The sequence below is a fragment of the Mustela erminea genome, chromosome 16, assembly GCF_009829155.1.
Source record: "Mustela erminea isolate mMusErm1 chromosome 16, mMusErm1.Pri, whole genome shotgun sequence".
Taxonomy (NCBI): domain Eukaryota; kingdom Metazoa; phylum Chordata; class Mammalia; order Carnivora; family Mustelidae; genus Mustela; species Mustela erminea.
In genome coordinates this window covers 25252293-25324381 of record NC_045629.1, presented here as the reverse complement: position 1 = coordinate 25324381, position 72089 = coordinate 25252293, and the positions used below count along the sequence as shown (strand labels likewise).

At 44.1% G+C, this 72089-nt stretch overlaps 1 protein-coding gene across 1 annotated transcript; it reads left to right on the top strand.

Annotated features, from left to right (window-relative positions):
• Positions 1-46541: 46541 nt before the first annotated feature.
• SBSPON (somatomedin B and thrombospondin type 1 domain containing) lies at positions 46542-71509 on the top strand. Its single transcript, XM_032316600.1, has 5 exons — positions 46542-46917; positions 56569-56763; positions 65749-65839; positions 67453-67629; positions 69829-71509. Exons 1-5 carry the CDS (start codon positions 46704-46706, stop codon positions 69944-69946), a joined length of 795 nt encoding a protein of 264 aa, XP_032172491.1. The 5' UTR covers positions 46542-46703; the 3' UTR covers positions 69947-71509.
• Positions 71510-72089: the final 580 nt, after the last annotated feature.

The following is a 72089-nucleotide window of genomic DNA, read 5'->3' as shown; positions in this document are numbered from 1 at the left end:
TCTGCAGATGCTCCCCTCTTCTGGCATTTCCGTGGGTTCACCAACTCCGAAGCTCTCCGAATCCCTTCCCGTAGGATTTTTTTTTTTTTTTTTTTTTAAACGGAAGCTTCATTACACAGACACAATTAATGAAGCCATTGGCCATTCATGGTCAACGTCAACTCCGGGCCCTCCCCGCTCCCTGGAGGTGGAACAGGGAGGGGGGCACTAAAAGTTGCAGCTCTCTAATTCTCAGGTTGGTTCCTTTGGGAACCAGCTCCCAACCTTAGGGACTTTCTAGAAGTCACCTCATTCATATAAACTCAGGTGGGTGGAAAGGGCTTGTAATGAATAAGAAAAGATGGTTTGTTTGTTTTTAATCTTTATCGAGCCCGAATAATTTCAGGAACTGGGGACAGAAATCAAATCTTAAACCAAAACGTGCTCCTTTCATCTTTATTGCTTTGGGACTGTTTTAGGAGCCAGGAATGAAGACCAATATACATATAAATATTTCTTATTATACTACAGTGTCACAATGGCAGAATACTCAGCGCTCTACAGAAGGAAGGAAGGGAGGAAAGGGAGGAGGGGGGAGGGAAGATGATTTGGGCATTTGATGGTGTTGCTAAGGCTGAAGCTACATCCAATCATCAATTTCCTCAATTCTTTCGTAGGATTGTCACAGCGGACATGCCTTCATTATGGTTTATTTATAAATACACATCCAAATCAGCTTGATGCATGTCAAAGCACTTTACAAAACAAATTGATACGTACATGAAGTACTTTTGCTATTATTATGGTCAAGCCAATCCCTTGTTTTCAATTTTTCCTTATTCTACCCTCCATTTGACTTTGGGGTGAAAAAAAAAAAAAAGAAGAAGACTCAAGAAACGAAAATGTTCATGTTCTCCAGAAGTCATTAGAGCTAGCTACTAATCTTTTTCCCTTTGGCTGAACATTCCACATATTACACCACTTCCCCAAATGCAAAACATTCATTATTATAATGACACCTTCATGAAGGAAACATTTTCTGAATGGCATTCATCCAAAATCTTGAAGTACACTCATCTTCAAATGCTGGGGGATGTTTTATTGGCTTGCAAACATTCAGACCTTCTGTTTGTCACGAAAATAGAGATGATACACCTTATGATTATCTGTTATCTGCAGCAGCAGAACTTTCTTACATGGAGTTTCATTTTTTTTAGGCCCCTTTCATATTAGTCAGTTCTCAATCACAGAGCAAGGGCTCACCCCCTTTGAGGTATCTGTTGTCTCCTTTTCTCCTCTTTCTGGGAGAGTTGTTGTTGTTGTTTTAAGATTTTATTTATTTATTTGAGATAGAGAGAAAGAGAGCACTGGTCGGGGGAGGCTGGGGCGCAGAGGGAGAGGGAGAAGCAGACTCGCGGCCAAGCAGGGAGCCTGATGTGGGGCTCGACCCCAGGACCTTGAGATGCTGACCTGAGTTGAAGGCAGGCGCCTAACCCTGACTGAGCAACACAGGTGCCCCCCTGGGTGAGTTTCAACTGCAGGCCTTCGGGCCATATGAAAGGAGGGCTAGGACTTAGGGAGGGCTGTGAAAGAACACAAGTTGTCGGCGCCTGGGTGGTTCAGTTGGTTAAGCAACCGCCTTCAGGGTGGGGGAGGATGATTTGGGCATTTGACCGTGTTGCTAAGGCTGAAGCTACATCCAATCATGTCTCAGGTCATGATCCTGGAGTCCCGGGGTCGAGTCCCTCTTTGGGCTCCCATCTCCACAGGGAGTCTGCTTCTCCTTCTGACCTTCTCCCCTCTCATACTCTCTCTCTCACTCTCTCTCAAATAAATCAAGTCTTAAAAGAAAAAAAAAAAAAGAACACGAGTTTTCTATGGACTCTATGTTCAGAGTCAAATAGAACTTTTGGGCTTATCTCTTTCTGTTTGTTTCTCCCACATTTCTGTTCTGTTCTCTTAGCTTGGATAATTGAGATTTAACATTTTAAATCCCTCCTCATCCATTCATTCCTCAATCTGTTCCAACCAGAATTCCACCCCCTTCAATTTGAAGCTATTTTTGTTGCCTCAGGCAATGGACAGGCCCTGACCTTGACGATCATGTCCACTCACAGGGAAGAGACAAGCAGTATATGACACAGTAAAGGCTTTGACAGGTGTTTTGGGGAGGACGGAGGAGGTCTACTGACCCAGCTGCATGTCTGAGATTGGTGGGCAAGTTGTCTTTACACTTCTTCCTTTGGTGTCTAGAATAATACATCTTGGGTTTCCTTTCTCTGGTCATTCCCTCTCCATCATTTTTCATGGCTCCATTTCCCCTATTCATCCCTTACCTATTGGTATTCCTCACGGGTCTAGACCAAGGCTTCTGGTCTTACTCCATAGACTTTCCTATGACACTATCAGCCATATTTCTGACTTAATGTGTCACGATAAGTTAGTGACTTCCACATTCCCATTTTCCTATTGTACCTCTCTCCTTAGCTCCAGATTTTTTTGTCTAACGCTCACCTGGATATCCTACAACCATCTCAAACCCTACACCTCCAAATCTGAGCCATCATCAGGAGCCTTCTTTGCTTCCTGTTTCTTATCTCAGTGGTACCACCAGCCACCCATCCCCATCAGAACGGAAACCTGGGTGTCATCCTTGGTTCTTCCCTCTTCCTCACACCCTCAGTCTCCAAATCCCACCAGTTCTGCCTCCTCACGGCCACCATAGTGGCCCACCTTCAACTGACCTTTCATACTGTGGCTAGAAGGATCTACCAAAACACAAATCTGCTTGTATTACTCGGCTGTTTAAATGACTTCAAAGATTGCTCATTGGCTCAAATAAGTCCTAACTGCTAGCGTTGCAGAAAAGGCTCTTAATTACTTGTTGCCTGTCCACTGCCCTGAGAAGCCGAGGCTCCCTTAGCCACACTAGCTTCACTCAGCTACAAATTACTTTGCGCCTTTCACTCCTCACTCCTGCACACTCAGCTCAGACAGCAAGCATTTGAGAGTGCCTTCTTGTGCTAGGGTACTGGTGACTCTTCATTTCCGAGGCTGGCCCGCAGACACATGTCCTCCCTCAGCAGATGTGCCTGTCTTCCAGTTGGCTTGAAATCGGGCAACTGCCACAGGTCATGCTCGGCGCTCGGACTTTGGAGTCAGACAGACGGGGTGGGGGGCGCTCAGATCCTGGATTTGCCACTTATTAGCTGTATAACTTCACCTCCTGGGAAAATGGGAATAGTAACACTCATTATTAGGGGATTCACTGAGACAGTAAGTGCAACGTATGGAGCACAGATCAAGTGTCCCTTAAGTTGCAGCTAATAGTGTTATTAGTCCTACTCGCGAACCTTGGAAATCTATCAAACATCTTAAAAATCTACTACTTCCAGGAGAGAATGGTAGGCCTGAGCCCCTCCCTTCTACCGAAGAGCTGAGATGTGAGAAATGCAGCTGGGCTTTGTTTATTTTTCCTAAGGCCACTTCCAGCGGAATAGCCTATCATTCACATAGCTGTGCTGTTCTTCTCGGATATAAACACGCTGCAGGAAGCCTGCCCCCCAGCCTGGGCCTGCTGGTGTCTCAGGTGGTCCCTGCAACCCAGATGAGCCACGCCACACAGAATCAGAGCCTTGTTGCATACAGATTTCTGAGACGAGCACTTAGATGCCTCCTTTTACCTGTGCCTTCAATAACTGGGCTCTCACCCGCCATGCTTCTTGGAGAGAAGTGATTTCATTTTGGATACAAAGATGGAATCAGACAGTGAATGTGGACCCCTCCACCCCCAACCTCCGCCCTGTAACGTTTCTCTGACATGTCCTGTTATTAGCAGCCAAGTCACAAATGGAAAATAACCTTCATCTCTTCCGTAAGAGGAAAGGGGGAAATATGATGAAATAGAAAAATGATCAAAGAGCAGGGTCAAATTGTTCCCAATGTTTGGGAACAAGTAGGGGATATTTGTGTTATTTTTTTACACTTAAAAAGTTAAAAAGTAAATGTGGACTGTGAGAATATGAAAGAAATTGCTACCCAGTGTTAAATTAATTTTGGCGGAGGAGATTCTGATGCCATGTTGGCTGGTCTACTTGAGCAAACCCAAATCTAAGCCTGTTAATGTCCCAACATTAGAAAAACTAAACACTAAGGACAACCAATCCCCCAATCACAGAAAGTCAATTAGGATTTTGCTGCGGCCAAATACTTTCCTTGCTTCCGAAGGTTCTGTGTCTGTCTTTGCTGTGATCCTACCTACCTAGGGTTCCTAACCACTTCTGGTTCGGTACTGTCTGATTTGAGTCAATAAATGATCAAATAAACTTAAAAAAAATTTTCGATGTGCCTCAGTGTATGTTTTAACACCAGAAGCTATGTAAGACTGGACCTCCAGCAGTGCTGCTTAGAAAGGTGGACCCATGATAATAGTGTGTGGTCGAATAAGTGATACTGTATTTTCACAGAGGCTGGACTTATTCTATGTGGGGTTGAATTGGCCACAGAACATTCTTATTTTTATTATGTATTACAAAATTGGTATAGAGAAAAACTGGACCCAGGGGCCCTGAATGATTTTCTTTAGTGAATTTCAGCCAACTTATATAATGATGAATCAGATTAATGGTTCATTTACAAACAAGACAAACCAACCAACAAAACAAAAGCCAAAGCATAAATACAGAGAACAATTAGTGGTTACCAGAGGGGATGGGTAGGTGAAGTGGGTGAAGGGGTTCAACTCTATGGTGACGGGTGGTAACTAGACGTACGGTGATGATCATTTTGTGGTGTACACAAACATCGAATTATAATCTTAAATACCTGGAACTTATTGAAGTTAGACATCAATTTCACCTCAACCAAAAAAAAGAGAGAGAAACTAGTTAATCTGCATTTTAAGTGAGTAAGTTCCAGTCCTTAAAACAAATGTATTCTACAGATTAAATAAACAATTCATGCAGCACTGGGTGTGGTGCAAAAACAATGAATACTGTTACGCTGAAAAGAAATTTTTTAAAAATCATAAAAAAATTATAAATTTTTAATAAATAAATAAATAAATAAACAATTCACTGCTCTATCTGTTCTGTGATTAAAGTGTACATTCTAGAAAATTTGTATTTTACTCTGAAGACCATTCGGGAAAGAAAAGACCATAATGGACTTGTGAATTCTCAGGAAACTTCATATTTTTTTAAGGAAACCTAGTAACAGTCATGGTCCATATATTTCAAATATAAATAAGACATTTTTCTGTCCTGATTTCTTTGTTTCTTATACTATGGAGATTACCAGAATGGAAATGTTTTTCAACCCATCTCCCTATCAATGAGGGTAATAGAATTTTGCCCCAAAGGTATTAAATTGATTTTCACCTGTAATTTCTTTTCATTGAAACTACGACAAAATCAAAGTGGTTATGTCTCTTTCTTATCACCTTACTTAATCAGAATATTGTATTTGAAAGTTCTATTTTTTCACTACCAAAGTGATTCTTCTTCCCTTCATTTCTTCCTTTATTTTTCCATCCATTCAGCCCCACCCACCCCCTTCCTTCTTTCCTTCAAGTATAATTTGAGTACCTACTCTGTCATATAACAAATTAGAGGTTGGAGATTAAAAGATAATTCAAACACAGTCTGTCCAGAAGAGGCAAGTGTAATGGAGAACACAGATAAGCGAACAGAAAAGCATAGAATAGGGTAAGTGCAGTGACTGAGACACAGACAGGAAGCATAGGTGAAAGGCACATCTCCAGAAACCACCGCGGTTGAAAATCAAGCAGGGACTGCCTGCCTCCAGGCAAAGTGAAGCCCTTCCTGTGCAGGTGGAGGTGAAGGTGGTCAAGGCTTTCCAGTAAGTGAACATAGGTTGAATGAAGGAAGAGAAGTCTGAAATAGTAGATCAAGGTCAGGGAGTAAAAGCAGGTCAACAGTGTCTAGAGTATATATAGACTGAGGTCGGGAAGAGTGACAAATGATGTTAAGGGGGCGCCTGGGTGGCTCAGTGGGTTAAGCCACTGCCTTCGGCTCAGGTCATGATCTCAGGGTCCTGGGATCGAGTCCCGCATCGGGCTTTCTGCTCAGCAGGGAACCTGCTTCCTCCTCTCTCTCTCTCTGCCTGCCTCTCTGCCTACTTGTGATCTCTCTCTCTGTCAAAATAAATAAATAAAAAATCTTAAAAAAAAAATGATGTTAGGGAATTGGTCTGGTAGCAGATCATGGGGAAATCTCTGTGCCATATTGAAGATTTTTAATAAACATTTGTTGAATAAAGAAAATAATCTTTATGCCTCGGGAGCAGTTTTATTTACATATTAGATAATTAATTCAATTCATTTTAATACATATTTAATGAATATCTAGTCCTATATGGGCCTAAACTCCCAAGAAATTAAAGAAATTCTCGGGGCACCTGGGTGGCAGAGTTTGTCAAGCATCTGACTCTTGATTTGGCTCAGGTTGTGATCTCAGGGTCATGAGATCAAACCCCAAGTCGTGCTCTATGCTCAGTCGTAAGCAGTCTTAAGTAAGACTCTCTCTCCCTCTGCACATCTCCCCATGTACACTTTCTCTCAAATAAATTAATAAATCTTTAAAAAAAATAAAAAATTCTCATATGGCTACAACAAATTCATTTATGCATTTTCTACAGCTGTTCACAAATAGGTCAAAATTAAGATGCACATGTAAATGAGGCCCCCACAGATTTTTGAGTGCTTTGTATTTGGCTTATGTCCTCTGCCTGAGGATGCTATGTTCGAGTAGACTAATGACTACTTAGAGTATAATGTAGGGCTTACCCTTAATGTGATGCCTTCACCTCAGTCCCCACATGAATGGATTCAATGCGAATACATTTCCCTTATGTGTATCTACAGTTTACAAACCATGTTTGCATTTGTTAAATTATCTAGACTTCTATGAAATAACTATGAGTATCCCCGTTTTACAGATCTCACATTCATTCAACAAATATTTACTGAACTAAGGCAAATACTATTCTAGCTATTAGATTAAAAACTGAGTGCAAATCAAGTTCTCTACTCTCATGGGACTTCTATTCTTTCAGGAGGCAGACAGCGAGAAACCAGAGAACTAAACAGAAGAGGATGGTAATGGCCATGAAGACAATGAGGTGGCAATGTGGTCCAGAGGGACTAGTGTTGGGGACACCAATGACTTTTCTGAGGTGGTGACCTCAGCTCAAGTGATTGAGCTCCAAGATGAGGATCAGGAGTCAGTCCTGGGAAGGTCCTAGGGAATAGTATTCCAGACAGAGGGAACAGCAAGTTGAAGGACTCTGACATACAAATAAATTGTGTCTAAGGGATGCATGTAAGGCCAGTGTGGTTAGAGCCCAGTGGAAATGAATGAGGTGAGACTGGAAAGGTAGGCAGGGACCAGATCAAGTAGGACCTCCTGGCCCACAGCAAGGTAGAGCTGGATATTATTCTAATGACAGAGGGGAACCACCGAGGGCTTCAAGCAAGCAAGCGACTGCTGGATGACATTATCTATGGGATCCTCATGTTCCTACACAGCCCAGTTTCTTTGAGCAAAGGAATTGATAGCCAATGTTTATATAAAGAGACATTCCAGGATAGTAAAGCTTAGTAAAGTCTCCCTCTCTCTGGAGACAACCCAGTAATAAAGATAAAGCTTAGTTCTTCCCCTCTCTAGAGATTTGCTTACATTCCAAGTTATTGAGTAAGCTCTCCCCTTAGAGGAGAGGCTGGGAGGGTTACCAGCCACCCTATATAAGATCAGGTTTTCCTAATTTCCGAGCTCATCAGCTCTAACCCACCCCACTGCATGCACAGGAGCCATTTGGCCCTCATCACACTGGGGACCAAAGCAAGACTTAGCTCCAGCTGCTGCTTTTGCTGTGAGGAATAGAGGGTCTTTGTCTCTGACCCAGAGCTCTCATGTCTCCTGACTGTACAAGTATATACACCTGTGGCAGGCTAACTTGTTAGCTTGCAAGTAGGGTAAAATCTCAGACCCTCCAGTTTCTGACTTAGCAATGACCTAATCTAATTTGCTTCTGAAAAAAATATAATTAGGAGACGCAGGGTAGAGCATGCTGAGACCGCTTGCCCAAAGTGAAGGAGACGAGGCTCTCATTGGGACTTCCAACACCAGAAGGCTTCTTAGGCACTTTTTTGGTGCTTCTCAGAAGAAACCATCCTGGCTTCTCCTTCTCAACTCCCCAGGTTGGTTACAATATAGTTCCTGTTCATGGATTACTCACGCCATTCTTCTGAAGGTCTTCTATATACTCAAAAGGTGATACAAGAAACAGCCCAATGGAAGAGGGACATAGAAAGTCAGGACATTTTGCTTATTTAGTTTTAAAGATTTTATTTATTTCAGAGGAAGAATGAAAGAGAGAGAGCGAGAGAGCACGGGAATGGGGAGGGTCAGAGGGAGAAGCAGACATCCCGTGCTGAGCTGGGAGCGCCATGCAGGACTCAATCCCGGGACTCCAAGATCATGACCTGAGCTGAAGGCAGTTGTTCAAACAACTGAACCACCCAGGCACCCAAATCAGGACATTTTAAAACAAGTTATGAAAAACAAGGTAAATAGACATGTTACAGATTCCTTTGAAAAAGAGGATTGAGGCTTGATGGATTCCCCTGTGAATTGAGTTTATCGAAGAGACTTTCTATAAAGAGGCCCTCACATCATGTGAAAGCAGCTTCTGAGGATACCATGCACTCATCCCCATCCTTCTGTCTGGGATGGTCCCAGTCTGTCGGAGACACTGGCTGCTTCCAGCCCACGCACAACAGAGCACTCTGCAGCCGCCTCCCCAGAGGCCCAGGGCTCAGCTGGAGTGGGAGGCTGTGTTTGTTTCATGTCACCTGGAGAAAGCAGTCACAAAGGGAAAATTCTCTGGAGGACTTTTTCTGCTTATTTGTTTTGACTCTGTGTGTTGAACACGAAGCGAGTGACGCCCTTGATTGAACTTACTACTTCCAGTTTCTGTTGAACATCTGTTCTCCAGTAAATAATATTGTTTGGACCCCAAAGCAAAACAAAACAAAATAAAAATCACTATTAAGGTGAAGAATCTTGTACTTTCTTTTGCAAAGTCCTTTCCCTACTAAAGTCTCCTATAATCTCAGGGCTCACGGTCAGTATTTCCATTTTGGACTCACATATTCAAAGGAATTTGTCCCTTCAGAATTTGTTCTGCATTAAGCTGCCATTTACTGCCATATTATGTCCTATTTCAGGAAGCTCTTAAGAACTGAACATTTGATGTGGTATATCTGCACTGGAATATTACTCAGCCATGAAAAAGAATTTAATCTTGCCATTGGTGACAACATACATTGAGCTAGAGTGACCATTATGCTAGATGTGTATGGTCACTACAGTGACCATAATACATCAGAGAAGGACAAATACCCGATGATTTCACTCAGATGTGACATTTAAGAAACAAAACAGAAGAATATAGGGGAGAAGGGAAAAAGAGAGAGAGAGAGAGAGAAGAAAACCACAAGAGCCTCTTACCTGGAGAACAAACTGAGGTTTCCTGGAGAGGTGGTGGGTAGGGGGTGGGCTACACTGGTGATGGGCATTAAGGAGGGCACTTGTGGTGTTGAGCACTGGTGTTGTATTTAAGTGAAGAATCATAAAATTCTACTCCTGAAACTAATAGTACACTGTTTGTTAACTAAGTATAACTTTAGTAAAAACTTGAAGCATTAAAAAAAAAAAGAGTTGATCATTTGGATCCATTATAATTTTATCTGGGTGGCCGATAGGGCTGTGGTTTTCAGCCTTCTGTACTGAATATCTTACCAATTGCTAGATGAAAAACCTTTGTTTCTTTCTTTATAGAAGCAAAAATAGTAGTTTATCTAAAAAGTCATTTCCACATCGGCATGCAGTCTGTCAGCGGCTTAGAACTTCTGTGGAAACACTGTTTCCCACCCGACTACTTCGAAGAATCCGTTTACAGTATCACCAGCTCCCATGGCGTTTCCCTTACCCCGCAGTCTTGATCACATCATGGTTTTCATGACAAATCTTGATGCTCAATTACACAGCTACATGGGATGTTATTTATTTATTTATTTATTTATTTGGCACAGGAGAGAGAGATCACAAGCAAGCAGAGAAGCAGGCAGAGAGAGAGGGGGAAGCAGGCCTGATGCGGGCTCCATCCCAGTACCCTGAGATCATGACCTGAGCCGAAGGCAGAGGCTTTAACCCACTGAGCCACCCAGGTGCCCCACCATTTTATTTTTAAAATATCTATTTAAAATACATTTATTTTCATTTTAGAAAACATTTTTATTTCTGTGATTCAAAAAATATGTGGCCACAGCAAAAATTCAAAAGTTATAATGTGGCACTGGATGAAAATTGCTATTCTATGTTCATTGTTCAATATATTTTTTTCAGTTAACTTTACATCGTGGAGATTGTTTACTATCAGAACACAGAAAGCTCCCTTGTTCTTTTAAGCATACATCATCTACCATTGTATGGAAGGAACATAAATTTATTTCTTTCATTTATTTCTGAATATAATCTGACTAGATATAATATTCTTGAATTACACATTGCCTCAGAATTTCACACACTGTTCAATTACCTTTCACCATTGGATATTGGTTTAGAGAAATTTGGCAATTGCCTAATTTCCTTGTAGGAAGTTTGATTTTTCTTCATGGTTGCCTAGAGGTTTTTTGTTTTTTGTTTTTGTTTTTTTTATTCTTCAGTTTTATTACCCCTAGCATATTTCATTTTGAGTGTTTGGTATGAATTTTTCCAGGCATATGGTATGCACTTTTGATTTGCCAACTCACTTTTCCTCCAATTCAGGAAAACTTTCCCCATATAATAGCTTACAATACTTTTTTCTGATACTGATCCTTTTTATCAGGCTATTTAGTTCAAGGATACCAATTATTCTTATGTTGGAACATCTGTGTCTTCTGTAGTTATCATACTCAAAATTGCTTCATCTCTTTGTATTTTTCTTTGAGATCATAGTATTTATATCCTACTTCCTTCTTTGCCAGCAATAGAAGTCGTAGTCATAGCTGCCGACAATGCATATTTATTATTATTTTCTTAAAGATTTTATTTATTTATCTGACACAGAGAGAGAGAGATCACAAGTAGGCAGAGAGCCAGGCAGAAAGAGGGAGAAACAGGCTCCCCGTTGAGCAGAGAGCTGATGCGGGGCTTGAGCCCAGGACCCTGAGACCATGACCCAAGCCAAAGGCAGAGGATTAACCCTCTGAGCCACCCAGGTGCTCCGAGTACACTGCATATTTATTAAACTCTTATTAAAAACCTAAGCACTGTGCCAGAGTTTCCACCATTGCGACAGCTATGTGGTCTCAGACACATTTTTAACCTCTCCACCTCAAACTCTAAGTCCAAAGAATGCTGTCCAGTCACCTGGACACCTTGTCACCTCAGCCCAGAGATACTTGTTGAAATTGTACCTACAGAACTGTAAGATAAGAAATTTGTATTATTTTAAGCCACTAAATTTGTGGTGATTTGTTACAGCAGTAATAGAAAGCGAATACAAGCTTTAGTTCCATCACTGGGGTGCTGCTCTAGCAAATACCCCAAAATGCAGAAGTGGCTTTGGAAATAGGCAATGGGTAGAGGCTGGGAGAATTTTGAGGCCCATGACAGAAAAGCACAAATGACCTTGAGCAGATTGTTGTAGAAATTCAGATGTTAACAGTTCTGCTAGTAAGGACATAGGGGAAGTGAGGAACATGGTAGAGAAAGCATAAAGAAGGAATAAAGGACAGTAGTTATGGAAAACTAGAGGAAAAGGAATCCATGTTGCACAGAGTCAGAAAGCTTAGTGGAATTGTATCTTGCACTTATGTGGAAAGCACAGCCAAAGAGTGATGATCTTGGGCAACGGGTGAGATTTCCAAGAAAGGTATTGAAGGTGTGGCTTGGTTTCTCTGCTTAGAGTAAAATTGTAAAAAGGACAAGATAAATGAGGGAAGAACAGTTAAACCAAGAGAAACCACGACCTGAGGATTTGGAAAATTATCAGCTTATCCAGATTAGTAAAGATGTTTAAATTCAGAGAATCCCTGGCAGGAAAGTATGCCATAGCAGAAAACTGAAGGTGTGGCTGAACCACATTTAAACAGCACCTTAGAAAGACCAAACATTCAAAATATTGGATCACCAAAAAATCTCATTTTAGATGAAGGCTCATAGATCCCATAGGCAACTCAAGAGAGACCAAAAATGAACATGGGGTTATCTGAGAAAGATCTTGGAACGATTCTCTTGTCTAATGGAGTGAATCACCAAGACTTACATGGGAAACCCACCAGGTTCTGGAAATCTTAAACCAGCAGAACCCCTTCCAGCTTGGTCTGAAAGGTTCAGAGAGATCATGAAATGAAAGAAGCCCATTGGTGCTCCAAAATTCAGTGAACAGGCTGATATAGCTACTCCGTGTGAACACATGCACACTGACCCAGAGAGCAAAGGGACAAGCACAGAAGATTACTCCCAGGTCTTGAAACCATGTGGAGTTTTCCCACTTGGATTTGGAAATTGCTTGAAATCAGTGATTCCTTTCCCCATCCTTTTGTCCTTTTTTGAGTAAGACTATTTCTCATCATTATCCTATGCCTCTCCTACCATTGTATCTTTAGTTTCACAGGTCTGCAAAAATACAGAATTGTGCCGCAGGGTGGATTACACTCAGAGGCTCACCCATACCCTATTTAGATGACTTAGATATGAGACTGGGAACTTTTGAGCTGAAGAGATTTAAGTGAGATTTTGGACTTTGAGTTCATGCTGCCATGCATGGAGGCTTTGGGGACCCGGGTAAGGTGAGTACATCCTGCATGTGGGGCAGACATGGAACATTGGAGGTCAGAGGATGGACTGCAGTAGGCAGAATTACCCACCCCCACCCACGCTGTCCACACCTTGGACATGCCCAGAACCTGGGACAATGTCACGTGGCATGGCAATGGGGATGAATGCAATTGAGGTCGGGAAGAGCCAGCTTTGAAATGAGACGAGAGATTGTGTGGGTAGGCTCCATCTAATCACAGGAGTCTTTCAAAGTGGAAGAAAGGTTAGAGAACATGAGAATGGAAAGGACTGGACCTGCGTTGGCTTTGGAAATGGAGAGTAAGGCCCTGGGTCAAGGAATGTTGGCAGCCCATAGACACTGGAACAAGCAGGGGAACAGTCCTCCTTTGGAACATCCAGAAAGGAATGCAGCCCTGATAACCTTGTGATCTCAGTCTGTGAGACTGACTTCAGACTTCTGACCTTTAGAAGGCAGGATAACCCATCAGTGTTGCTTTGGGCCATCAAGTTTGTGGTAATTTGTTACGGCAGCAGGAAAAGAATACATTCTGTGTGCATCAGGACACCTAGAAGGCTTATTAAAATACAGATTCTCACAGTTGCACCTGGGCAGCTCCGTCATTCAAAAATCTGATTTTTGACTGCAACTCAGATCATGATCTCAGGGTCCTGAGATCAAGCCGCATGTCAGGCTCTGTGCTCAGTGCAGAGTCTGCTTGGGATTCTCTTTCTCCCTCTGCCCGTCCCCCGCAAAATAAATCTTTTTTAAAAAATACAGATTCCTGGGCCTCATCCCCCAGAGTTTCTGATTCAGTGGGGCCCGAGAATTCTAAGCAGTTCCCAGGTCACTGGACTAGAAAACCCTACTTACAATCTCTGCTTTTTTTCATCAAAGCCCTAAACCGCCCTAGGTCGTTCAGTTTCGCAAGCGTGTCATTTGATGGATCTGCCATCCTTTGTATTCTTCGGGTAGGGAAAATGAAATGAAGTGAAAGAGGCCTTGAAAGTATAGGTATCATGAAGCAAACATCGCCCTAAGCATGCCCACAGCAGTCTGTAACAGTCACTTGTGTTCCCTGCAGCATGTGTTTGGGGAAACACCCGTATTGGAGAGATCAGTGGTGGCGCATTCAAGAGTGTAATTAGAGATAACAACATCTGTCTGTGTTATGCTTCTCGTGGTGCAGAGCGGGGTCCAGGGGCCCCATCACTCAGCGTGGCAGTAATCCTTGGCATGGAGCTAAATGGAGCAGTGACTTCAGAAGGACAACATTGACCTTGATTTTAAACTGAGCTCAGGAATTATTGCATTCTCAGGTTTCGCCGCATGTCTGGTATTGCCTGAATTCTTCAGGCTTTCTTGCTAGAAGTGGGTCTTTTTAAACTCCGAAATAACTCTATAGGCTGAGTGGAGCCTCTGACCCAATGCCAGGCACAACAACGGGAGACTGAACAGATTTCTTATTGTCCTTGGGCAGACCCAGCCTCACTGTGGCTTAAGAAGAATAGACTATTGTACTCTGTACTAATTTTCAAAGCACATTTACATCTTTCATCTTATCCTGTCTGTCACAAATATTAATGACAAAGCCAGGCAGAGAATCCAGGTTTCCTAAACCCTAGGCCCATGTTCTGTCCACCTCAAGCTGCTGGAAGATGTTTATCTCAGTCTCTCGATCACTGCCCAGAATGCTCGTCCATCTGCAGAGAAGACATAGCTGGAGAGAGAGTGAGACAGAGACACAGAGAGGGGGAGAGAGTGAGAGAGAGACTGACAGAGACAGAGAGAAGAGAGAAAGGACAAAAGGAATAAAGGAGGGGAAGGGAAGAAACAGAAAATGATAAGGACAAGAAGAAAAAAGAGAGAAGAAAGGAAAGAGACCCTGAACATCCTAAAGGACAATTGGGAGCCATAACCCTCCATGTCTGTGAATAAGAATAATGGTCTGTTCTCTTGGAAAGAAAACATCAGGGCACCTGGGTGGCTCAGTGGGTAAAGCCTCTGCCTTCAGCTCAGGTCACGGTCTCAGGGTCCTGGGATGGAGCCCTGCATTGGGCTCTCTGCTCAGCGGGGAGCCTGCTTCCCCGCCCACCACCCCCCGCCTGCCTCTCTGCCTGCTTGTGACCTCTCTCTCTCTCTCTATCAAATAAATAAATAAAATTTTTTTAAAAAAAGAATTTCTTAAAAAAAAAAAAAGAAAAAGAAAAAGTGGTTGGCATTATGGATAGCAGTTGTCATCTCCTTCCTGTCCCCTTATGACAGCAGCTTGGCTCAGAGTCGCTCCTCTCCACCGCCTTGTCTCCCTGGCTGACAGGGTCTGTCTCCATGTCTGCAGGTTACTTTGCACCGTCCACCAGCCATTCTTGGGGATATAGTGGGGCCAGGGTGGACTAGGAAATGACATGGACATGCAGACCATGTCTAGGCTCTTAGATGTCCTGCAAGGTGCCTGGAGTTATTTTCAATAACACCAGATGGAGATGCAAGAGAACAGAAACTGGCAAAACAACCCTTCCCATCCTTTTTCTGTACTATCTTGATTTTTTATAGGAGTTAGATCATGAAAACTTTCCACAGGGAATGTGGGTCAATTTAATACTACTTGAGTGGCAAACATCAATGGAGACCTAAGACCCATTAGGCAAATCTGCTGTAGCAGCTGTCACTGTGGCCAGGTTGGGAGAGGGAAATGCCAAGCAGAAATTTCTGACGGGGATTATTGGATGCACTGTGTTTTGTTTTGACTCTTAGCATCCAGAACCATCTCTCTCTGTTCAAGGATCTCTTTTGCCTCATCTGTATTTTTCCTATTCTCTCTACCCACAAAGTTCTCTCTTGAGGTCATCTAGCCCCTCACACAGCAGTGGGTACACCGCAGGCACATAATAAATAAGTAGGGGAATGCACAAGACAGGAAGGATCTGCTCCCAGGAAATCCAGAACAGAGGGCGCTTGACCCGAACCCAAGAGTCATGGATAAGATGCACGGTTAGACTCCATGACTTTCCAATACCTCAAAACCCCAAAATTCTGGGACACCTGGGTGGCTCTGTCGGTTAAGCCTCCAGTTCTTGATTTCACCTCTGGTCGTGATCTTGAGGTTGTGGGATTGAGCTCTGTGCCCAGCTCCCCGCTCACTGCAGAGTCTGCTTGGGACACTCTCTCCCCTTCTCCCTCTGCCCTTCCTCCTGTTCATGCTTGCTTTTGAATATTCTTTCTCTAAATAAATAAATAATCTTTTTAAGAACCCCTAAAATTCTACAATGCTTATGTATTTGGGCAAGTTTAGGAATGCCAATATCTGCATCTGAAAGGCCATTTGTTAAAGATTTATGGTAAATTTGGTAAATTTTCTTGTCAGAGGTTATTTATTTTTTTTAAAGATTTTATTTATTTATTAAAGTGAGGGAGAGCACAGAGGGAGAGGGATAAGCAGACTCCCTGCTGAGCAGAGAGCCCAATGTGGGACTCAGTCCCAGGACCCTGAGATCATGACCTGAGTTGAAGCCGGACACTTAACCAACTGAGAGCCATGAGCCACTCAGGCATCCTGTGAGAGGTTTATAAATAGTGCTATAATTTGTCTTTAACATAGTTCCAAATTTTTTTATTTAATTATATTCTATTTTGATAACACAATTGGAAAATATAATCTGTGATAACTCTTCCCATTGTCATATCTTACTTCACAAAATTGAAAGGGCACATTTTTAGAATTCCTAAAGAAAGATGACTACTTCAAATGGAGCAAATACCAGTAAAACATAAATTGCCTCTGCCCAACAAGGTATGTAGTTTTTAAAAAGGATCAAAACTTGGGGCTTTCAAGTCTTTCCATGATATCATCTATCAATTCAAGCTCTGAGGGGGCATGTATCGCTAAATAAATGGCTTCCTGTGATGATAATGTTTACCTATAAGAAAAAGGGGAAAAGGGGCACCTGGGTGGCTCAGTGGGTTAAAGCCTCTGCCTTCGGCTCAGGTCATGATCTCGGGGTCCTGGGATCGAGCTCTGCACCGGGCTCTCTGCTCAGTGGGGAGCCTGCTTCCTTCTCTCTCTCTGCCTGCCTCTCTGCCTACTTGTGATCTCTCTCTGTCAAATAAATAAATAAATAAATAAATAAATATTCTAAAAAAAAAAAAAAAGAAAAGAAAAGAAAAAGGGAAAATTCTGAGGTTCTACAGGTGAAGAAAAAGGAAAAGATGAAAGGAAGCAAATATGATAACTATGAAATATAAAGAAAATTTGAGAAATGTTTGACTTCTAACAACTATCATTGCTTTGTGGAAAGTGCAGTACCAAATATTCAGTGTCCCCAATCTTTTCTAAGATTTGCCAGGTTCTATGCTCTCGAGGAAGAGAAAGAACAAGGGGCTGGATAAGAAGAGCATAGCACATTGCAGACACTTAATTCACACTAAAGCAAAAATGATCCAGTCTTGTCTAGGAATTTCCATATCGATCATACTTCCTGGGGGGCTGGAGGCCAAAAGCTTCACAGAAATATTCCATATGTTTTGGAAGGGAAGTAAAACGAAGTAACTTCCCACATAAGAAGCTCCACAAACTCAAGCTTTAGCCAGTTACTGCAGAGGTAACCTTCTTTGACACTTGGTAACACTTCATATCAATTCACTCATGATTTGTTGGTCACAAATAAAGAAGTGTGTTTTTACAAAGGAGGGATAAAGTTGTCATCACCTGAACCCACTATCAATTTTCATTTCTCACTAAAAGTGAGAGGATAAGACATTATGTCTCCAATGTCATGCATTAGGAATACATTTCATCATTATCAAGTATCTTACCAAGAAGTTTGAACTCAAATTTTATCAAGACCCTGGATCTAATGTAGCAGTTTTTAGGAAATAACAAAGGATAGATGAGCTGGTTAAATGACACCATGAAGAAGCCAGTAGAGACATCCAGAACGTGGAAACTTTGACAATACACCTGAGCCATCTTTTCAACACATCAATGGAAGGGGAGAAGACAGCATGTGTGTGCATGTTGATAGGGGAGAAGCTGTTGAAGATTATAAGAGACTAAGGAAAAAGAGCAAACAAATGCAGCATATGGGCTTATTCTGGACCCTGCTGAAAACAACCAACTGTAAACAAATATTGGGGGAATGACTGAGGAAAATTAGAATGTAAGGCATTATTAAGGAATTATTGTTACATTTTCTCAAGTGTGATAAAACTGACTTTACTTTTTAGAAATGTATTCTGAACTATCTAGGGAGAAAAGAGCCTTTAAAATGCTTCAACTGGTTTTTGTATGATCATAGTATCAATTCCTTTCATGATTAAGTCAGTTTGAACTGACTTTTCTTAACAGTATGAGTGAATGCTTTTGATAGTTATCTAGTAAAGAGGGCAAAGCTGATGATTCAGTAGAGTGAAGAGAAATTTCTGGAGTACTGTTCCTGAATGAACAAGCTGGGCTCTGATATAGGCCTGGCTACACAGGGGGGCTCACGGACCCATACCGGCCTACAGAGTCTGTCAGTGATCCTTAACAAGGTAAGTTCAGAAGCTGAGAGTACACTTTTTGAAACTTTTTTTAAAAGATATTACTTACTTATTTGTCAGAGAGAGAGAGAGTGCAGAAGCAGGGGGGAGCAGCAGGCAGAGGGAGAAGCAGGCTCCCAGCTGAGCAAGGAGCCCGAAGCAAGACTCAATCCCAGGACCCTGGGTTCATGTCTTGAGCCGAAGGCAGACATTTAACTGACTGAGCCACCCAGGCATCCCAACTTTTTGAAACTTTTATAACAGTTTGAGGGTAATTTTATGCCAATTGCTCTAATAATTTTAAAATTTTGCTTATAAAAAACAGACGGGCTTTCTGTTACTTATAATAGAAAGATTCATAACCAACATATTTGTTATTTTACCAACACTCTTTCCAAGGATTCTTTTTTATTATTATTAATTAATTTTAAAAATTTAATTATTTCAGTTAGCCAACATATAGTACATCATTAGTTTTTGATGTAGGGTTCAATGATTAATTAGTAGTGTATAATACCCAGTGCTCACCACAATACGTCTTTCCAAGGGTTCTTGACTTGGGTCCTTGGACATGCTTCAGGAAGTCTGTGAACCCACTGCACTTGTATGCCCAGTGCATACAGTGCCCAGAATTGCACACAAATCCCTGCTCACAAACACCTCCTTACATGTCTTATGCGTGCAGCACACACCTGTCGATACCTTTCATCAGATTCCGCTAGAGCCCTACGACCCACACAAGTGGACAAACCCTTGCCTTTGGATAATCCTCCCCATGCTGCTTAGGGTTGCCTGTATAAACACTTTTTTTTTTTTTTTCTCCCTCCAGATTTTCAGATTTTAAACTTCTTGAAGACAAATTCCTAGCTCTTGAAGTGTGTGGCCCCATGACCTATAGTCATTAAAGTCCAAATGTCTTTGGTTGTTCTCATCACTCTGCCAAAACGGAACTCTTAAAAACACTAGGTTTTTAAGAGGTTGTCCTCATGATGGACAAGCTCCCTCACACCCAAGTCGGGTGAGGGGCAGGGCTGTAGGGAGTTTTCTAAAGCCTCAGGCACCGAGCACTCAATGCTTGCCCATCTCGGTTCTACCAGATTGGCAGGCCCCATTTGAACAATCCTTTTTGGCTTAGCTCCTCACCACACGATTAACTGTTTAAACAAATTCCAGAAAGCACATCAATTATTACTAATGAATTCCAAATCAAATCATCCAGAACTACAAAGGGCCGCCAGATGTTTGAGGCAAGGAGAAAAGAGGGGGTGGGAGGCGTGGGGAGAGGGAGGATTCTTTCCCACCGCTCTATTAACTTGGATCTGAAAGCTATAATTTATCAGGCATCTGACACAAAAGGGAATCACACACATTTAAAAATATTTCTTGGAGGTTGTTCTAGCATTAATTTCATGTGGAATATTACTTTATATTGATATCAGCCTTAACAAAAACTTTCAGCCCTCTGTTCCCTATATAGCTCATTTTATCCTTACAATATCTGAGTGAGGGAACAAAGGCTGTGAGTATTTCCCATTTTTCCAGATGAGTCAAGTAAGGTAAAGTGAAACATACAGGTTCCTTTCTTTTTTTTTTTTTTTTCTTTTTTCTAATAGCAGGACTATATTTAGAAACCAGATGTTCTGAGATTATTGTTGAATACTGCTATTTTTGAACAGCCAGTGAGCTAATAGAAATAAAAACTTTCTAAGGAATAAAGTCACTAGGGCTCGTACAAAATGCGCACAATAAGTATTAAGGTATATATCTAAATGGGACTTACCGGGGCAAGGAAACCAACTTGCAGTGGTGAGCCTGAGGTTCATAGTGAGAAAGTGGGGAAGGCCATGGGCAATTGAAGGCCCCCAGGGGCTGGGACCCCTGGGTCAGGGGTAAGAGCTGGAAATCTGTAGGCATCCGGATGCCATCAGCAAAGACGTAAGAAAGTTCTCCATAATGTATCTAGGGGCAGCTCATCGGCGGTCAAATACATGGTCTAGTCCTTCTCCGAGCAACTTAACTTCCCCTGGAAGCTGGTTCCATTATCAAGCCAGTGGAGAGAGTCTCACTGGACTTGTGTCTAAAATAACACTCCTCCAAATGGCTGTGGGGTTAGCGTTATATAAAATATGGATGACTGAATGAGATGGTTAATAGACTAGGGAGTGAGAAGTAGGGAATCATGAAGGGGAGACCAGGAAGGAACCTGAAATAACAAGGTTCAGCTCTTTCATCCCTCAGGTGAGGGACCGAGAAGAGAGTGTACAAGATTCACAAGGCTACGTGGCTTGTTTTTAGGTACAGAAGTGATCACGTGCCAATGAATTGCTTTCTTCTGCTTGTTCTCATTTTTATGCTCATTTTAAATATCTCTGTATCTTCAGTGAACTTAGAATATTTAAATTTGTGGTCCCCAAATGCTGGAATGAGTAAGAATTAAGTGTTGGTTTTTTGTCTCTCCTGCTACATATTTCTTCAAATAACCACATTTTCTTTAAAAGTAGATTTATAATTTTTTAAAAAAATAATAACATGTTAACTATCTCAAAAAGTTCCCAAAGTTACAGCCTCATGAAGGAAAAAGTTTAAGTGGCTACACTTCTGTTTCTGCTGTGTAAGGACTGCAGAATCAGGCTGAATTTTTATTTGTGAGCACATTTCATGCTGCATTCCATCTCTACAATACATCTGATTTATAAACTCTAAAAATAAGACCTATTTTAGAGAAAGACGTGGGCTTGGTCAGAGTGAAAGTAATGGAATAAACAATCTCTTGCAATCACAAGCATTCCAAAATCATTTTCCAGGGTGATCATCAAGCCAAGAACTACAAAAACCATTTTCTGTAATTTGCACTCCACGAACCAATGCAAAAAAAGGAAAAGCCCTACTTACTGACTCAAGGTCCCATGTGTTTGTTTTCTAATCCCAAGATCTAACCACACACTTCTTTTAGAAAAAAATGAGGTGATAGGACAGTTCGAACCACACCTTGCTTCTTTCTCTTTTTTCTTTCCTCTTTTTTATTGGATTTCAAATGAACTTCTATTTAAAAATTAGAATACATACATAAACACGCACATTAAAAATTTCAAGCTTTTAACATTTCAGTTACTGTTTTGAAATTTAAGGAGGGCTGAATGCAAGCATAAAATCATACCTCCTGGACCATCCACCTTGCGGCTGATGCCTACCTTTGAATAGAACAGTCATTCAACAAGTATTTATTGACTGCCGGACATTTACCAGGAGTTGGATTGCAACGATGAGAAAGGGACAGTCCCTGCCTCACAGGAGGTCCCAGTGCTGGAGAGGAGACAGGAAAGCCGGCCCCATACTGTAACAAGCACTGAGATGAAGAAATAATAATAATCGCCGCTAACATTTATGAGATGTTTGCTGAGGGCATGGCACGGGGCTAATTACACACCTGGGCTCCAGCAGCATGGGAAGGGGCAGAAGTGTTTAAGAAAACAGAACAGTCTGTTATACAGAAAAACAATCATGGGCTGTGGACTGTCCCACGACAGAAAGAAAGAGAGAGAGAGGGAGGGAGAGGGGAAGGAAGGAAGAAGAAAGGAGGAAGGAAGGCTTCATATCTACATATATATGACAGATGAAACGTCTTATGTTATAGAACAGAGATGAAGTCAGACTAATTGAAAGCCACCTTCTTTTCATTGCCTCCCCGACCCAAACCTAAAACAACAGATATTTCTGAGCCTCATTCAGCTTCACCATCACCCAGGCAATCAAAGAAGTGAAGGTCTGGAACAGACCAAAATGTCATCGGTTAAACCAAACAGCTGAGAGTTGAATGAGCTTTTCTCTCTGCTGCAGAAGGTGCCAGGTCAAACGGGCTCCGGCATCACAAGGGACGTTGAAACAGTCCCATCAAAAGATGTGGCCTTCGGATAACTCCAGAGCTGCCTTCTAAATCTCACTAAGCCCGCCGAGGGGCTGGCTGTGTGATCCTGGATATGCTTCTAATTGAATCTCAGCGTCTCCCTCTGGGAACTGAACGGAGAACACCCACCTCCGGGGCTGCCGCAGAGATGAAATGAGAGATAAATAAAGAACCATACCCAACACCTGACCCCCCAAAATTGGTAGCTGTTACTATTGTCATTATTCGGTCACTTGCTAGTCTCCAGATGACAGCCCACACAACCTTGACACCTGGGACCCAGACTCGGACTCCCGAATTCGCTGTGTGTGTGTGTGTGTGTGTGTGTGTGTGTGTCTCCTGGGCATGAGGTGTAAGAGAAGGAAAATGGTGGGTCAGTCTATATCAGAGCTTCTCAACCTTGGCACTACTGACATTTTGGACTGGATAATTCTTTGTTGTGGGGGCTGTCCTAAGCATTGTATCCCTGTCCCCCACCCACTAGCTGCCAGTACTGGTCACCTCCCTGCCACAGTCCTGACAACCAGCAATGTTTGCAGGCATTGCCGAATGTCCCCGGGACGCAGCGCTGCCCCCAGTTGAGAGCCACACTGCTCTACACATTAGTCTTCTACCTTTCTTGTTGCCAACCATATAAATCATGGAGATGGAAATGATAATTAGTCTGCCTAGGTCAGTGTTGCGTTAAGGGTTTCCAACATCTGCTGAAGGAAAACAAAACCTGCTTTGACGGACAGACCTTGCCGATGTGACCTGCGGGCTTTCACTCACACTCTTAGCAGCTCAGTGCTTTTGGTTTCTCGAGACCAAATACTTTTTCTAGAATTATCTCACTCTTCAGGCTTCCTGACCCAGCCACAGGCCACCTCCCCCTTCTGTATTTGTGCGCGGGGACAGTATGACATTCTCATCCCGCTCACCTCACTGGGCTCCTTTTCGCGTCTTTCCCAAGCAGACACATTCATGACCTTTGCCTTGTTCCTCAGGATGTCTCTGCTCCCCACTCCCCACTCCAGCTGAAGGAGCCTCCCACATACTTCCTGCCTGCTCACCCCTTCTCTTCCTTACAGATCCTCTTCCAAACCATACTCCGCAGGGACATCTCTCCTAACTCTCTGTCTAGCAATCTCTCTTCCTCCAGCCACTTTCCCATGACCACATCCACTCAACTCTCCATGAAACAGATTCTGAAAAGAGCATCATTTGATAATATGCCTAGTGGCGTAAGAGGCCATTTCATTAAACACAAGGAAACAGTCGCTGCTCTCTGCCCCCTTGCTGAGCGGCATTTGCTTAATGGTGGTGGTGAGTTTCATAGTCGTCTCTGATATTTATCCTGGTCAAACATCAGCTTGTTCTACGTGTACTGGTATTTCAAAAAGGAATGCCGATGCATTGGATGATTGGCTATTTATAAAGTCCATTTACTCTCAGACATGGACCACACCGCCAAACCCGTGCCCTCAAGCAGTCTGCTCTCAACCTGCTCTTTGCCAATTTTGCACTCTACTTTGGTCCAAATTGATTTTGTTTTCCAAGACTCCTCCCTTCTTTTCTGGCCTTTAGCTCTCCGGTTTATAATAGTTTCTTATAGACCTCAATTCTTGCTGTGAAGTTGTAAGTCATTTTTAATGAGGGAAAAAGACTTAAAAGAAAGGAATAGGAAGTAACTAAAGGGATGGAAGTGGGTGGGGGAAATGAAGGCTTTGGGGGAATAAGCTGTATTTCGTGTTCATGATTCACTTATATTAAGACATATTAACATTTTTAGGTTTATTAATGCATTTCATTGAGCCAACAACATCTTCAAAGACTACTTAGCATACTTTCAGGAAGAAGTTTGGACACATCCTGTGCTAAATGAATCCAGTTACAAAAAAAAAAAAAAAAAGGAAAAAAAAAACCTTAATAATTAGCCTGGCCTTTTCTTCTGTGTTAAAATATAGGACATGCCACTGAGCTTTTTTTTTTTTTTTTTTTTAATTCCTTGGTGAGCAAATGTTAGTCTCCTGGTTTTCATTAAGGTAGCACGTGATGACGCACCCACCAGTCTTGCCAGTTGTTCACCATGTCCCTGATGGCAAGGGAGTAAAGAGTCCACGGGTTCTTTTTGTGGAGTCCTCCGCGTCTTCTTACTCTGCATGTCCTCCGTCATCCGCCCCACTCATGAGTGGACAATCCTACATTGCTTCACAGGAAGTTGTCCATTTTACCCTCTGGATGTTTATTTTTGTCAACATCTTTTCTGTTTGCACAGACAAAATTTTAAGACTCACCTGGTTGCCCCTCTTTGGAGAAAGTTCAGTTCTGTACATGGTCGTTCACCTTCCTGTCATAATAGCTTTATAGAACTCTGGAGTATAAACCAACCGAAAGCCACCTTTTAGGGATGATCAACAGGACAAAAAGTTGAGTTGAGGACCACCTTGATCTAATCTTATTTTACCTCTACTAATGTCTGTCTGAACTGGGTTTCAATCCCAGTTCCACCACTTTCTAGCTATGTGATTTGGACCAAGTTACTTAATGCCTTTGAGTCTTGGTTTTTTCTTCTATGGCTCCTATTTCCATAGGTTACGATGATTTGATGAACTAGTAATATACGTGAAAGCACTTAAAACAATTTCTAGCACATAGTAGAGACTCAGAATATTAGTGTGGTTATTATCTGGGACTGTGATCTCAGAAGAGCATCTCTTGAAATAGTGTCAAGGTAAAGATATAATAAGTCAGGAGGCTGGCTGACTGTCATTACCCCCACAAGTTAGAAAATACTAACTATGAATGGTTTTTTGAAGCCATAAACATCACTTTTCAAAGTGAATTACTCACAAACAACGCAATTAAAATATGGGTGAAATACTTAAACAAACATTTCTCCAAAGAAGATATACAAATGGCCAATAGGCACATGAAAAGATGCTCAACATCATTAGTTATTAGGAAAATGCAAATTACCACCACAATGAGATAACATTTCACGTTCACTAGATTGGCTATGACAAAAAAGATAAAGAAAAGAAAAGAACAAGTATTAGGGAGGATGTAGAGAAATTACATATCGCCATGAGAAAGTCACAGTGATATGTAAATGTTACAGTCTCTGGAAAACACATTAACAGTTCCTCAAAAAACTAAACATAGGGGTGTTTGGGTGGCCCAGTTGGTTAAGTGACCACCTCTTGGTTTCAGGTTAGGTTGTGATCTCAGGGTCATGAGATCAAGCCCCATGTAGGCCTCCATGCTCAGCATGGAGTCTCCTTAAGACTCTTCCTCTCCCTCTGCCCCTCCCTACCTCTGTCACTCTCTCTGTCTCAAGCTTGCTCTAAAATAAATAAATCTTAAAAAAAAAAAAAGAGATAGAGAGAGAGAGAAGAAGAAGAAGAAGTTAAATAGGGACCCCTGCATGGCTCAGTTGTTAAGCATCCAACTTTAGCTCAGGTCATGATCCCAGGGTCCTGGATGGAGCCCCTGGTTGCACTCCCTGTTCATTGGGGAGCCTACTCTCCCTCCCCCTTTGTCCCTCTCCTCAATCATTATCTCTCTCTCAAATAAATAATATCTTTTTAAAAAGATAAACACATACTCAACCATATGACCTAATAATTCCATTCCTAAGAATATACCCAAAAGAATTGAAAATACGTATTCAAAAAAATACATGTAAACCCATGTTCAAAGTAGTGGTATTCACAAAAGCCAGAAGATAGAAACAACTGGAATGTCTATCAACAGATGAATGGAGAAACAATAAATGGTATATCCACACAACAGAATATTATTTGGCCATGAAAAGGAATGAACCAACAATACATACTACAACCTGGACGAACCTTGAAAACCTTATGCTAAGTGGAAAGCAGCCAGACTCAAGAAGTCTCAAACTATATGATTCCGTTTATATGAAATAACCAAAACAGGTAAATCCATAGAGATAGAACATAGATTGGTAGTTGCCAGGGGCGGGGGGGGGGGGGAGGGGGACAGGGAGAATTAGAAGTAACTGCTTATTAAGCACAAGATCTTCTTTTCGGGTCGTGAAAGTGTTTTGGAACTCCTTGGGAGTACTGGGTGCACAATACTGTGAACATATGAAAAACTCTGTTGTCTAGCTTCTATGACCCCACTGCAGCCTCTAACAGTCTGGTGGTAACTCAGTGTTCTTTTTCTCGGTTATCTGTACAGCTCAATGAAACCAGATTGTACTGAGTCTGGCTTTGATGGCTGAATTGCTTCTATTAAAATGGTTAATTTTGGGGGTGCCTGGGTGGCACAGTTGGTTAAGAGTCCACCTTTGGCCCAGGGCATGATCTCAGGGTCCTAGGATCAAGCCCTCCTGCTCAGTGGGGAGACTGCTTCTCCTTTTGCCCCTCCCCCTATTCATATACGCTCCCTCTCTGTCTCTTAAATAAATAAATAAAATCTTTAAAAAAATTAGTTGGGGTGCCTGGGTGGTTCAGTCATTAAACCTCTGCCTTCAGTTTGGGTCCTGATCCCAGGGTCCTGGGATCGAGTCCTATGTTGGGCTCCCTACTCAGCAGGGAGCCAGCTTTTCCTCTTGAACTCCCCCTGCTTGTGTTCCCTCTCTCCCTGTCTCTCTCTCTCTGTCAAATAAATAAATAATATCTTTAAAAATTAAATAAAAAATGATTAATTTTATATTATGTCAATTTCACCTCAATTTTTTAAAAAACCCGCAGTGAATTAATTACTCACTTGTTAGTGAGGGTGATTTTTTGGGAACTTTAATACATTATTGAAAGAGAAGGTAGATTTTTTTTCTACTGTATTTCTGTAAACCTAAGAAAATTTTGCAGAAATACTTTCTTTGAAGAGCAGATATCCCAGGCAAAACTGGTAGTGAACTCTGGACTTGATATTGCTTTTCAGAGTCCAAGTGTCTTCTCCCTGCCAGGGTAGAGCAAAACCATGACCGTAGCTGCTCTCGCTTAGAGAGCTGCTGTAGCACTGGTGGCCTGAGCTGGTGATGGGCCTGACCAGGGGCTGGGAGTCTACTGGGTGGAAAAGGGAAACTGAACAGGATAGTTAGGTTACTTTTTTTTTTTTTTTTTAAATGAAAGAGGAGTGGTTGGTTCTCTTGTTAGAATCTTGCAACCTACTATTAAGGTACACATTATAACAGCACCTGGAGTGCCTCAACCCGGAAGGGTAACGAGTGGGGGGAATTTGGGACACCGCGGCTGAGCAGTAATCAAGCAGATGGCATTTGCAAGGTGGGACTTTCCACTCATTTTCCGTGCATCTCATCAAGCCCAGGGGTACAGCCCGCACTGCTGGAACAGAACCAGTTTCAGAACAATGGTTTAGCTAATCCAATGCCCCCTTTGACTGCCGACGCAGAACTTTCGAAAGCTCAGTTAGCCCTGTGGTTTTAACCACATAAAGACTTCCACTGTCCACGGGCCACATAGTATTTTCTGCGATGTCCCATCTCCAAAGCATCTGTCGCTTGAGTTCAGCGGCCCCTATCTACATGGCTGCTCCATGTGGCTTCCAATTTCCTAGCTCCTCTCTTTGGTTGCTGTCCAGCTTTCATGACTGCACTAAAGCCTGAATTCTCCAGCGGTGACTACATGTTCTCTCCTCCTCCATTTGTCCAGCTCCACGAAACCAAATTGCATGGAGTCTGGCTTTGGTGCCGGTTGACTGGCTCCTCTCCAGGTGTGAATTAATGAAGAACTTGTCTTACTATTTGATATTAATTACTCTGTGTGGGCTTCAGAGGGAAAAAAAAAAAAGTCCAAAAAGGAATGTGACATTAGAAACAGATTCAAACCCTGAGTATCCTGCCCACCAGACCCATGTGTACTGAGCTTTTCAACCCTGGGAGGAATGAGGCAATCCTCATGGGTGCTTTTAAGGAACTTCAAAGACGGGTGCACCTAAAGCACAATGAGAAGAGCCGAAAGAGGATGATCAAGGGTGGGAAGGACAAGAAAAGGTAAGGTTAATAAAGGGACAATGACTCCTGAAGCATTACCTCTTAACCATCCTTAATATTAACGTGAGACATAGATGGTTACTTTTCATGTGACTTTGCTGCAAAAAGGCTCAGTAAGTAAGACCATTGACTTGAGAATCAGAACAGCATGGGTTTTAATTCAGGCTCTTCCAGTTAGTTATACACGGGCGGACAGTCTAACCTGCCAGATCCCTAGTTTCCTTTGCTGTAAAATGAGGATACAATTTTTTAAAAATAAGGATACAATTGACCACAGATTGTCTCTATTATGAGGAATGTTTCAGTTAATGTATGCAAGGTTTTTTTATCACAGACTAAGTAAGCAATAACTGATACCTGTCCCCATAATTATTATAGGAGTGGCTGTTTCTAGAGTGTTTTACCTCTTCTCCTTCTCTTTTTGGATAACTTGGTAGAAAAGGAGCCCGCAGAGGTAGTGGAGATGACCTCCTTATTCAGGTTTGAGCTATTAATACAAAGCTGACCAAGTATGCTTAAAACAAATGTCTGTTTCTTGTTTGTTTGGGTTTTGTTTGTTTTGCACTAGACTCAAGCTGAGTTCTGAGGTGCTTGGCTGGAAAAGAGAAAAAGGATGGAACTGACCCTTGGAAGGTCACTGTGGAGCCAAGAGACCACACAGAGATTTGAGGGGGCAGGCAGATGCCAAGGAAATTTACAGGGGGCAGAAACAAGAACTCAGAGGACAGATAAATGAGAGACAGGGTAGAGCTTGAAGATGACCTGGGTAGTCCCCAAGCTGGAACACAATGGAAAACCTCAGCGTCCCATCTGTGTGTTTCTGCCCTGTGTGTCTCCTCTACTACTTTGGCCATCAAACATGTAGAGTTTGCCCCACCACAAGCAAGTCTCTGGGACACCAGCTAGGTCTCCTTTGATTTAATTGAATTTCAACACTTTACCCAGAGAGAGCACACACACACACATCAGATGTCTAACATAAGGCCAAGTTGTCACCTGTGCTTCTCGCCAACAAACCGCAGACTGGAGGTTCCTATAACCTCCTCCTTGGGATCAATTAATTTGCTAAAGCAGCTCTCAGAACTCAGGAAAACAGTTTACTTACATTTACTGGTTCATTACAAAAGGATCTGATAAAGGATACGGTGAGCTCCAAGATGGAAGAGATGTGTAGGGTGAAGGTATGTGGGAAGAGGCACAGAGCTTCCATGTCCTCTCCAGGCATGCCTGTCTTCTAGAACCTCCACATGTTCACCAGAAAGAAGCTTTCCAAGCTCTATACTTCGCCGGTTTTATGGAGGCTTCATCCTGTACGTGTGATCAATCATTAACTCTCTTTTCAGCCCTTCTCCCTTCTCAAGAGAAGCAGGGTGGGCTAAAAATTCCACATTTCTCATCATGGCTCAGGCTTTCCTGTGACTAGCTCTCAACCGGGAGCCATCCAAGAGCCCACCCAGAGTCACTACATCAGGTGATCCTCCCACCCCCCAGGAAATTACAGGAGTTTCAGGAGTCCTGTACCGGGAACCAGAGGTAGAGGCCAATATATGTTTCCCATGATCTCACAAACCCTTTACTCGGGAGTACACAAAAACTTTCCCAAGAGCGTGCAGTTCCCAGATAGCTTTAGGAAAATGATGTTCTAAACACCAACATCATATACGTAATCTGCCCCACTCTTATCCACGGGGAATCCATTTCAAGACCTCCCCGGTGGATGCCTGAAACAGCCCTTAGGACCCAACCTCAGAGAGACTATGTTTTTTCCTATACATACATACTTGTCATAAAGTTTAACTTATAAATAATGCCTAGTAAGAGATTAATGACAATAACCAATAATAGCACAATTGTCACCATCTACTTTAATAGAAATTTTGTGAATGTGGTCTCTCTCTCTCTCTCTCAAAATATCTTATTGTACTGTACTCCCCCTCCTTCTTGTGAAGATGAGAGATGATAAAATGCCTGTACGATGAGACGACGGAGGGGAATGACGTGGGCATTGCGACGTAGCATTAGGCTACTCTTCACCTTCTGACCACACATCAGAGGGAGGGTCATCTGTTTCTGGGCGCGGATAACTGAAACCACAGGAAGTGGAACCACGATAAAGAGTGGACTTGTGTATATACTTCTTCATATGTCTTTGTCCAGTGGCGCACAGATAGGCTGGAAGATGGTAATTTTCCACCTCTCCTTTCTAGGCTGTCCCTCCATTTTACAGAAGAAAGCTCTCCTCCATCTCTAGTCTTCCTACACTGCCTTGTCCTGGGGCTCACAAAACCCTGGGCTGCCTAGCCAAGTTCCTGCTAGTGTTGGTGTAGAGAAAGTCAACTCAGGTGTTTTTCCAAGTATTTACTTTGAACAAAATTGAAGAATGACCTTTGTGAGCTGTAAGCTGCTCATTAAAAAACACTTTTGATGACAGAAAACTCTAACCGAGTTCAAAGAGTCGAGGGACTTTCCCGTAACAAAATATCTTCCATTTCATGTACTTATTTATGTGAACAATTTTCTCAGTTCTCCTATAAAAAAAAGAATAAACTTTATACTGCCCTATCTCATTATAGGAATAAGTCTATTTATTCATGGTTATATGAATGAATTAAAAAAAAAATCTCAGCTAACTCATTAAGAGATATATTTCAGGAGAACTCTTGCACCCCTGGCTGCCTTCCCCCAAGATACCCTAGGGCCTCCTGCTACTGAGATCCCTTCTTACAGGTTCTGTGGATGTGAGAGAAGCACTTACTCTACTGTTCCTTTCCTGGAAATGTGCACACTGTCCGGACTAATCTACAGGCAACCCTCTATGGCTCTCCTCAGCCCTCTCACACAGCCCAACTGAATTAATTAAGGGTAAAGGCCTGTTTTTTTGGTGAAAATGTGGTGTAAGTAGATTCTTGAACCTCAGAACTTAGTTAATAACAAATACAAAACAGTACAATTTTTTTTTTAATCCAGGTGTTCCTTTTTTTTTTTTTTAAGACTTATTTATTTGTCAGAGAGAGAGAGAGCACAAGCACAGGCAAACAGAATGGCAGGCAGAGGCAGAGGGAGAAGCAGGCTCCCTTGCCGAGCAAGGAGCCGGATGTGGGACTCGATCCCAGGACGCTGGGATCGTGACCTGAGCCGAAGGCAGCTGCTTAACCAACTGAGCCACCCAGGTGTCCCCCAGGTGTTCCTTTTAAAAATACTCTGTCAATACTCTGTCCTACAACTTTTGGGTCATCTTTGGTTTTTATTTTTATTTTTTTTAAAGATTTTTATTTTTATTTATTTGGCAGAGATCACAAGTAGGCAGAGAGGCAGACAGAGAGACAGGAAGCAGACTCCCCACTGAGCAGAGAGCCTGATGCGGGGCTCGATCCCAGGACCCCAGGATCATGACCTGAGCCGAAGGCAGAGGCTTTAACCCACTGAGCCACCCAGGCACCCCTGAATCATCTTTGGTTTTTAAAGTCAGATCTAGTGGAGTCTAAAATGAAGTCTCTTATTGAAATTAGTGATTGACTTGTATTATTCCATTGAAAGTTCCTTTCTCTCACTACGTAGCTCATTAAGACAAATACCTTTACTTACCCATCCCACACTCAGATGAGGCCACAACTGCTTAATGCAGTGGTTTTCAAAATATTTGTTTATATTCCCACACCCGCAAAAAAATGTAGTAAACTTTGTAACGCTCATGTCTAAAAAAGAAAATGCATCTAAGATTCTCTTATCATTGATATAATTTGAGGCAAATGATGCAATTCCCATTGTAGTATAAATATTGATACTTAAAAATAATACAATTATGTAACTCTTTTAAATACATCCACGGAACTCCAAGAACCACCATTATTTTACGACTGCTGTCATCCATTCGTAATACATGGAAAAATTCTGCTCTAATGGTGGGAAAGTTTGCAAAGTTCTTTTGCCTCCTCGAACTTGTATTTCCATCCCACTTCTCCCGTAGAATTTTATCCAATTATCTTGTTACGCTTGGAAGTTCTATTAACCATTCTATCATAATTTTCTACAATAAAAATATGCCTATAAGTTTAAATGCTTCGAGTTCCTATGACTCTAAGACTGTATAGGTTAAAAATGTATTCCCGAGTGAGTTATCAAAGATTAGGATTCACTGGCTCGAAACATCATACGCATCTAAAAAAAAAAAAAAGTTTAATAACTATTATACACATTGCATACAGTTTTACTGGAAATATATTTCAGAGAGCTTCCAACTTCTTCCTCAACAGCACCCTAACCACGATGTCTGTGGGCAGCAAAGTAAATTCCAGGAGATGAGCTTTTTTCTCCGTGGGAACTGAGCTGAGCGGTGGCCGGTTCGGAACAGAGACCGAGACTTGGGCCAGAACAACTGTGCCTCAGTCCTGTCCCAGAGGCTACCTGCTTCCGTGGATCACCTAACCTCTTGAGTCTCCATTTCCTGTCCATGTACCACATGCCCTGTTTCCAGTGCAGAGCTCTAGAAAGTTCTTCCCAAGAGAATGTAAAAAAGTTTAGCATGCAGCAAAAACAAAATACAAGTGCTCCTCACAGTTATTCATAAAGTTATCCAGAAATGCTCTTTCTGGAAGGTTGACCTCGGAAGCCTAGAACCGAAAGAGCCATTGGATCATTACCATGCTAGTTTAATCCGACCTGTCAGGTATCATTTTAGGTTTATTATTAGGTTTATTATTTAGGTATCTGAGATATTGGGATAAATGTATTTTTCTGAGGAAAAATAAGGGTCCTTGGGGGAGCCTTGAATTCTCTTAAAAATAAAATGAAAAGGATTCTTAGAAGCCTAAATGATTCGGTGTCCTTCTCGTGAGAAGTTAGCTCTCAGCCCTCAGCCCCAGAAGGAAGGCAAATCACCACTGGACAACCAGGAATGAATTTGTGAGTCACAGAATCACACCCTGTGTGCACAACGGCCAGACAGCTTCTGGTTTTGAGGACTTTTCATCTTAGATTCTTGGGAAGGAAAAAAAGAGAGAGAGAGAGATCTACAGAGTAAATAGACACAAGGAAATCAGCAAGTCAGGGAAGAAGGGGGAAAGAAACACAAAAATGCAGCGTGTTTGAAGTCTCCCCATCTTGATTCCATCAGTTCAGGCCCCAGGAGAACACCCCAGGTGAGGGGGCGTGTTTATCCCCCCCCAGGGAGGGAGGGGGGCTGCGAGGAGGGGAGGTGGGTGGAGCTTGCCCTCCGAAGACAGAGCCTAGTCTCGGCTCCACTTTGAAGCTGACCTGAACGGTCCTTTCATCAAGTTCTCAGTATCACTGTGGCTATAATTTAAACTTGAAACAGGAACAAAGTGTTTTTGCTCTTGAGTAAGTCCTCTGTTAGAAGAGCAGATTCTCCCCGGGGCAGATGGCGTCTCTCTGCTTTTGGTCTTGGTGGTGCACCTAGCCTCCACTTTCCACACACAAAGCCTAGAGAACCGTCCATCCATCCGTAGAGCGCATAGAGCGAGTCAACAAAACATACCCCAGGGACTGGCCATCCCTAAAGCGCCCCCTCTGTCCCTTCCTTTCTTGCTTGCTTCTTTTCTTTTTTCCTTAGAAAAGTACTTTTTCATTCGTTTGTTTCCTCGTTGATCATTGAAATCGTCTGGGGCTTTGTGTCGCACAGAGATTCTTGGTGTCCTGTCCCAGATGACACAATCAGAATCTTTGGAGAGACAGTAATAAACCAGCACATCTCTGTTTGGGCAGCCTCTGTCATGGCTGCTGGCTAGTCGCCCAGCTGTCAGGGGTCCATTCAGGGCCACTGAGCTGTGGCCAGGGCCGCTGGGCTTCAGGAGGCACAGGGGGTCCCTTCAGAGTTGAGAGTGTGACAAACTTCATAACACCTGTCTGTGACAATCCTTCCAGGCCATCCTCTTCTTGCCACCAGGGGATTTTAAAAATACATCCTAATCAGGTCATGCTCACTCCAGCTTAAAATCCTTTGCTCACGCTTACATCTTTTTAGACAAGGACCGACATCTTTAACATGGTTTACGTGAAAAGAGAGGTGGAGAACAGATTTTTTTTTCAAGATTTAATTACTTATTTTAGAGAAGTGGGGTGGGGGGCAGAGGAAAAGGGAGACAGGGAACCTCAATCAGACACCCCAATGAGCATGGAGCCCAATGTGGGGCTTGATCCCAGGACGCCAAGATCATGCCCTGAGCCGAAATCAAGAGTCAGACCCTTAACTGACTGAGCCACCCAGGCACCCCTGGGTGATTTGTTTTGTTTTGTTTTGTTTTGTTTTTATTATTATTTTTTTTTTTAATGGGAAAAACTAATAGCAGAACTGAGTACCTAGAGACCTGGGTTCGGGTTTGGATCTTGCATAACCTTATCAATCCTGTGACTTCTCTGGACTCAGCTACCTTACTGTGAAAAGTATATGGTTGGGTAAGATGATCTCTACTTCTCTCAGCTTTAAGAGATTTCTTGGGTCTCCAGCCCTGTTTGGGGGACAGGAGTAGGAGTAGCAGATATTCGAGAGTAGGAGATAGGGTTTGGGATTTGGTTGGAGCAACCAGGCTCATGAATATGTCCACCTCATATTAATTGATGAGAAGTAAAAGTGAAAAATCAGTGGTAATGAAAGATCCTCTGTGCAAGATCTCAACCAAAATTTGCTGTCCTAGACAACAAACGGAGCAGATGTGCTCCTTCTGGCTTTCGATGACACAATCAAATGGTTATAATGAAAACTGGGATTCTTAGACTGTCCTTTCAAAGAAATAATTCTAAAGCCTGCTTATGAGCATGTCCAGGTTTTAGCTCAGTGAGCACATGGCAAATGCTGAAATAACTCAGTCCCAAACAATCTGTGTGAATTGCTACAAGTGGGAATGTTGTGAGACTAACTACCAAGAGAAAATGAAAAGTTTCTACGGATGACTGGTCACATTGCCGCCCTTAATAGTCATCTGCAGGGTAGATGAAATAGTGTGTCAACAATTCACTGGTTGGATGATCATAATGACCTGGTCAATTGATGAAGAGGCTTGAATTGCAATTTTTAAATACTTTTAAATACTTCATGCACTTCCACCAGGCAGCGTGTCTGTCCCTGAGGTCAAAGATGGCATCCGTCACTTTGACATACTTGGGCCTTTAACCAGTTCAAACTAATCCACAGCAGTAGACGGAGGCCGGTTGTTGGAGGGAAGATTGTTCAAAGACTCTTTCATCTGCTGTCGCACTTGTGTCCGCCCTCGACTTTCCAGTTTGCCTTCAATGTGCCAAAATGCCCTTCTCTTCGGCATGCCAGACTTTCTCTGTCATCATTCAATCATTTTACCTTCACCAAGAATGCTGTCCTTTATTGGATGGATAGGGGTTGATGACTTGTGATTCCTAGTGCTTAATTAACCATTCCATCTTCTGTGTTGCCATATCATCTTATAAATACCACTATTATAAGATTTAGAGTATTAGTTCTGTCTGTCTGCCCCTCTAGCCTAGATTGGATACTTCTTTATAGCAGACATCATCACCCCCATGTTCTTATCTCCTGCATCTACCACAATGCCCACCATAGAACTGTTACTTGCAAATACTTAGAGAACAAGAATTGTAGTGATGACCTGGCAGGGGGGAGGGGGTGTTAGTTACCATCTCATAAGGACTTTTACTTCTATTTATTTTATAATAGGTAAAATACTACATATCGACAACAAAAATATAGCAGAATGTAATACAGTTTGACTATTAGTGATTGAAATAGGAAAATGCTGTATTGGAAATCCTTGAGTGATGGTGTTTAAGGAAGAGAAAACGAAGTGGTTTAAATAAAGGAAGTGAGGAAGGGTCTTCTGAAGATTCTAGGAGGCGCTCACACCTCTACCCAGGTCAAGATACATTTCAAAGCACAAGGAGTTCTTTTTCCTAGACTTGACCATTCTTACATGTTCCCATTATATATAGGATAATTTATAGGCTGCCAAGGTAGGTAGAAGGAGGCACAGCAGAGAGAGTGAAATAAAAGATTGCTTTGAGGTATTTGAGCAAGTTAAAAGGAGGGAGTAGGGGAGTTGTTATGGGTTGAATTGTGCCCTCCCCCACCATCTGTTGAAGTCCTGAGACCCTCAATTGTGTCCTTATTTGGAAATAATGCCATAGATGTAATTACTTAAGTTAAGAAGAGGTCTTCAGGGTGGGTCAGTTGGTTAAGCATCTGCCTTCAGCTCAGGTCATGATCCAGGGTCCTGGGATGGAGCGCCTCATTGGGGGTGGGGCGTCCCTGCTCAGCAGGGAAACTGCTTCTCCCTCTGCCCCTCCCTCTTGCCTCCCCCAACTCTCAAGCTCTCTCTCTCAAATAAATAAATAAAATCTTAAAAAAAAAAAAAAAAGAGGAGGCCTTTCTGCAGTATGACTAGTGTCTCTTTTTCAAAAAAAGGGAAACTTGGACGCAGAGACATGCATTCAGGAAGAACACCATGTGGACATGAAGACGGCCAAGAAGAGAGCCCTGAGACGAGCCCTCCCCTCACAGCCTTCAGAAAGAACCAACTCACTGACAACTTGATTTCAGATTTTGGCCTCCACAAATTTCTGTTGCTTAAGCCAGTTTGAGGTGCTTCGTTACAGCAGTACTCACAAATTAATCTAGGAATGAAAGAGAATGTGTGCATACATGTAGAAGAACAATTTCCTAAAACAGAATGAACTGAATTGTGAACTGTGAGAGACACAAATAGGGGGAGGGACGGCTGGTCGAAGACAGTTCTGAGGAAGACATTGAGTGAGTTCCAGGTGCCAGCCAGCAGATGGCGGTGTTGATCGGACGAGCTCTCGGGTAGCGAAGAGAGCCCGCGGGTCTTTCCAATTTGTCAGAGGCTTGCAAGTGGAGTCGCCAGAGGTGGTAATGACTGGACATGCAGACCACTGCTAAGCTGGGTCCAGCATCCTCTGTGATTCTTGGAAGAGTGCAAGCGGGGGCTTGTGGGAAATATTTCTGGCCGGTTATAACCAGATGGGTGAGCAGTGTGGTATGTGGACATGGAATTTAAACTTTAGCTGCATTGGACTAGAGGGCAAACTTCTAGAGGGTTTGTCACTGTGGCTGTGCCATTCTCTTTGCAGAGCATCTTAAACAAAGTTAGAAAATATCTGTTCTTTGTGATAATAATTTTATCCTTTTAAGCCTACTAAAAAGAGGCACCGTTTTTTGTTAAAAATTACATTTTGGGGGCGCCTGGGTGGCTCAGTGGGTTAAGCCTCTGCCTTCCGCTCAGGTCATGATCTCAGGGTCCTGGGATTGATTGAGTCCTGCATCAGGCTCTCTGCTCAGCAGGGAGCCTGCTTCCTCTTCTCTCTCTCTCTCTCTGCCTACTTGTGATCTCTCTCGGTCAAATAAATAAATCTTTAAAACAAAGCCTATATTTACATCTACTTAAGTCTTTGAGGCATTCTCCTATTTACTTCTTAGAATTTTTTTTAAAAGATTTTAGGTATTTATTTGACAGGCAGAGATCACAAGCAGGCAGAGAGGCAGGCAGAGAGAGAGGAAGGGAAGCAGGCTCCCTGCTAAGCAGAGAGCCCAATGTGGGGCTCGATCCCAGAACCCTGAGATCATAACCTGAGCCAAAGGCAGAAGCTTTAGCCCACTGAGCCATGCAGGCTCAGAATATTTCTTAGAATATTTTAAATATTCTTAGAATATTTTAAACTACCATTTTAATATAGAAACTTCAATATAACAGTGGCCAAAAAATAATAAGAAGTGTTTACAAAGTACTTTTGCGCAGAGCCCTGTAGGCTCATCAACATAGACCTTATAGCCAGCTTTACAGATAAGGAAAATTGAGACTCCTAGAGTGTAAGCACAAGTAGAAAGTAGCAGAAGAAAAACCAAAGCCTAGTTCTTCCAACCCCCAGTTCAACATGTTCTGTCACTCATTAAATGTTTAAGGATTTAAGGAACTGTTAAAAAGACACATGGAAACCACAGTGAGATATCCCCACACCTGTCAGAATGGCTATTATCAGAAAGACAAGACATAATAAGTGTTCATGAGGGTGTGAAGGAAAGGGAAACCTGTGCACAGTGGGTGTGAATAAAAATTGGTGTGGCCCTTCCAGAAAACAATATGGTTCCTCAAGAATTTAGAAATAGAACTACTGTATGATCTAGCAATAAATTCTACTTTTCTGTATTTATCTGAAGGAAATGGAAACACTAATTAGAAAACGTCTCTGCACCCCGAGGCTCACTACAGCCTTATTTACAAGAGCCAAGACATAGAAACAAGCTAAGTGCCCATTAACAAGTGCATTAAGAAGCTGAGACATGTATGTAAATATACATATGTATGCATACATATCTATTATTCACCCAGAGAAAAGGAGGAAATCCTGCCGTTTGTAACATGCAACGTCCTTCATAAGATAAATGAAATAAGACGGAGCGAGCCAACTACCATATGATGTCACACATATGGGAAATCCAAAAACAAGAACAAAAATGGAACTCATAGATACAAAGAACAGATTGGAGGTTACCAGAGGTAGAGGGAAGAAAGAAGGAAAAAATGGGTGAAGGGGGTCAAAGGTACAGACTTCCAGTCAGAAGTTGAATAAGTCATAGGGATGTGACGTACAATGTGGCAACTACAGTTAATGATACTGTGTTGTATCTTTGAAAGGTGCTGAGAGATTAGATCTCAAAAGTTCTCATCACAAGAAAAGAGTTTGTAACTAAAAAAACAAAACAAAACAAACAAAACAAAACAAACAAAAAAACACCACAAGAGATTAAGGAACTGTTAATAGAAAATTATACCACATGGTTTAATGTCCTCAGTTTTTTAAACGATTGAACCATGTGCTGTTTCTCAAGATATTTATCATTAAGAGCCTGCGAATTTTAATAGAAATACAGTTGTTGATTCTATACTTAGCTCTGAGTAGAAAAAAAATGTAGACTGTTGAAAGTGCACAGAATGGGTTTGAAACTCTCTAGTTTGGGCAAGAGATTCAACGTCATCAAGCTACAGTTTTCTTAACTGTCAAAAATGAACAAGTAATACTTGGCCTCTTAAGCTTTCACAGAATAAGATACAATAAGTATTTAATGTAGTTCCTGGAACCAAGCAGTCCTTTATAAATGGTAGCTCTATAATTCCCTACAAAGGAGAGAGTATCTGGAGGTCTAGCGTGCAAAGAACACGTCTTCTCTCAAGCTAAGGCCTAGGATCAAGGTCAAAGTCATAAAATGCAGCCGTGGACCGACTTCACACCCACGCAGGGCTGCTGGGCAGTCAGTGAGCACACTCACTTCCCACTTCTTAGAACTAAATGGAGTAGGAACATTCCTCTGCCTTGAAGGGGCACATTTCTGTCCGGCTTGTCATGTGGCAGGCACTTCTCGGGGCTTTGTGCCCTGCACGGATTAAGTGGGAGTTTTGAATGTAGGAAGCAAGAACAATTTGCTGTAAAGATCCCTGCTGTGGATCGGAGGAGGTTATTTTACCGTAAAAGGAGTAAATTACATGACTTCTTTAATGTCATCCAGATGATTTTCTCCTTCTCATTTTTTAAGCTTTGCTTACAGCTCCCCGGAATTTCTTAGCAGCACGGGCCGCACTTGGCACTGTCCTAGCTTCACCCGTCATAAACAACCCTTGCAGGGCATGAGTTTTCTGGCTGTGCCTTTTTAATTTCAGAATTTCATTTTACATGAACCCCTTCCATACGGATGAATGCTATGTAGTTTACAAAGTGTTTCATGGACATCAGTTCACAGAATTTTAGAGCAGATATATTGACTAGAGGTTGGCCAGACATTTTCTGTAAAGGCCCATGCTGTAAATGTTTTCAGTTTTACAGGTCATGTAGTTTCTGTATACCCTTGTAACAAGAAAGCAGCCCTAGACAATATGTAAACGAACAGGCATGGCTGTGTGCCAATAAAACTTTATTTGTGGACACTGAAATTTGACATTCATTTCCTCGTCACGTGACACTAAATAATTTTTAGGGTTTTTTTCCCCCAGCCCACAGGCAGTACAAAAATGGTCGTAATTTGTCTATCCCTGCACTAGAAGATTACAGTCACAGAATCAGTGTTAGATCTGCTGGAGACCTTCTAGAGCTTCTCAAGTCCCCTCCTTGTAGAGCTGAGATTCTGGAGCACAGAGAAATGAAATACTTCCCTCAAAGGCATACAGTCAGTGAGTTAGAGAGACAAAACTATAGTCCCCAACTCCTGCTTCTTAAGTCAGATTTTTTCAAAACCATGGCATTCTTCAATAATTACCATGACTTGCACACATCCATGCAAGCTTTTATGATGAACTTGTAATTAAACTGTGGGCATAACTGTCTGTCTCCACATTAGCTCTTCTGACCTCAACTGGGAGAGATTTGGACTTTGCGTAATGACTCAACCGTTGCTTGCGGCCTGCTATTAGGGTCAAAGACAACAAGTGAGACCTCTCTCTCATGACTTAACTTTCCCCTTAAGTTAAATATTAGAGGGGTACTTGGGCAGCTCAGTTGTTAAGTGTCTGCCTTTGGCTCAGGTCATGACCCCAGGGCTCTGGGATTGAGCCCCGCATTGGGCCACTGCTCAGCAGGAAACCTTCTCCCTCTCCCACTCCCCCTGCTTGTGTTCCCTCTCTCACTGTGTCTTTCTCTGTCAAATAAATGAATAAAATCTTCTTTTAAAAAAAAAAAGTTAAATATTAGTGGGACACCTGGGTGGCTCAGTGGGTTAAGTCGCTGCCTTCGGCTCACTCATGATCTCAGGGTCCTGGGATCAAGTCCTGCATCCGGTTCTCTGCTCAGCAGAGAGCCAGCTTCCCTCCCTCTCTCTCTGCCTGCCTCTCTGCCTACTTGTGATCTCTGTCTGTCAAATGAGTAAATAAAGTCTAAAAAAAAAAAAAGTTAAATATTAGAATTTCTGAGCTAAAAAGTTCCCATGAAGATTTTCTTGGCTCACACCATAACATTGTATGGGGGAATTTAAGATCCAGAGAGCCTAAATGCACTACCCAAGATGAGTCACTTCTGGTTCCAGAAGCCAGGTCTTTGGACTCCTAGGACAGAGCTGTTTCACCTGCACCAGATTGCCTGACACAGATTACAATTTATGTAGAGCCATTACTCAGAATGAAAGCATGCTTTTTGTGTCGAAGTCCAGAGAACAAATACAGATTGCCAACTCGCTGTTATATATTAAGAACTATACCACTCATACCTGCATTTCAGGCTTTGCTTACTAATCTCCACTCGATAGTTCAGAAAGCTGAGGCTTGAAGAGTTTACAGTAATTTATTCATGTTACATAGCTAGTATGTGACAGAACCTCAGCTCAAAGCTACTTTTCCCTTTAAAATCTGAGCTTTTCACCCTCCATGGCACTTCTGTTGGATGCTTTTGTTTTCAGCCACAGAAATCCCAACCAAAAAAAGGCATAAATAAGAAGGACTTGGCGCAGGGAACTGCGAAAGGGAAGTGTGACTTCAGGCGCCATCCAGCCCAAGCCCTGGGCCTCCTGGCTCAGCCTTCCTTGGCTTGTTGGCTGAGATCTGGGGCTGGCCTCATTTAGGCCACTCTGCATCCTCATTCGCATCCAGTAAGGATCAAGATGAAACCTGATGACGTATGGAACAAACATCCAGATGCTAGAGCTCTGACTGGGCGAGTCCCTGGACGGGGCCATAGGCTAAGGATGGAATTAGCCCTCAGAGCCCATCCCTAGAGCTAGGAGTGGGGTTCATCCACCCAGAAAGATCTGTCATGCAGTGCAAGGAAGGATTACTCTCTCTACAAGTGAAAATCTGGGGGCTTTAGAAAAAGAAGGGAAGAATAAATATTTGGGGAGCAACCAGTGAATTTCCTTACCACTTCCATATCCTCTCCATGTTTGCTTGTTTGTTTAAGTCTTATTTATTTATTTGACACAGAGAGAAAGAGCACACAAGCAGGAGGAGTGCAGAGGGAAAGGGAGAAGCAGGCTCTCTGCTGAGCAGGGAGACTGATGGGGGGCTCGATCCCAGAACCCTGGGATCATGACCTGAGCTGAAGGCAGATGCTTAATGACGGAGCCACCTAGGCATCCCACCCACTCCATGTTTATTTAACTGATACCATCAAAGATGCAAAGCTGGCAGCATAAAGCTTGGCAGTGGTGTTCTTGACCACTTGTTGGAAGGCGGTAAGGGGAAAATTGCTCCAAGTACATCGTGTACACCAATCTTAAACAAGTTTCTTTGGATACTTGCCTGCTTTATGGCATTATTAAATGAATATGCATCAGCCCATGAAGGCAGGACCTTCCCCAAAGGTATTCAGTCTTTTCCTAGTGGCTAAATCTGCACTTTGCAGGAAGAAAGGGAAAGAACAAATAGGGACCCAATCCTCGTCTTGTATGACTAGGATTTTTATAACTCCTCCTAGTCTTTATAACTAAGAATTCATTATAATTCGGTGTCCCACTTGTCGGGCCAGCTCCAGTCACTCCAAAATCCCCCAGCATTCCCATTCAGGACGACTCTCACCACAACACACTGCGATAACTTTATACGCCTAGCATGTCCAATGGACCTCAGTCTCCTAAGGACAGAACTATTTCTTACCCATTTTTTGGTCCTTGGCCTGGAGGAGCATCTGACCCAGTGAGTGACTATAACCAAATGAGCCGCGCTGGTACTGATGAGAGAGCTGGGCTTGTGCCCACAGACTACCGGGGAGCTCATTTAGCCTCTCAGAAGCTCCCCTTCCACAAAAAGAGGACATTAACCACAGCTGTCTTATAGGAGGAACTGAAAAACATGCTATAAAATGTAAATGATGGAAATGTCATCTCTTTCAGTTTCTCATGAATTCTAAGATGCACATTTTCTCATATTTTAACGTCTCTGAAACTGAGATCCATTCTTGCAATGGATCGAACATTTATGTCTTCCTCGAATCCATATGCTGGAACATAATGCCCAAGGTGGTGGTATGAAGATGTGGTGCCTTTGGAAGGGGCTTAGGTCATGAGGGTGAAGCCTTCATTAATGCGATCCGTGCTCTTATAAAAGACACCCCACAAAGTTCCCACTCCCTTCTGGATCCTCATATCCTGGATATAAGGTTACAGCTAGAAGTCACTGACTAGGAACCAGAAAGCAGGTCTTCACCATACACCAAATCTGCAGGTCCTTTGATCTTCGACCTCAAAACTGAGAGAAATAAATTCGTGCTGTTGCTAAGCTGCCCAGTTTATGTTTTGGGTTTTTTTTTTTTTTAATTTTTTTTGTTACACAGCAGCCCAAGCAGACTAAGAAAATCCTGCAATCCAGGCATATTTATATGCATCAAACTTATTATTCGATGGTTGTTTTTTTCCTTATGTCTTATGTACCAGATTTTAGTGTTGCATAAGAGAATGGTGACTCTTACCATCAAAGGTGTCTGGCATTCAACAAAATATGAAGCTCTTGAGATCCATGCAGTACTCTGCCTCTGACACATGTCCCCAAACTGGTCAGAATCAACTGCTCTGTTCGTCAGCCTCAAGAGGGTCCCTCCACCTCGCTCACAGCATTCTGGATGCCTTTCATAACCCCTGACCCATTTTACATTCTAAATGTATCCAAACACTTTGTGAAGTGATTTGTATTTTCATTTCCCCCTATACTAGTTACAGTATTTAGTATAAGCACTTAATCTGACCTGTCTCTACTTTGCATTACCATCTCCCCACCAGCAGCACTTGAAGTAATGGGAAGAACTCTGTAATGCTTTGGAAAGAATTATTTTAGTTCTAGTCCCCTTTTGTCACTAATTAGCTACACGTCTAATCTCTGTCATCTGCTAAATGGGAGTGCCAGTATTTTCCTCACAATTATGCAAGGTTGAATGAGATCATATATGTGAATGTCCTTTAAAATGACTGCATTCTGGAATCTGATGAACAGAAAGGCCTCTGTTCCCCCTCTGTAATTTTACCCATCTTGGATAGCTTCCAAAGACAACACTTCAGAAGAAAGGGTGACTTTTTTTAAGGTGCTTTTGATTACTTCCTATATTCGTCCACACGATCACGGGGATGACTCCCGTTCTCCAAACACCTACAAGACCGGAAAACAAAGTGACAGACTGTTACGTTGGACTGCACCCAGTTTCCAGCAAGTATGTGGACTCCATTGCTTTAAATGTCAGCGTCCCCCGACCTTGCCCCATCCTGCAGGAGCTGTTCCCTTTGCTTGGGCCTGCTAGGGGAGCCTTATCTTGATGTTTGCAAGACAGTGCAAGCTTTAGCTGGAGACCATTATTTTTTTTTCAATGTTACGTATCAGAGACAAGCTCCCTTTTACGTTCGGTGTTAAAGTAGTAATCGTTTATTTGTGGTTTTCTTCTTTGACTTTTTTTTTTTCCACATTGTGCCTGCCTCTGTTTTGCACACGATTAAAACCAAGTTTATCTTTTGCTTGGTTTTAGGGTTAAATTATGGAGCAGGAGTGGGTGTGGGCATTAGGACACTAGTAGATATCAGTGCCCATTTTGTGCTCAAATTACACATATTTCCTTGTTTCGGTAGCCATCTCCCAGCGATCTCAAAAGTTGTAGCGTTCTGTGTTGGAAGTGAGGACACTGAGGTGATTTGTCAGAAATCATAGAATCAGAAACAGACCCAAACCTCCTGAGCACAGACCCCCCAACTTTCTTTTTTGGTTTTTGGCTTTGGTTTTGTCTAGGCATAAAGAAAAGGGCAGTGGGGGGAAAAAGGTATTTGACGTTATATGTTTAATCCTTTTAAACTGGACATCATCTTTTTCCATTCCCATATCACTTCATTTCATGTTTTATTCCTGAAAATGAACTTAGTGGATCATTTCCTTTACATTTTTCTGGAACAACTCCAGATTCTTACGGCATTACAGAATCTGTCTCCAGCTACAGGCATTCCATAAAGGAGACAGCCTTAGGGAAGAAGCAGGGGATAACTTACATGAATGAGTAGTACAAAGCTGCTAATAAAACCTACAACACAGGTAAAAACAGATGGTGTAATTTGTGGACAAAATTATTTAGTACCAACTACCAAGAATTTAAAATACAAAACATTTTAAAACTATGTATTATTTATTTAAATTGCTAAACTAAGAGAGACTTAAGAACAAGTAAAGCAAAAATGAAATTCCAACCCTGAGATTTATTTGTATGAATAATCACCAAGAATGAATTTCTTTTGACTTTAGAGTGTGCTTTCCTTAAAGTTGATAAGATACTGTTCTTATGATGTATGAAATCTTTTTCAGTTCACAACTTCTTGTTTTTTATTGTCTTACTACTTCTATAGTGAAGAAATTTTTTAAAGTTTTTGTTACTTGTCTCTCTAAAGAGTAAAGGAAAATCCTTTATAAGAAGTCTTTGCATGAGAAAGGGAAAAAGTTCATCTCTGAAATTCATTAGAAATCTTAGATTCACAGATACAGGAAACGTCATGTTCCTGGCTTCTCACCCAAACCATAATAGTTTAAATAATTTAAGAACATAAAATAAAAATGAAACTTCCAGGATAATTTTTGGTTAACAGAAAGAGTGAGGTGCAGAAAGTGTAATAAATCTGGAGAGAAAGGGGGAGCGAAATGTATGAGGAGTTAGATGTGCGCTTTATCAAAGCGGGAATTATTGCTACAATATCATTAAGCAGGGTTTCTTTGGGGAAATCTGCTGTAACAGAAAGCAGAACACAGTTTATTTTGTTATCCTTTCCTTAACATCCATCAACTGCCCCTTCAGGGAAGCAAAGTGGCATTTCCTTGGGCCAGGAAAAAAAAAAATCTCATCATAAAATACGGCAAAGAAAGGATGCTGCTTTGGTCTTATTTCCTTGCTTCTAAGGGGCCTCTGTGAGCCGCGGGGACTGGGGTTCCGCAAGAAAATACAGCGTGAGTTGTCCCCGGCGAAGACAGGGTGACCCGGTCACACTGTGCGGCGGAGACCGGTTTGTTGCGCATCAAGCGACAGTTTTTCGTCTCCAGGATTCAGAGTAAAATGCCCACTCATGATCCTGAGCCCCGGCGTTAGGAAACAGAGGCTGGAGGCAGGAAATGTGGCCCTACTGGCTGAGCCGCTGGCGGATCCGACGCTCCTGGGTCGCGGGGATCCCGGAGCACCTGCTGCTCGGCTCTCTCCTAGGGCGGTCCCCGCGGGCGAGGGGCGCAGGGCAGCGAGCCGGCTGGCAGCGGGCAAGGGGCTGGCGCCCCGAGCGCTGATCCGGGCGCCCCGGAGAGAGGCGCCCTGCCCACCTGGGAGCGGGCAGCAGCAGCACCCGCCCGCGCCCCGACCGGCCCGCCGCCAGGGCTGGGGAGGGGCGGCGCGGAGGGCGGGGGCCGGGCGCGGGGCAGGGCCGGGCCGGGCGCTGAGCAGGGCCGGGTCGGGCTGCGCATTGCCGGCCGCTCGGGCTGCTCGGGCCCGCAGCTTTCCCAGGAGCTCGCCACTCTCCCGAAGCTCTGCGCCGTGGCAGGCGCCGCCGGAGCGCTAGCCATGAGGACCCTGTGGCTGGCGCTGTGCGCGCTGGCGCGGCTGTGGCCGGGGACCCTAGCCGGTTGCGCCGAGGCGGGGCGCTGCTGCCCGGGCCGGGACGCCGCCTGCTTCGTGCGCGGCTGGAGGTTGGACAGGGTTTACGGGACGTGCTTCTGCGACCAAGCCTGCCGCCTCACGGGGGACTGCTGCTTCGACTACGCCAGGGCATGCCCAGGTGGGTGGCGGGGCCGAGGGTGGGGCGCCGGCCCTTTGCCAGCAGCCAAGGGACACAGGATCCCACACCAGGGACCGCAGCTCAGGAGCCAGGATCCCCCAGCCCCTTGCATCCCGGCGTGTCCAGACGTCTGTCCTGGCCTACCTCTCACCCCTCCAGCCAGGTACACCTCACTGCATTCTAGGGTCCGCCAGCCTCCTTCATCCAGGTGCATTCAGCTCCCCGCATCCTGGAGTCCTCGAGACCCCTCCCTCCCTCCAGGTCCACCCAGCTTCCTCTATCCTAGGGTCCTCCAGCCCCCTCCATCCAGGGATTCCCTCAGTCCTCTCTGTCTTGATATAGCACCCCAAAGCACCTCTCCCCACGAAAGCCTGGATGGAAAGGGCTGGAGTCATCCGTTCTCCTCGAAGTGTGTGCGGTTCAGGAACCTCCTACCTGGAAACATGGCATGTCCGCTTGTGGGGCACGCCCCTGGCCCAGGCTCCACCACGTTCCTTCTGTGAACCCTCAGGGATCTTCCGGGCCTTATGAGGGGTGAAAAGAGAAGGGATGTGTAATTACCCCACTTGGTGCCCAGGCCTTGCCCTCGTAGGGTACTTACTTCTGCAGAACAAGTTTTTGGAGGATCACAGCGGCCCTCATTTCTAGACTCCAGCATGTGGCACAGCCCCCTTTCTCCTAGGAGGTGTTTGATAAGCTCTTTGCACTCAGTTTTATCTCTATAGCATGATAAAGGTTTTTATCTGGGGATTCCCATTATGTTTTAATCCTGTTGCCTTTCCTGTAGGGTCAGTCATTTTCTTTCTTTCTTTCTTTTTCTTTCTTTCTTTCTTTCTTTCTTTCTTTCTTTCTTTCTTTCTTTCTAAAAGATTTTATTTATTTGACACTGAGAGAGAGTGAGAGAGGGAACACAAGCAAGGGGAGTGGGAAAGGGAGAAGCAGGCTTCCTGCTGAGCTGGGGGCCCGATGTGGGGCTTGATCCCAGGACCCTGGGATCATGACCTGAGCTGAAGGCAGACACTTAAAGTCTGGGTGCCACCCAGGCGCCCCGCATCAGTCATTATCATCTCTCAATTTCCCACAGTGCCACAGCCCCTGGCAAGGGCTCAATAGATGTTGATTTAACTAAATGAAAAGTCCTAAAGAACAAGTCCTAAAGAACAAGGTTTACCTGAGAAAAGCCAGCTCCGGAAATAAGAGTAAACTTCCTCATCTCTTCACCCCAAATGCCTCACATATGTCAGGGTTTGGCCTCAAGGATCCCCGGGTAGTGTTATCCTCCACATCTTCTTGGGAAAATAACCTGCAGGTCTGTGTCATTAGTTGGTGAATCAGACGTCCTGTGGAGAGGAGCAGGCCTTCTGCCTCTGTGAAGCCAGAAGAGGCTACCTCCCCAGGCAAGGTAGCACCCAGACCTGCTCCCGAAAGAACGCAACTGAAAAACATGAAGAATTTTTTTTTATCCTGTTTGAAAACTAATGATTAACCTACAAATATCCATCCTCTTTTTGATAAGCCTGGACCCCTTTTCCTGCTTCAAGGCCAGGGTATTTTACTACTCAAGTAAGGTGAAGAGTCACTTATTTAGGAAACAAACGGCCCTCAGGCCCAGTCTCTAGGCCCGTCAGAGGTAGACTCCTGTATTCCTGTACACCAGATAATGTGCCCCGGCCTGTGGGAAGCACAGGGCTTACACAGAGGAGGAAGACACAGGCTCTGCTCCCTACAGGTTCACACTCAAGCAGGGGAGTACACCAGCGAACCACCTACAATATGCTTAGTGCCCAAATGAGGGCTCCCAGAGGCAAGGAAACGAAAACTCGGAAGACCCAAGGGATTCAAGGAAGACTTCCTGGACGAAGTAATGTGCAAGCCTGGTTCTGGAGAATGAGCAGGAAGTCTCCAGAAGGGGAAGAGAATTCTCGCGGGAAAGCACCATGTGGTTTCTCCACAGACCTGTGGGTGTCTGCCTTTGGTGCCAAGAACTGGGCTCGGTCCCGAGGCGGGACAGGCGGCAAACCCAGCTGGAGACGGAGAGATTCAGGCATGGAAGAGGCTCAGTAGGACAGCCTAGTGTCGTGAGAAGAACTGGCTTTCCAGGGATGCCTTGCAAGGCTGTGAGGGGTGGCAGAATCCTCAAAGTCTTTATTTGGTCACAAAGAAATCCCGTCTTTTCAGTACAGGCGGTAGAACTATTCCAATGAAAAGCCCATCATTTGGAGCGGGGATGGGTTGGGTAAGGAGAAGCAGAGAAGCGATGACCTTCCCATCCTGAGAGGGGCTCCCCAAGAAATCACAGCATCTTGGTGCCTGAGGAAGGAAGAGCTGCGAGCAGTGGGCATGGAAACCAGAACCAGGAAAAGAAAGGAGCCCCCAAAGAATTTTAAAAAGAGCATATTCAGCCTTCATTGCCCTTCCCCAGGGAGTTAGCGAAGGCCCTCGCTGGCCTGAGCAGAAGCAGACACAGGACCAAAATGCTCCTCTGCGCCCGGAGTTTCTGGGGAGGGGAGGAGAAGATAGAGACAGCTGGAAGCTGGCCACTTGGAAGGCTGAACCCACTCGCTCTGCAGGGCTGAGGGTGAGAAGGGGCACGGCGGAGCCAAGATGCTCCATCTCCTTAGCCCTGGAGAGGCGTCCTGGCCTCACAGGAGCCTCACACAGCCGCGGGAGCAGGGCCATCCCAGGGCCCGCCCATCAGTCAGTTAACGTGAATGGGCAGCACAGTGACGTCTGGGCCCACAGCGGCCCGGTTTTGGGCTGCCATCTGCCACATCTGTTGTGCATGGCTGTTACTGATTCCTAAAGATGTCAACATTCGGCACCTCGGGGACCACCAGCCACTCCAAAGACATAGAACCATTCAGTCCCTTAGGAGCTCTTCCCCTTACCCAATGCTATGTTACCTGTCAATGCCATCTGAAACCTTTTGGACTGAAATGACATTATATGGGAACCAAAAATGGAGCTGTGTCAGGAGAACTGAGAATGCCTTATTTCTCTTCCTTCTGATTTTTTCTTCTTTGTGAAGACTTTGTGTGTGTGTGTGTAGCTAAGAAATGAAATATTGGAATTTCTTTTTCTGAAGAAGACTTTTTATCTTTTACTTTGTAAAAATAAAAATAAGTTCTTGGACTTGTGGAATTACTGAATTGCCCAAAGTATCTGTTCTGAAACAAGTCTCAGAAAAATCTCATTATGATGTTGGTATCAGTTTCAACACCAATTATATACCTCTATTTCCAACCCCCGCCTGCCCCCCAAAAAAGGAATAGGAAATTCTCCATTGACTGTGCCTGACCAGAGATGGGGAGTGGTACAGGAGGAGACAGATCCAAGTCACCTGTTCTGAAAGAACTTCTTAGAAGGCTTCCTTATCAGGCTCAAGATGCCCCTGTCTCTAGTTCATCACCTGGGTTCCTAAAGTCTGCATTCTAAGATCATAGAAACAGCAGGCGGCACTAGATTTTTTGATGAACAAATTCAGGAAAGAGTAATAATGAGCCCAAGGGGAGCAGGGCAAACGTTGAGTAGCCTGTGTGACCCAGTCTTTTCTTCTGGATTTCCCAGGGAATCTAGGAAACTAACTTGCCCAAATCTGCTGACCGCATACCTGGCAGGAGAAAGGACAAATGTACTGGAAAATTCAGGCTCCGAAACTCCACCATGTACGTTGATTTAGAAAAGTTGAGGCTTTACTGGAACCACAGAGGTCGGGAGCAGCATGCGGCTTCCCCTGCCTTTGTCTCTGGAGGAGAAATGAGCAGGGCCTGGCGCCAGCATTCAGCATGACTTGACTTTGCAGGCTTGGGCTGCAGCCCTGGGCATTCAGCGGAGGAGGGTAAAGTTGTTAACCCTTCCGCCACACTCATTCCATGCCAGGCACCTCACAACTCTAGTCTTACTTAGGTCTCCCAACTCACTGCCATGGTCATCAGAGCACGGGGAGGTTGGGGAATCCGTCCCAAGTCATGGTTAGCCAACCTGTGATGGAGTGAGATTTGAACCCAGGAACTCTAATTCCAGAGCCCACACACTTAAACATTATATTTTGACCCTCAGAGGAATGAGGCTTTATGAGAAGCTGTGTACTTGGAAGGGCACATCCCAGATCAATTCTGGTAGAGTGAGTGAGCCTTCTCTCTCTTTTGGCTGATACTCCTCAAAGACAAAAAAGTGTGTCCTGCCCCTCCTTACGATCCCCAACGGCCATGGTGGTGTCACTGAATTATGTTTGTTTCAACAACCCGAGCAGTCTTTCCACTGAGGGGATGTTATCTGTGGCTGCAGAGAGCTCCACCAGCTGGTTTCTAACCATCTGTGCCTTCGAATATGACCCTTGCCGCCCTTGTCTGCAAAATATGTTTGTTGCAGAAAACTTGGAAAATACAGAAATGCAAGAAAGAAGAGAACAGCTCACCTGGACACTGACTACTGAGTAAAAGCCCAGTTATCTTTTTGATACATGTGCCCTTTTTCCTCTGGGGTTGCCTGGTATATAAATTTCTGTTTTTTTCTAATGAAGGAGACCTTTTTATTTCTCTCTCAGATTTCATGAACTTATCTGGTTAATATCTCAAAAGGGAAAAAGAAAAAAAAACCACAGGGGCCTGTAATCTGCACGAGGAAAAAATACTTGGTCATTTTATTGGAGCTTTTGGAGGGGGCGGCAAATAGGCACTTGGGCAATGTGGTCCCTCTTGACCTTCAGAGAAGATTTGACAAGATTTCTCAGAAAAGGGGATACATGAGGAAAGAGAAAAAGGCCCATGACATTTAAAATCATGTTGCCATGAGGGTGTGTGTGTGTGTGTGTGTGTGTGTGTGTGTGAATTATTTTTCTTCCACAGAATCTCAAGAATCAAATCTATGTGTAAATGCTAAGACTGTGGGTAAAACGTAGGAATACTTTCATAGCAATGACTTAGGGCTATTTGAACTTAACATGAGGGAGAAGGGTGCCTTCGTGGCTTAGTTGTTAAGTGTCTGCCTTGGGCTTGGGACACGATCCCAGAGTCCTGGGATCAAGTCCCACGTCAGGCTCCCTGCTCAGCCGGAAGCCTGCTTCTCCCTCTCCCACTCCCACTCCCCCTGCTTGTGTGCTTGCTCTCTCTCTCTCTCTCTCTCTCGATCTTACTGTGTCTCTCTCTCTGTCAAATAAATAAATAAAATCTTAAAAACAAAAACCATGAGAGGGAAAGCACTTGCTCGTGGGTGGCCTTAAACTTTTAGGTGGCAAAGAGCCAAGCAGGCAGGGCCAGATCTGTGATTAGCCAAGGAGACGGCACATGAACATGAGAGCAATGTTTTATGTTAAGAAGAGCGAGCCCAAACTCTATGTATGAAAGGAAGGACTGACTGTCAGCTCAGTTTGTTACTGTGTGTGTGTGTGTGTGTGTGTGAGATCATCAAGCAAAACAGTAGAAGATGGGTTTTTTAGTTACCTTTTGGCACCTAAGACTGAGAGTAGTGTGTCTAGCTCTGGTTGCCCCTGCTCACAGAGGCTGCAAATGGACCTGGACAGGGCCCGCTGGTAATTCTGAGGCGGGGGAGGAGGGGTCTAGAAAGATGGGTCCCTTCGCTGGAGTCGTCAGTCTTGAAGGTCCCTGCCAGAGAAGGAAGGGGACCTCCTGAGACATTAAGTCCCTGAGCTGCACGGCTAAGATAAACATAGATTTTTTTTTTTTCCCCACCGTATTCTGAAATTCTTGAGTGAGGGAAATTTGGATCAAATAAGAGGAAATACTGCTCCATACCACTGATAATAAAATGAAAGGAGCTTGTTATTTTCGAGATGCGGTACTGCCAGGAGCTATAAATGGACTTAAAAGCATCTGAGGGATTTGTGGCTGCCAGGAGAAGCTGGGATCTATATAACCTGAAGGCACAGAAAGCCATGGCCCTTCCCAGGACACTCCTTGGGGCCACCGTTGCCGGGAGAGCCCAGACAGCTCTCGCCCAGGTTAAGAATTCCCATACTTTTGGCTCTGGGATTTTCTGATTTTGCTCCTGTCCTTCAGCGGGCTTCCCTTTCCCACTCTGGAGCCTTAGTGCTTTGGCTTCTAACTAATGATATGAGCAAACCAAAATCTGTTTCAATGTAGAAAATTTGTTTTGGAAGGAGGAGGAATTTGTCCAATGACATTTCATTCATTCATTCATTTGACAAATATTTATTGATTTATTGAGTTTGATTTTATTTCAAATTCAACAGCAAAGCACTGAGAGAGTTTAAACGCCATTTATTATTATGATTATTATTATATTTTTAAAGCTTAGTTTTAAATCTTTTAAGGTAATTGTACTTGGATACGACTGGCTATTCCTGTGAGGACATGTGAAAATGGGCTCTATTCTTGCTTTGGGCAGATTCCCTACTAAAATATAAGACTTATTTCCCCTTGTTGGCCATTCTCCTTTTGGGTGTGGTAACCCCACAAACCCCATCTGATAACCAGAAAGTTGTTGAGGAAGGGGGACTAGCCAGAACTTCAGAAAGGACTTGATATTTCCTTGTCCTCTGCATCTATCCATTATCTCATGTCCTAGTGAGTGGAGAGCCAGACGTGCCCAGTGGGCCTAAAGCAGGAACTTAGGGATCTATGTTTATGTTCTCTTCTGTGTCCACGTCTCTGTCTCTGCTCTTATTACACTTGTTGGGACCACCTCCCAAATAAATTACTTGCATTGAAATCCTCATCTCAGGGGTGTCTGGGTGGCTCTGTCATAAAGCCTCTGCCTTTGGCTCAGGTCATGTTCCCAGGGTCTTGGGATGGAGTACCACATTGGGCTCCCTGCTCCAAGGGAAGCCTGCTTCTCCCTTTCCCACTCCCCCTGCTTGTGTTCCCTCTCTTGCTGTGTCTCTCTATGCCAATTAAATAAATAAAAATCTTTCAAAAAGAAAGAAAGAAAGAAAGAAATCCACGTCCCAGAGTCTGCTTCTGGGAAACTCCACCTGAATATTACATTGACTTTAAACAGGAAAAAAGAAAACCGCTGTTCACGGAGCATCCTGGCATCCATTAAACCTAAGCTTCTTTTTTTTTCTAAAAGGGGTGGGATGATGTCATTAAATCCTACCATTAGGACGTTGGGAAACTGTGACAAGCTTGGAGTCAGGAATGACCATGTCGCTCACTAGGTCTACTGGCCTCCAATGATAACTAGGGAAATGTGAAGATTGAGAAAGTCAGATTTTAAGAAAGAATATTTTGACACGCTGGCTATAGATGTGAATACTAATGGAATAATTCGAAGGAAATGTGTGTCATGCAGCTGTAATATATGACTTAAGCTGATAAATTTGTCAGAAGTTCCTGTACTTCCCCTGGCCTCTGCGGCCAAAGATCTCTTGTGATCTGTGATGAATTGCACTGCAAACAATTAGAAGTTCGCAAGTTAATCATGAATTTAATCTTTTGTGCGGAATAGGAATAAGCACCTCAGATTTGCCTTCTGACTCAAAATATTTTGTGGAACCCCTTATATTTGTATAATTCTATGTGAACTTTTTTTCATTTTGTTTTATAATGAAGCCGTCGAGATGACGCTCAGGACCCAGAACTTTCTTGATTTTCTTTATGAGGCTGTTAAAGTCATGGACTGAAAATATAAAACAGGGACGCCTGGGTGGCTCAGTCGGTTAAGCTGCTGCCTTTGGCTCAGGTCATGATCCTAGGGTCCAGGAATCAAGTCCCACATCGGGCTCCATGCTCAGCAGGGAGCCTGCTTCTCTCTCTGCCTCTGCCTGCGCCTCTGCCTGCGCCTCTGCCTGCTTGTGCACTCTCTCTCACTCTCTGACAAATAAATAAATAAAATATTAAAAAAAGAAAGAAAATATGAAACAGCTTTTTCCAAAGTCAAACGTTAACTGATAGGAAAAACAACTGATTCAGTGATTCCGTGATTTGAGGATGTTAATTGGGGGGCAAACCAAATAAAATAAATAAACATTACACGTGAGACACAAATGTTGAAGAAATACTGGGAAACTAAATTCTGTCAGAAAGCTGCCCCCAGTATGATCTTTTACCATATGGATAGCGTGTACTCAAACCGAGGCCATATTACTACATTCTGAGTTAATGCCATGGCAAAACTGTATTTCAGAGTGGTGTCTAGTGTTGATCTATGAAATAAGTGTCCCATTTTGTTTTTTTTAAGCGTATTAGTAAGTGTTGTTCAAGGTCAACACATCAGGGCCAGACAACTAGGCTCAGGGATGAAGAGATTCAGGTAACAGAGTTGAAGACTTTTCTCAGCCCGCTCCTAGCCCAGCAGGCAGTCTCTTTCAGTGCCTCTGGCTCTAGGGCCCAACTGAGATCATGAAAATGGGAGGGATCCACAAGAAATGACAAGAGCAGGAAGTGGCCTGTGGCTGATTTTCCAATGGATGTGTTTGCGGCAGGTACAGGGGACAAGTCTCAGGATCCAAGTCTCTTGCTTCCTTCCCTGCCTGACGTGGGATGCCTGTGAGTTTTTAGATGATTAATAAAAGCATGTTTTAAGACAGTCTGAGGTTTTTGAATTACTGACAGATGTTTAGGTTGTGTGGGACCCTTTTCATATCAGGGTGAGCTGCGTGCTGCCAAAGGATGGGTCTTCCAAAATCCATGAACCCCAGAGAGAGTGTGCTGAGAGGTCAAATGAGTTTTCAAGTACAAGCTGTCAGAAGTCCAAGTCGAGATTTCAGAGAGGTTAGAGTGCTTTCTTGGTGAAGACTCCGTAAGCTGGAAAGTATGAGGATGGTAGAGAAAGTGGATCGCATTTTGTCGGAAGGGAATTATCTGGGCCTCTAGTTCGGAGGCACATCTTTTGTTTCCTTACTCTTGTTCTTATAAACAATCTCAAGTCCTGAAATAATTCCACTGACAAACTCATTATAGTCCTTTTAAAAGGTTTGTTAGGACTTTGAATGGGAAAGTTAAAAATGCAACCACAGAGATTTTCCAGTCATGGCCAGAGAATTGCCAAATTCTTGCCCCAGACTCCGCCCCTTCATGCCTGACCGTTTGTACTCTTTCCCTCTGTGGGCTCTGGTTGCCTTCCTGAGAACTTCAGCTCTCCTGGTCTAGGGGGCCTAAGAGCCGTGGAGGATGAGAATGGAGCACGGAAGGAAGTCCCAAGTCTAGAGGTCCCTCAGGGTGGCCCTAACCAGGTCTGATGGAGGGACAACTTTGAGGATAAAAAGTGACGGGCATTTTCTTTTACATTTTTTTTCCCCTTGCCGTTTTTCCACAATGAATACCTATTATAAAAATGTTCCGAGCAGGGCAGGATAAACTTAAAATCAAGGAAATGAAAGAGCAAAGATCTTATCTAAGCCCACAGAGTATGAGGAAGTACCCAAAGGCGTCACTCTCTTAACTGGGCTGTGCCCCTGGCTGACACCCACCTTCATGACCCCAAAGAGCAGCCTGTCTGGCTCGGAGGGACGGGTTATCAGCTACCCGATCCGGGCTGAGCGGGGTGGGGTGGGGTGGAGGGGTCCCTGCCCACCGAGCCCTGCTGAGACTGTGCCCCCGCTCTCATGCAGGGCGCAGTCAAAGCGCAGCGTGCGTGGGCTAACCCCGACTGTTGATGTTGGCGGGAGCGGCCTGGCAGGCGGCGGGGTTTACCCAGGTGAGCGCCCCAACCCGCCGTGCTGTTTTTCAGCTCGCCCGTGCATCGTGGGGGAGTGGAGCCCCTGGAGCGGCTGCGCCGACCAGTGCAAGCCCGCGGCCCGCGTGCGGAGGCGCCCCGTGCAGCAGGAGCCCCGGAACGGCGGCGCGCCCTGCCCGCCCCTGGAGGAGAGAGCCGGCTGCCTGGACTACTCGACGCCCCAGGGCCAGGACTGCGGGCATTCCTTCGGTACGGAGGGTTTCACCGCGGCCGCCTTTGTTGTCTGTGTTGGTTTTCCATCTCTTCCTCCCCCTGAAAGGCCCTGTGCCCAGCCGGGAAAGTTCCGTGCGCACGGCGGGGGAGTGGGATGGGCCGGTCTGCCCAGAGCGGACAGGAAGCTCAGGAAATGCTTGATAAAGGAGTGTCCTCGGCATCAGGGCCTCCCTGCTCCAGCCCTCCGGGTCGGGGCGTTCTTAACCCCGGGGTGGCCCCTCCTTCTGTGCTTGCGCTTGGTGGAAAGGGCGCGTGCTTCGGGGTGTTTAGCCAACTCAAGCTGGCGGCAAAGGACTGTAGGTACGATGATAGTATTTCACACCGGATAGTAAATGTCCATAAGGTAACTATTCATCTTGCTTCTTTAATGCCCGTGTAGTCAGGAAGGCTCATCACACACGTGGGAAGGTAGTAGAAAAATGATTAATTCCCAAGCAGTGATACATGATTTTCATAAAACACCTGCTCCTCCTCTTCACCTGACTGCAGTCGGGCTGATATGATCAGATCTGTGATTTGAAAAGATCATTCTGGTTGTGGAGTGGCCGTGGAGGGGCCAGAATTCCACCGATGGGTGAGTCAGGAACCGTATACAGCTCACAAAGAAATAAGCATCAAGGCCAACACCAAGGTGTTGATCTACGTTGAACCTGATAGAGCAAAAACATTGACTTCTCTGGATAATAAAGGCCATATGTTTTTCCTAGGAAACTGGAAATTTTTATGCCAGCATGACACCTGTCAAGCCATTTTGCCCCCCCCCCACCCTTTTTTTGTTCTATGCACAAATATTTATTGAGCATCTACTGGTTGCCAGGCACTGAGCTGGATGCCAGAGTTGCCTTGGTGACATAAGCTGATGGGAGCCTGCTGTCATGCAGATGGGGGGTCGATGGGGGAGAATGGGGAGGTTGATAATCGATGATCTTAGGAAATCGGTCCCAGAAAATTGCCACTGCAATTTGGTGCAACTGGGCCTGAACAAGTGAGTTGTTTGGAGCTATGAGTGTGTGTAATAAGTTGATATCCCCCGGTCTTGGGGGAGGAGGGAAGGGATTTCTCTAAGGAGGGACAGGTAAGGCTGAGAAGTGTAGAACTTTCCAGAGACTTGCATGGTGAACGAGGTAGTCAGGTAGAGAGGTTCGAGGAATTTGGGGTTGATGTGGAAAAAACAGGACCACAAGAGGCCGTAATGCCCAATAAGCCTTTTTGGGTGGTGCTTGGATGGAGTTGAGAAAGAGAAGTCCGGAGGCTATGGCCTCACCATCCAGAGACAGAGGAGAGGAATCTTCCAGGAGCCATGTGTCTAGGGGATGGCAACTAGGCAGCATAGTTGGGAGTCTCTGGGTCAGAGTTTCCAAGGCCAAGAGTGGTAGCAGCTTGGGGTCTTACAACTCCCAGACTTTTTAGCTCATCAATAGCCAGCAGGTGCCAGGTATAGTTTCACAGGGTAGGTAAAGCAGGCAGGGCCCAAATGGCTAAAAATATGCTTGTTTGGCAATTTTTAAGACAATTTGGGAGGTGTCTTGGTGGCTCAGTTGCTGGAGGGGCTGACTCTTGGTTTCCACTCAGGTCCTGATCTCAGGGTTGTGGGATCAAGTCCCCCATGGGGCTCTGTGCTCATGAGGGGGAAGGCGGGTGGTCTGCTTAGGACTCTCTCTCCTTCTGCCCCTCCCCCCATGCTCACTCAAGCACACACACACTCTCTCTCAAAATAAACAAATGAATCTTTAAAAAAAGAAAACAATTTGGATGCATAAAAATTTGAGTTTGCTGCCAGTGGGCTTTGGAGCTAACAGTTGTCATCCTGCTGTGGGGGAAGTCAATGACCTAGAGACTGTCTTTGACTCATCTCTCTAATGGTGGGGAGGCAAAGGCCCCTTTGAGAGGTTGAAGGACGGCTAGCATCTGGGGAGTGCAGAGAGTGGGGCTGGCATTGAGAGGGGAAGCAGCTCCCGCTCTCTGTTTAGGATTTTGGTCTTTATCTTACAAACCCTGGACAGCCACTGTAGCATTTTCTCATGTGGTCTGATCTAGGATTTGAAACTGTGGCTGTCTTAGGGGCATGGCTAACGAAAGGGCTGAGGGAGCAGGGAGGGGACTTGTGGGATCCCAGGGAAATAATTCGGTGCTCACAGAAACAGTTGTGGAACAAAACCATGGTCAACTCATGTCCTCAACAGAGCACAACAAAAAGGCTATTGGGGAGGAAGTCGCTGGAGGCCATTCCTGATTTTTTGGATGACCCTTAAAACCTGTAGTTGATCCATCAGGAAGCAGCTCCTTTGCTCACCTATTGGGTCTGGCTGCTGGAAGGTCCTTCTTAAGTACATTTGACTCTTCAGTGCTACTCCAGGCTGTCACAGACCCGCTTTGCAGTCCAGGTATCTCTTTATAATAGCCTAATGCAGGTCGCAGGAAAAGGGACAGGAAGGTCAATGAGAGAATGCGATGGAACATGGGCCAAGGACACCAGAGAGCACTAGGCCCACACCCTACATCCCCCCTCCCCCCCCACCCCCTCCCCCCCCCCACACACACACCCTCCCCCACCCCAGCTAGGGTTCTGGTCTCTGCCTGGAGCTGTCCTCCTCTCTCCTGTGGGCAAACCCCCTGGGCCTGTCCTCCTCCACCTGTCCTCCCGTTCCTAAATGACCCCTCTCACCCACCCCTCCCACCAACTCCACATAAGGCAGCAGTCTTCATAGGTGACTCCCCACAAGGTGTTAGTGACTTAGCGATAACACCAGCAGGAGAGATCTGTACTCAGCCTCCGCCTCTCCTAATAAGGTTGGGTAAAATCCAGTTTGGGAAGAGAGGAGAAATCTCTCCTTGGGGACTGGGCCCCAGCATTTGCAGCCCTGATTTAGGTTCCTGAGATGCACTCTCCTGTGGTAATGCCGTGGAAATGATGACTGCTGTCACAAGCTGGTCAGAGAAGATAGGACCCCTCGAATATTCCAGTCTGGTGGTTCCTAAACGGTGGTCCCCGGCCAGCAGCGTTGTCCTCAGCTGGGAAATTGCTAGAAAACAAGTTCCTTGGGCCCCACCCAGACCCATAAGATTGGATTCGCTGGTGCTGGGTTTAACACTGTGCTTGTATCCAGGCATCCAGGGGACTCTGCTGCTCACCAAAGCTCCAGAACTGCTCTAGCCTGGGTGTGGATGCCCCATCCTTCTTAGCCTCGACTCATAGCTGGATCCCTCACATGCCACTTTCCCGAGGGCAGAAGCTCCCAAATGCAAAACAGGGCTTTAGTCAGGAAAACATGGGGTAAATCAGACTATCTTATCTAAGGAAGACCTTCTCAGAGGCTTTAATATGCTGATAAGCGTTTTCATTCTACAAGAGAGAGATAGGATATGGGATGCTTTCCCACCTTACGTGATTAAATGACCCCTTTTCCCAGGGGATCACACTGAGTCACTAGTGTTCTGTGGAAGACACCTAGGAAAATGATGGACAACAAAAGGGAAATGAGAGTAGGGACATGGTGGATTGCCCTGAGCCCTGTCTCACCTGTGTTACCACACATTCATTGACATGGGTCATTCATTTAAGGTTCACTGAGCATCTTCGATAGCCAGCGCTATGCTGGGTTCTGGAGATACAAACTCGAGTACCAAGCCTATCGGCTAATTCCAGCTCAGGGTGAGGAACGAGCGGATTGGTGTGGAAGCTTGGAGAAGGGGCCCCCTCTTCCACTGGGGGCTCTCAGTCCGGCTGCGTGGTCACCGGTGACCACCTCCCGGCTCCACTAGACTTCTATTTCCCGAGCAGGAGACTTGGGTGCATGGCTGAGCAGTCCCTCGCAGCTGCGGAGTGGAGAGCTTTGACCAACATTATTGACTCAGTGCTCATAACCATCCTATAGGACAGCGTATTCGCTTCCCATGGCTACTGTCGCAAATGACCCCAAACGTTGTAGCTGAAAACAACTCAAATTTATTATCTTGGGGTTCCGTGGGATAGAAGTGCAACCCAGGTATCCCTGGGCTAAAATCAGGGTGTTGGCAGGGCTGCATTGCTTTTGGGGAGGCTCGGGGAGGGGAGAATCCAGTTCCCTGCCCTTTCCATCATCCAGAGAGGGTCACAGTTTCTCTCCTCACGGCCCCTCCTCCCTTTTCACATCCAGCTACATTGCATCTCTGCCTTCTTCTGTAGTAACACCTTCCTCTTCCTCTTTGAAGGACGTGATTATACTCAGCCCACCGAGAAAAGCCGGGACGTCTCCCCATTTTAAGGCCAACCGAGCAGCAACCTTCATTCCATCTGCAACTTTAATTCTTCCTTATGAAATAACATATTCACAGGTCCTGGGGATTATGATGTGGAAATCTTTGAGGGGCCAGTATCCTGCTTACCTGGAAAAGGGGACTGCCTCATTATCCTTAAAACCAAGAGGACATTGGAGCTCAGGAAGGTGACAGCATTTGTTTTTGTTTTTAAGATTTTATTTATTTATTTGACAGACAGAACACAAGTAGGCAGAGAGGCAAGGAGAGGGAGAAACAAGCTCACCGTTGAGCAGAGAGCCTGACGTGGGGCTCGATCCCAGGACCGTGGGATCATGACCTGAGCTGAAGGCAGCCGCTTAACCAACTGAGCCACCCAGGCACCCCAGGTGACAGCATTTGTAAAGGACTTCCAGAATCCAACCCTGGATCTCAGCCTTTAAATCTTGTGGGATTTTCTGTCTTGATCTTGCTTTGTTGCTCTTGTTATCATTAGAGCTAAAATTGCAGTTCCAGGTTCCGGTAACTAAGTAGAAATAGAAAGGCTCTGTGAGACCCGTGAATGAAACAGGATCACTGATGCTCTCTTATTAAGGATAAAGTAGCTATTGAATTTTTTGCATTTCCTTTAATGCAGATCTTAACTCTATGCTTACTGCAAAAACAAGCCCCCAAAGCCCTGTTATTGTATTAGTTGTACATCCTGACTCCTCCTAAAAGGAGATCTATGTGTATCATAAGCTGTATGCTTCTGGGCTGCTGTTATTTGTCACATTTTCATTCTGTTCCCTTTTACACTGTATCTACAGAACAGTGGTTCTGAGCCTGCCTTGGTGACACCCATTGTGCCAGAGAACTTTTTATGAAATTCCCTAAGCAAACTCAATTTACTTTCATGTTCAAAGTAATTATGCACGGTGCCACGCTTTTAGAAGTGGAGTTGTTGTAAAACCAAACAATGCCAGGCTGATAGGATGCCAGGAAAGTTGGCAAATGGCCTCTTAAAAAAGAATCTATTACATCTGGATATTGTTGCCAGGAAGAGGGAAGGCGGGGGAACTGGCTTTTATTGTGAGCCTTTGTCCCCGGGCACCCAACTATGTTCTTCCACACATAAGCAGCAGTGGGACTGAAGGCAAAAATAATTCTAAATTACTTACCACTCTTAAGTAATGGAAATTAAATTTGGGGGAGATATTAAAAAGTCATGCTGGCTTAGAGACCCCCAGGCAGTCTGGCTGCTGGTCTAGTTTCTGAAGACTAGTTCAAGGAGGAAGTGCCTCCTCTCAGTAGAAATGTGCCACCGAGCCAAGCCAGAGCAAAAGGGGGCAGGACACAGAAGACACAAGGCCCAGGGTTACTAGCTGGCTTTTAGGATTGGTCCTACCTGCAGAGGCTTGACGCTGAACGTGGAGAGTAGATTGAAAAACCAGAAGCAGTCTTTTGTGTTGGGGTCCTTGCTTCATCATTTACTGTGAATTTCCCCTTTCTTTAATCTTTTTTTTTTTTTTAAATTTCCCTTCCTTTAATGTCTTTGAGCCTCAGTTTTCTGAGAACATCTCATCAGGGCACTTCTTCACAAAGTTTTTGTGGAGACCAGTCACAGACGATGAGAAGGTACTTTGTAAAGAAGCAGGCTGGAAACATACAAGGCGCTGTCCTAACAGGCCTTCCTCTGTGCCCACCGTGAGCAGCCGCCCTACCCTGGGGACCCAGGCCCCATCCCAGCCCTCCCCCTCTCCCGGGGTGGGGGGGCCTGAAAGGATTCCTGGGTGGAGGCCTCATGATGTCCCTTTTATTATTTTTAAAAAATTTTTTAAAGATTTTTATTATTTATTTGACACAGAGAGAGAGATCACAAGTAAGCAGAGAAGCAGGCAGAGAGAGGGGGAAGCAGGCTCCCTGCTGAGCAGAGTGCCCAATGTGGGACTCGATCCCAGGACCCTGAGATCATGACCTGAGCCGAAGGCAGAGGCTTTAACCCACTGAGCCACCCAGGCGCCCTTCCCTTTTATTCTTTTAAAGTTAAGTTATATTAGGGACACAGTAGGACCAGAAAATGAAAATAAAACAGCATTTAAGTAATCTATAGGAAATATGCTGCGTAAAACAATGAAACATCGTGGTTCACTTTGCAAGAGTCTCCAGGCAGTGAGGCGCATGGTTTTAGAGATAACGCCTAACACCTCTGTGTTTAGATGGAAGCCTTGAGCCTATTCCTTAACCTCTCTGTGCCACAATTTCCTCATCTGTGGAATGGGGAAATAGTAGCTCCTATCCCAGAGGGTTGTTGTAAGAATTAAATGCATTCACCCGTGAAAGGTGCTCAGCATTATGCCTGGGAACTTAGAAGTGTATCATTATTAGTTTTCATTCTTATTATTATATTATATGATATATTATAATATAATTATATTATTATATAATATATATTTATATCATAATTATATTATATTATTATTACTATAGAGCTTATTATTACTATAGAACTTTTTCCGAGGATTTTATATCAGATATTACAGTCATATACTGCCCTTTCCCCCGCTTCCCCCCTCCCTCATTTCCCTTCCCTGCCCCAAGCTAGGTACTAAGTGCATTGCCTTTGAACTTCTGTGATAATATATGCGGTACAAATAAGGAGATCAGATACATGTTTTGAGCTAAAGAAACACATCCTGAAAATTTCATAGTTTGGCTGGTCCGACGCCACGTGGACTGAGCGGCAACTGTATTCTTCAGGTACTGAATGAATTCCTAAATGTGTCAGAAGAACAGGAATGGCGACATATACGTGGGAAAGCTAAAATCCCCTCGACGTTTGCGTTCCAGAGAATCAGAGCTAAGAGAAAACAACGAGTTCCTAACATATGTGTGCTCCTTCATTCTTTCTGATTCTGTCTACGGGTTTGGGAGGTCCCAAAGCTACGGTCCCGTTTAGGAGGAATGGCATGTTCTCTGGAAAACGATTAAACGTGTGAGTGCAGCAAAGAAGAGTCTCGCGGCCTCGACTCTTAGGCTGGATGTGAGTAATTCTGACACCGAAGAGACTAAGCACCAAACCACGTAGGACAAGAAGGATTCCTGCAACTCGCAGGAGCAGGTAGCCACCTGTTTTTCAGCCACTCCGGTCTTCCATTCCCTGGGTCCTAGCAAAAAGGCCTCCCTGAGAAAATCTAAAAAAGAATTCGGGCTGCCATCTTGTGGCCATAAGGAGCCAGTAAGCAGCCGGGTCAAATGAACGCGTAGGCTCGACCCATCTGCTTGGTGGTCCTCTGGCCACTTTGCTCACGTGGATGATGGCGTGGGCAGTGCACAAGCCAACATCCGCTGGTCCCTACCCTTCCTGGGATGGTCCAGTTTCTGGAATGAAAGGCAGGAAGGATGGCTGAGCCGTCTCAGCCACAGGACTCAGTGTGGGAACAGAAGACCACAGAGAGGTAGGACCCGTGTGGCTTGGTGGCAATTCTGTGACTTCAGTGAACCACCATACGTTGCCTACGAGCTTACTGCGTGTGCTAACGTGTGAGGGCCATGGTGATGACCAGGGCAAAATCCTGCCTTCCTTGAGCTGACAGCAGACCGCACTGGGAGGTCATCTCCAGGCGCAGTACCGTACCTAGCATCAGATGCCTCCCCACACCCCCACACTTAGAGGCAAACAGGAAGGAGACACACAAACAAAGTCAGGGCAAGAAGAGAGCACAGACGGGGGATTCCTGGCTCCCTTTCTTCTGTCTGGTCCGGAGCTTTGGAGTTGGGACTGGGGCTGGGGACCGGGGAAGAGGACCAACCGGACTCCTTCCCTGTGGCTGAGGGTTGGCGCAGTGGGTGGGAGGGGAGGTCTGTGCTGGCCGGCACCAGGCAGTCACCCTGAGGCCACATGGCAGTCAGGGAAGCTTCCGGGCTGGGGTGTTGAGGACCTGGGAGGGGTAGGGGGACTCGCATCACCTTCCTTGGTACTTCAGCTTTCTCCTTTTTACATTTCCTCTCTCTCTGGTGTTTTGTTTTGTTTTTTCTCCTTACATCCCCATTTCCCTCTCTTTTGTCTTCTTCCTCTGTCCTTCCTCCCTCCTATTCTTTTACTTTATTCTTCCTGTGTTTCCCTTTTTCCTTCTATTTCTCTTCCTTTCATCTTTAAAAACCTTCTCTCCCGAGGCATCTGGGTGGCTCAGTCATTAAGCTTCTGCCTGTGGCTGGGGTCAGGGTCCCAGGGTCCTGGGATCGAGCCCTGCATTAGGCTCCCTGCTCAAAGGCAGGGCAGCTTCTCCCTCTCCCACTCCCCCTGCTTATGATCCCTCTCTCACTGTCTCTCTCTCTGCCAAATAAATAAATACATTATTTTAAAAAAATGAAAAAGAAAAAAGCCATCTCTCCCTTTCTCCATTCCCTTCCCCCCTGACTTCCCTGCATCTTTCACTACTTCCTCTTGGTTTTTTATTCTGGGCCCCCCGTTCTCCCCTTTCACACAGTGTCAACTTATTACCAAGGACAAGCCCACCTGTCAGAGGCCTGCATAGTTCTCCGCGCCCATCGGCGTGCACACAAATCTTCTTCAAACTGGGTTCTGGGGACACGGTAACTTGGCCCCGTCCCATTCCTGGGGGTGTGCCGCGGCCCGTTGCACTCAGGGTTGGGGGGCTCGAGACAGGATCGACACCACGGTTGGGAAAGGTCACTGTGAGTACTTTAGGCTGCAGGTGTCCGACGCTCTTCTCTCTTTCCTAGTCCCTGCCTTTATAACTACCTCTGCGTTCAACAAGGAGAGAACAAGACAAGCCGCGTCTCCACGGTGGTCTACAGACACAGAGGACACTGGGTAATTTGGTGTTTTTGTTTTGTATGGTTTGGTTTTTTCAATGAATGCTTTTCCAGGGGGCGTGGCCAAGTCAGCTCGCAAAGCTCGTCTTGGTGTGGTGGCGTTTCTTCTGTTACTTGCTCTTTGACTTTGGGTAAAACGTGACTCTTTACCACAGAGCTGGGACCTACTTGTTTCTTCCCTGTTTTTGTGCGGCCACAAAGATTTGTCTCTGAGGGTCCCCTCAACAGGAAACACGCTATGTAAAAGGATGGTATCACTTTATCAGTCGTACTCAGGATGTTCCTCTTAGAATCATTAGGAGAACATGGACTCTAGCACCACCTGTGTTTGCCTAATTTGAAAGTGGCCCACAGGCGAGCTCTGAGGATTTCTGTCAGGACAGAAGGCACAGACTTGGGGGGACCTCCATGCTTACCTGAAGTCGGCTCTTCAGCTGTCAGCAGAAGGACCCCAAGCAGCTGCAGGTTCGGATCACCCCACTGCCACACAGTAGCCGTAAGACCTTGGATATGTTGTCCCACCTCAGTTTTTCTTCTTGAAAAATGAGAATATGAATGCCTAGCACATGGCATTGTAAGGAGAATTTAATGAGAAAATGATGAAGATATGTCTGGGTTAAGCTGTCTGGCTAAAGTTGATTGAAGCTTCGCCATAGAATTTCCTACCTCAGGACCTAAACTGGCCTACTGCTGTTAAAACTCATGGAAGCAGACCCTCCAATGGCTTTCCATCTAACCTGGGACAGCTCATAATTCTAGGGATAAGAAACTAGTCCGTTGGAGCTTAATTAGAACCAAAACACAACGTGCAGGAGTTTTACTATGTTTTACTTCCCTGAAGAATTTTAAAATTATGTTGCTTTTTAGTACAAGATTCTAAAGTATTCACCCACGTCTGGATGCTCCCTCCGGGCCTTCAGAGTCTAGTCACTATGGTGCTAGAGATTTCCACAGTTCAGTGTAAGGTGACACTAGCTTCTGTCACAGAAAAATGTCTCCAGCTTCCCATTTCCCTTTATCTCTGAGGCCCAGTAGAACTTTGATGCTTGGATTCAAGTTCCCAACTCATCATTAGTCCAGATTATGCGGGTGAGTGAGTTGGGGAGCTGGGGCAGGCCCCTGGGAACATCTGCGAGGCAGAACGTCTTGGGGGCTGGGCAGGGCACTGAGGACCAGCCCTCCAGGGGCTCACATGGTCTCAGACTCCAGACTCAAGCAAGTTCTTATTCTATTTTTCTTTACCAGCAAAGTTATTAAGGGCTATTTTCCTACTGAAATGTGCTTTTTATACATAATTTGGTTGTCAGATGAGGTAGGAAACAGGCTACCCCGATTTCTGCCAACTCACGTCGACCAGGTAGTTCCATCATGGAGGGGAGAAGAGCGCCAAGCCTCGCGGCAGTTGCCCTTCGGGCATCGTCCATCATCGTGGTTCCACAAATGAGAAACTCGACAGGGCGTCCTGCGAGGGTGGCCAGCCTGCGAAGATGCGCACACCACCTCCTCCCGTCTGTCCAGTGTCCTCGTGGGTTGCGGGCTTCCTGAGACCTTTTACGGCTTTAGGCTCTCTCTCATTACAGCCCGTGCAAGTGTCCTGTGTCTTTGCTCTAGATACTGTATGGAGTTCAAGACGGAGTCCTTGACTCCTCACTGCGCTCTGGAAAATCGCCCCCTGACTCGATGGATGCAGTATCTCCGAGAGGGGTACACGGTGTGCGTCGATTGTCAGCCGCCAGCCATGAACTCTGTGAGCCTTCGCTGTTCCGGAGATGGCCTGGACTCAGATGGGTGAGGGAGAGACATCGGCTAAAGGACTTTCCTTATTTTCCATTGACACACATCTGTCCTCTCTTGAACAGCAGACCATGATGTAGCATATCAGGGCATGAGTCGGGAGTCAGAACACCAAGTCAGGAGAATCCTCTGTCTAGCAAGTCCTGAATCCAGGACCCAGTTTACACGATGGGACCCAGAGGCTCTATAGCGGAGATGACTGGGTAAATTTGCATGTTGAGTTCATATCATGCTCCCGAATGACCATTGAAAACCTGATCACTCCAAAGCAGTGTTTTGAAAACCACTTGAATCAGAACCTCTTGGGATGATGACTTAAAATTTTCCGATTCCTCGGGCTCAGTTGGTTAAGTGACAGCCTTCAGCTCAGGTCATGATCTCAGGGTCCTGGGATCAAGCCCCACATCGGGAATCCCTGCTTAGTGGGGCAATCTGCTTCTCCTTCTTCCTTCCTTCTTCCTCTGCCCCTCCCCCCTGCTCATGCTCTCTCTCTCTCTCATAAATAAAAGATCATATATATATTCGTATACATATATATGTATACATATACACACACACACAAACACACACAGATTCCTGAGCCCCACTTGAGATGAAGTGAATCAGAATCTTTGGGTTTTTTTTTTTTTTTTAAGAGTTTATTTATTTGAGAGAGAGACAGAGATAGAGCATGGACAGGGAGGAGAGGGAGAAGCAGGCTCCCCATTCAGCAGGGAGCCTGATGTGGGACTCCATCCCAGGACCCTGGTATCACGACCACAGCCGAAGGCTGACGCTTAACTGACTGAGCCACACAGGTGCCCCTGGGGGTGGATTTTTAACCACCTTCTAGGTCAGGACTTGGCAGATAGTAGATTCTTCCGCTTTGTGGGCTATATGGTCTCACTACTCAACTCTGCCATCATAGCATGAAAGCAGCCACAGACACTGCGTGAAGAGGCGAACTTGGCTTTTTCCTAACAATACTGTATCTGTGGACAGTAATATTTGAATTTCATGTAATTTTCATGTGTCATGACATATTCTTCCTTCGATTTTCTTTAAGAAACAAAAAACCATTCTTAACTCACAGACCACACAAAAACAAAGGGTGGGCTGGATTTGGCCCATGGGTTGTGGTTTGCTGACCTCTGCCCAGATGGTTCACTCCCACAGCATTGTTTCAGAACCACTGCCCAATGGGGTGGGGGGCATCCTAGAACCAAGACTGAGATGGTTGTGGGCTCAGCTTTGCAGGATCAGAAACCTACAGAAATCTATAGATTGTCCAAAAGAATTGACCCTCAAAACATTTTTTTACCCTGAAAAATCTGTTCCAATCCTGTATTCATTTATCAGTTAAATCTGGTAATAACACTCTTCCTAAGAGAGGGCTTCATGCTTCTCAGCTATTAGACAAACACCAATTTCAGTCACACATGGATTATGGTTTTAAGTATGTTAGGTGGAACTGGTAGAAATACACATTAGGAAGTAAAATACTGACCTTCCAGCTAGTTGTCATTCCCTTAGTGCATTTTAATATTTAATAACTTGAATTTATCAGTCACTAGTGCCTAATAAACTTTGTAAGAAGTACACCACATGAACAGTAAAGTACGTAAGACATTCCTATCAAATAGAAACCAATCTTTAGACTTAACATTTTTCTGAATTTCTCATCCATAGTTTGTCTTTAAATGAATTTATAATTGAATTTGTACTCAGAAAGCACCTTAAACCCTGGCTGAGGTTCCAATAACTTTAAAAATAATAAATTCAACAATCTGCCTTTGCTCTACCTGCTTCTCCTGTTTTTTCATTATGGAATCAAGGAGTTCAGGATTACAAGAGCTGATTTGGGCAGACCCCTCTAATTTGAATATACATGAAACAGGGAGCCACTTTCCTTTATGTAACACTTCGTATATTCGGATCAAGTGGGAGAAATGAATACAGTAACCTCAAACTGCTCTCTCCACAAGAAGGTATCCTCAAATAGAGACTAACTTGTAACTTGTTTTGATGGAGCCCCTAAGAAGGGAAACTCAGTTTGTGATCACTTTTTTTTCAATTTCAATTTTTAATGCACTTCAGAATTCCAGGTGTGATCATTCTTTGAACAACAAAACACCTCAATTTATGATTCTATAAATTAGAATTCTTTTTGGTTTGCTTTCAGCATAGCTAACATTTTCCAAAATACCGTTTCAGAAATCAGACTCTCCATTGGCAAGCCATCGGCAATCCTCGGTGTCAAGGAACCTGGAAAAAAGTTCGGCGAGTGGATCAGTGCTCTTGTCCAGCTGTTCACAGTTTTATTTTTATATAGATTGCGATGTAAATAGTTCAGAATGTGTTTGTAAACATGCTAAACCTTACCATGTTATGTTCAGTGCTTCATAAAACTTCAAAAACCATTTGGCCTAAGTTCCTGAACACATGTCATTGCCACACTCTGAAGCAGAGAAAGAAAATGCATGGCCAGTTCTCCAAATCCCCAGTACCTTCATTTTTACTACCTTGAGGACCCGCCCCAAAGGTTCCTGTGGTTTTGTGTCCTTGGCCTTCTACAGAGTCCTCTCATTCGAAGGTCACCCACGTAACACAGAATGGACGTCTGTTTGCAATGAAATTACAACAATATGATCCGTTTTCTGGTGAGTAGTTGTCATTCAAGGGCACCCGTGTTTTGAATCTTGCATTCCTTCTTTCTGTTCTGTAATCTCTTAAAAACTTCTCGCTTTAAAAAATGTATACGGATATCTGTATACTCTCACACACACATTTCCCATATATTATTCCATAAATTGTCAAATAATAATTTCAAAAGAAAGCAGTCACAAATAATTTTCCACAGGACAAGTTAAGATTTAGTAAGCGTTTTGTAATGAAAAACCAACAGCTATGTTAAAAATACTTTTTTGAAGAAGAAATTTTCTTTGGTTAATTGACAAGACCAATCCGATGTTCATTCTAGGTCAGTACAAATTCCTTCAATGCTATGATTTTCATGAAGAGAATCTGGCAGCGATGAATGAAACAAAGCTTTCATTTTGCAAATTTTGCCATCACTAGCACCTAAGATTGTTTCCAAGGCTTCCAACTTGAAGCTAAAATGATCTTTCAGATTTAAGTTTAAGCTAAACTTTTTTCTTAGTTTTTTTTTTTTTTTAACCTACTACTTTTTTTCTACGGCGTATTTTCTTCTGTTTGGGTGGCAGGCAGTTATAAATTATGGAAGATGTGGATTTTATTACAAATGTGATGAACACACACACATAGAATACACAGAAGTATTCGTCCTTTATTTTATGATTGGAAAACCAGTGAGCCAGAGACAAAGTGGCTTAAGGATGGGTTACTCTGCGGGTCAGCCACAGAGCCCGCTCTCAGTTTCTCATCCGGGATTCAGCTTCGATGAAAGGCCTGGCTATGAAAAGCCAAGCCCTTTTCAATTCTGAAACAAATTTTAAATTTAGGACATTTTCTCTGGAGAACTGCTGTTTAAAATTTAAACTCCTTCGGGTTCATTTGTATAAGGTATTATTCACTAACAAATGATTTACTAAAATACATATTTCTTGGTACTTCCATGTAATGACAAGAATGACAATAGCAAACTTAATAGGCCTGAAAAAGTCCCTAATATTTAATGCTGAGAGCAGCAGTATTTCTCACTCATTTAACTGTCAGAGTTGTTTTCATGGTAAATTCTTCAGAGATGAGTAATAAAAAATTTGAGTCTCCTCGAGGTTAGGACCTTAAACTCTTATGTTCAGTATTAACATTTTAAGACCATTTCTAACATTTGTAAAGCAAGATTTTTGAAGGTAATTTTAATGTTACATAAAACTTTTATACCAATTAATAAACTCTCTGTTCACATTTGTAAGAGGTCTTTACTTGTTTGACTAGAAAATACCCATATTTTCTGGACTGGTCAAAATTTTACCAAAACCAAAATTTAAAAAGTCCCTCAGAATTGACAGGCATATAATATGGAGACTATCAGCCACAAAGCTATGCTGTATTTATAGTTCCAGGCTGTGTTATATCATGATTAACATATTTGAGTTGTATAAAATCATTTTTCACCTTATGTATTTAGTTTTTAGTGCTGGCCATTTATTACTTTCACAGTGAAGTACATTTTTGTTATTTCTATTCTTGAGAACAACTTCATAGGCTAGAAGTCTTAACTATTACTGTTTTTGAAAAGCTTGTTATTAGTTCTAGCAAAATCCAAGGAAACAATTCAAAACTGAAAATTGTAGTTCAAGTGATTAAGGAAGAACCAAAAGTTTTATTTTCAAGGTTAAAGATCAAAGTATTTAAGACCCCTTCAGTATTCTTTCTCATTGAGTACCAAAGGGCTGGGGTCCCAGCCGCAGGCGCTCTACAGTGATATGTGGATCCTAGAATTACTTAATAGGTTGATTTTTCAAAAGTGTATGTGGTAAATAATTTGAGCA

Excerpts from the sequence above, each read along its gene's own strand:
- SBSPON (XM_032316600.1), top strand. The coding sequence starts at position 46,704 with ATGAGGACCCTGTGGCTGGCGCTGTGCGCGCTGGCGCGGCTGTGGCCG. Across the intron at positions 65,840-67,452 it reads ACAGACACAGAGGACACTGG|ATACTGTATGGAGTTCAAGA; the intron begins GTAATTTGGTGT and ends TCTTTGCTCTAG. Across the intron at positions 67,630-69,828 it reads GATGGCCTGGACTCAGATGG|AAATCAGACTCTCCATTGGC; the intron begins GTGAGGGAGAGA and ends ATACCGTTTCAG.